The sequence below is a fragment of the Mauremys reevesii genome, linkage group 9, assembly GCF_016161935.1.
Source record: "Mauremys reevesii isolate NIE-2019 linkage group 9, ASM1616193v1, whole genome shotgun sequence".
Classification (NCBI taxonomy): domain Eukaryota; kingdom Metazoa; phylum Chordata; order Testudines; family Geoemydidae; genus Mauremys; species Mauremys reevesii.
This window is the reverse complement of record NC_052631.1, coordinates 34,384,184-34,454,865: the sequence shown is the minus strand read 5'-3', so window position 1 is coordinate 34,454,865 and position 70,682 is coordinate 34,384,184. Positions and strand designations below refer to the sequence as shown.

General features: G+C 45.3%; 2 long non-coding RNA genes across 5 annotated transcripts; both read right to left on the bottom strand.

Moving 5' to 3' along the window:
- Positions 1–11,102: 11,102 nt before the first annotated feature.
- LOC120372351 lies at positions 11,103–18,609 on the bottom strand. Its single transcript, XR_005584919.1, has 4 exons — positions 18,380–18,609; positions 13,453–13,669; positions 12,810–12,888; positions 11,103–11,812 (listed from the first exon to the last, which is right to left on the bottom strand). It is a non-coding gene; the product is annotated as an uncharacterized LOC120372351 (long non-coding RNA).
- A 14,078-nt stretch (positions 18,610–32,687) lies between these two features.
- Positions 32,688–47,745, bottom strand: LOC120372350. Of its 4 annotated transcripts, none has more exons than XR_005584916.1 (4): positions 47,646–47,745; positions 46,845–46,935; positions 45,994–46,166; positions 32,688–32,815 (listed from the first exon to the last, which is right to left on the bottom strand). It is a non-coding gene; the product is annotated as an uncharacterized LOC120372350 (long non-coding RNA). The 4 variants fall into 4 exon arrangements; XR_005584917.1 differs by lacking the exon at positions 32,688–32,815 and adding an exon at positions 33,937–33,970; XR_005584918.1 differs by lacking the exon at positions 32,688–32,815 and adding an exon at positions 39,408–39,499.
- Between the last annotated feature and the right edge of the window lie 22,937 nt (positions 47,746–70,682).

Here is a 70,682-nt window from a genome sequence, read left to right as displayed (position 1 = left end):
ATGATCTCTTGGGAAGAAAGCAAAGATTGTCAAATTATTTATAAAACTAGAGATACACCAGAATGGAACCCCAGTTCCAAATGGCTTTGCCCTTTGAGGAAGTCAGAAAAATAACTGAGATCCAGATCTAAATTTCACAGCTGGATCCTTCCTACACTGGGCTGAATCAAAACTGGATCCCACTGCTCCCAGACTGTGATAGAAACAGGGAGCCTGGTTCTATCATTTACCCTGTTCTTACACTAACGTAGCTCTATTGACAGGCTCACTTGCAATCAAGGCCCGATGCTGCACAGGGGTTCCAAACTTAGTATCCCTCCACCCACATGGAAACCCACTGAAGTCATTAGGACTCTGTGCAAGTGTAAGGACCAATGGTAGCAGAACCTTTTGTGGAATCAGGGCCTGCTACTGGTGTGAGGCAGAGGAGAATCAGTTTCCAGGACTAGGTTAATTTCCTGGCTCTTGAGACATGATTTCTCTCTCTCAAATACTGAATGTTGGGTGTTAGCATTCTATTTCCCTTAATTGTTTACTGAGAAGTCTTTAACTCAGGAGGGCATAGCTGAGACGTCCTTAAATTAAACTTGTCACGAGAAAAATGAAGAGAAACCTCTAACATGCATGTGCAGAAATGCCAAATGCCAAATTAAAACCTTCCTGGGCCTGATTCATGGGACACTGTGAACGGGCCCAAGTGTAAACGAGTATCCAATCCTGCGTGTTTAAAAATACTGAACCAATTTTCTTCTAGTTACAATTGTTTCTCCTTTCTCAGTGAGAACTATAAAACAAACTGCATCCAAAGAGCCTAGCTCCTGTTACTCATGAGTTATGAGAGTGCAAAAATTTTGGTTGGAATGTACGCAGACAATGGGATTTTTTTTTCCACACTCACATAATCCCAAAATGGCTCAAACTAGCCAAAAGAAACAGAGCAAGCATGACAAATTTCAGCACAAAATAATTTGTTTGAGTGGCAAAGAAAGAAGTTTACAAGATGAAAGTCAGTCCTTTTCACATCCTTCTCAGTTCAAATCTCCAAATCCTTACACAATACCCTAAAATATTATTCCATGTCAAAGGGTGGCCTCCTTTAGGGCATCCCCTTGTGTCTCAGGGTGGCCCTCTTCCCAGCAACCCATTGCCTGCTCACATTCTCCAACACATGTGAAAAGGCAGCCCCTTCCTGAAACACCATCCAGTGGCAAACCACAGCACAACCAGTGTTCCTGCCTCAGTTTCCCATATCTTCTGGAGCCTCCAAATATAAATAGCACTTTCTGGGGTTATTTATTACAAAATTCCCACAGTCATAATCCAGAATCCCCCAATTCAGTTCAAATAGTACATTCAGTTTTTCAAGACCTAACAGTTCATCAACACACCTTGTACAGTTCTGGTGTCTCTCACCACGCTTCAGCTCTCCAGCATGGCTCCAATGTCTCACTATGCTCCAGCTCTCCACTACAGCTCTTTCACCACACCTCAACTAGGCCCTCTAGCTGAGGTGTTTCTCCACCCTATTTCATTCTCTGCTCTAGTTCTAGCTCTCATCCAGAGACACCAGGGGCTCACACTTCCCTCATTCCCCAGCCCTCTGGCTTCAGTTCTCTAGCAGCAGGCATCTCTGTCTACAGCTATCAGCCTTCAGCCCACTCCAGCTATTTCTGGCCATGGCTTTCCAGTGTGGGGAAATTTGAAAGTGCCCCCCTGGACCACCTTCCATTTTCACCAGCCTGATAGAATCATAGATTATTATTAGGGTTGGAAGGGACCTCGGGAGGTCATCTAGTCAAACCTCCTGCTCAAAGCAGGACCAATCCCCAAATGGCCCCCTCAAGGATTGAACTCACAACCCTGGGTTTAGCAGGCCAATGCTCAAACCACTGAGCTATACTACTTGAGTAGGGAACTCTCACCACTCCTTCCTTCAGCAGCATCCCCTCCCTGCAGCTCTGCTCCTCTTCTGAGCATGTTCTCTCTCTCCAGACTCTGGGTTCTGAACTCCCCTTTCCCTTTGGGCTGTCTCTAGTTTATAGGTCTCAGAGCTATCCTCCCCTCCCCCACCCCCCATTACACCAAATGAGGGCACACCTGGATTGGAACAGGAACATTGGGCCCAATTTCATCTAAGGGGGCAGTTACCTTGTTATGTTTCCCCAAACAGGTCATGCTATAACCTTCTTTGGCCTATTTCCCTTCTTCCATCTCAAACCCCACTAGGTATTAGTTAGATATAAACTTGTATGTTGTAAGGTGCCCCAAACACCTTAGTAATTGGCACTTTTGAAATAAAACCATGATTGTCATTTCTTCATGGATTAAGCATTAATAAAATCTAGAAAGAAAATTGTAAAACTCGCAGTTTGCATCTGAATGTCAGTTCCTCTATTTTTTAATTCTTTCAGCTATATAAGAGCAGCATGTGAGATAAAGAACCATCTGAAATGTTACATGCCATATCTACATACATATAGTTAAGATTAAACAGAAATGGTACAGAATAATGGAAAGGAAACAAAATAATAATGCAGAGAGAAAGGAAAGAAAGGAACACTTGGATTTAAAAAAAAAAGAAGAAGAAGAAAACTCCGTATTTTTAAATGTTTCATGTGAATAGAGCTTCTGGAAGGTGCTTGGAGAGTGAAGCTCTGTGTGTGTCTCCTCAGACCAACAATAAGAGTGGTAATGCAACCTTCCCCACCGTTCCCCACCAGCGTGCCTCAGGCTGGAGCTGGATGGCCTACCTCCTGGGAAAAGGTAGTTCAGTTCCCATGGCCAACCAGGGCGGTAATTGGTACCAGTTGTGTAGGGGGTTGGGATGTGAGCACACGCTCACTGGGAACTGAAACAAATGTTTAGTCATGCAGATCAAAAATGCAGCCCAGGGGCCAAATTCTTCCCTGACTTTTGACTTACATCCCGTGCAATGGCATTCACTGCAGCTGGGTGTGGTGGGGTAAACATCAGGGCAGATTTTGGCCCCAGCTGCCTGCAAAAATAAACAAATTTGTTTAAAACCCTGAAAATATTCACTACAGCAACAGTCGGTGGCGAAGATCTTTTCTTCATTCCTCTATAGCTGCAGTGCATATGGGCCCTCTTTTCATTAGTATTCAGATTTTGGCTACTAGCAGAGAACTTAAGGTAAAATTTTCCAAAGAGCCTAAGTTCTATTCTCAGAAGTGACAAGGCATTTAGCAGCTTAAGTCTCATCAAAAAGGGCCGTGTTCCCTCTAATTTTTCCCACGCATGTGCGGAATGAATTTTGTTACGTGCACCAATATGGAGGTAGTGTGTGACACATAACAAAATTCATGTGGTGGGGGTGGGGCTGAAGGGTTTGGAGTGTGGGAGGGGAGGGCTTTGGCTGGGGGTGCGGGCTCTGGGGTGGGGTCAGGGATGAGGGGCTCAGGGCTGGAGCAGAGGGTTGGGGGAGTGAGGGCTCTGGCTGGGGGTGCGGGCTCTGGTGGAGCTGGAGATGAGGGGTTTGGGGTGCAGGCTGCCCCAGGGCTACGGCAGGGAGAGAGGACTCCCCCCAGCCCTCTCTCACCACAGCAGCCCCTGGGCCGGGGGAGGGGTACCTCTTCCCCCACTGCAGCAGGTCTGGGCGGGCTGGGTTGGGGCCAGGGGAAGGGCACTTCTTCCGTGGCTGTGGCAGTCCGTGGCTGGGGAAGGGGCACCTCTCCCCCGGCTGTGGCAGGTCCGGGGCATCTCTCTCCGCCACAGCCTGAGAGCCTGCATGGCACTTAATAGGCTGCTGCGTGGCCGCACAGCTTAGAGGGAACTTAGCTGAAGGGCATGTTTACACTACAAAGTTAAGTCGACAATTTAAAACAACGTCCAGCCACCGCAGTAATTAAATCGGTTGGATGTGTCCACACCACGCTCATTGTGTCGGTGGAGTGTGTCCTCACTAGCAGTGCTTGCATCAATGCAGAGAGCAGTGCACCATGGGTAGCTATCCCACAGTGCAACTAGCCGCAGGCGGTTTGGGGAAGGGCTTGCAGTGCCTCATGGGAGCAAAACTTTGTTGCAAGGAGGAATGGGAACATGGCTTTGACCTCCCATGATGCAGTTTACTCCTTTCCTCCTGATAATAGCCATGAGTACACCATAGCCCAAGAAGCATGGACTCCACTCAACTCTGTACTCCTGTTGTGAGAATTACAAACACCTCATGCCTTGTCCTGCAGTATTTCCAGAGCTGAGACAGGAGCCTCTGTGTGGAACATCATACAAGCAGCCCTGCTGCAAGCCATAGAACAAAACAATTCCCGGTTGCTGCTGGCAGTCGTGCAGCAACTGACCATGGTGGAGCACAGTTTCTGGTTCCAGGAAATAAGCACTGACTGGTGGTATCACATCATTATGCAGTTATGGGATGACAAGCAATGGCTGCAGAACTTTCGAATGTGGAAGGCTACTTTCCAGAAACTTTGTACAGAGCTTTCCCCACCCCTGAAGTGCCGCAACACTAAAATAAAATTTGCTCTAACGGTGGAGAAGTGAGTGGCGATTGCTGTGTTGAAGCTTGCAATGCCAGACTGCTACTGGTCAGTGGGGAATCAATTTGGAGTTGGTAAATCCACCATGAGAACTGTTGCGATCCAAGTGTGCAGGGCTATGCAAAGCACAAGACAACCATTGCCAGTGCATACCCTGGGTCTAGTACAAAGTTACTCTTTAAAAATCACTCCCCTTATTCCACTGAATGCAACATGATCAGTAGCCCTAGCTATTCAATTAACCATTTTTTGCTATTCCAGTCATGGTGAGTATAGCCTAGGGTAGGGGTCAGCAACCTTTCAGAAGTTGTGTGCCGAGTCTTCATTTATTCACTTTAATTTAAGGTTTCGCGTGCCAGTAATACATTTTAACGTTTTTTAGGTTTCTCTCTATAAGTCTATATATAATATAACTAAACTACTGTTGTAGGTAAAGTAAATAAGGTTTTCAAAATGTTTAAGAAGCTTCATTTAAAATTAAATTAAATTGCTGATCTTAAGCTGAGGGCCTGCTCAGCCCGCTCCCAGCCTGGGGTTCCGTTCACCTAGGCTGGCAGCGGGCTGAGTGGGGCCTGTGGCCGGAACCCCAGGTTGGCAGCAGGCTGAGCGGGGCCGGCGGCTGGGATCCCAGCTGGCAAGGGGCCGGCAGCCAGAACCCCAGACTGGCGGCGGGCTGAGCAGGGCCAGCAGCCAGAACCCCAGACTGGCGGCGGGCTGAGCAGGGCCAGCAGCCAGAACCCCAGACTGGCGGCGGGCTGAGCGGGGCCAGCAGCCAGAACCCCAGACTGGCGGCGGGCTGAGCTGGGCCAGCAGCCAGAACCCCAGACCGGCAGCGGGCTGAGCTGCTCAGCCGGCTGCCGGTCTGGGGTTCCGTCCACTGGCTCCTGCCAGCCAGGGTCCCGGCTGCCGGCCCCGATCAGCCCACTGCCAGCCTGGGGTCCCGGCCCTGCCCACCTAGAGCGGGTACCTACCTTCTCCCTGGTTCTGGCCCATTCTCTTCCTCTCTCTCTGTGCACTGAGCTCAGGGTGGGGGTGCACTGAGCACAAGGCTGGGGGTGAAGGAGCAGGCTGGGGGTTGGAGTACAGGGTCTGGCCAGTAGCTAGAATGAGGGAGGGGCTCAGGGTTGGGGCAGGAGGTTTGGGTGTGGAGCGCTTACCTGGGCAGCTCCCATTTGGTGCAAGGGGTGCAGGTGGGAATGTGTGGGGGGGGTGCAGGAGCTCCTATTTGGTGCTCAGGGTGGGGGTGGGGATGTGGGGGTGCAAGAGTCAGGGCATGGGGTGTTGGGGGCCTGGGTATGTGTGGGAGTGCAGGAGTCAGGGCAGAGTGCAGGAGTCAGGGCAGAGAGTGTGGGGGCTGGGTATGTGTGGACGGTGCAGGAGTCAGGGCAGAGGGCTGGGGGCATGTGAGGGGTGCAGGAGTCAGGGCATGTGGTGTGGGGAGCTGGGTATGTGTGGAAGGTGCAGGAATCAGGGATGGGGTCATAGGGGGATGCAGGGGGCTGGGGTGCAAGGGGGTGCAGGGGTCAGGACAGAGGGATGGGGTGGGTGAGGGGGTGCAGGAGACAGGGCATGGGGTGTGAGGGGGCTAGGTATGTGTGGAAGGTGCAGGAATCAGGGATGGGGTCGTAGGGGGATGCAGGGGGCTGAGGTGCAAGGGGGTGCAGGGGTCAGGGCAGAGGACTGGGAGGGGGTGGGCTGGGATCAGGGTTGTCCTCCCAGCCCCCTGCCCTGAGCGGCTCATGTTAGGGGGCTGGAGGGATACGCTCCACTCCTACCCCCCTTCCCGCCTCCCTTCCCCGCCTCCTTACCGGTCTGAGCAGCAAGGGCACTGGGGCTGCTCTTCTCCCCTGCCTCGCAAAGGCCATCAGCGGCATAGAGGGAGAGGAGGTGGGGCTCAATGCAGCACGCTGGGGGAAGTCACCTTTCTAAAACAAATTTATCTTGCATGTTTCCAAATACATTGAGCCACCATGATAACCTGAGCTGATCTCCATACTGATCAAACAGGAAATGGAAATTCAAAAGCTCGCCTGGCTTTAACACGGGAGGAGCTGTTCCCTGTGAACCTGTCTGCTATGCAGTGGGGTTGAAAACGATCACTAGAACAGTCACAGTGGAGCATAACACTGTGTCTACGCTGCTTCTCTGTTGACCCATCAACATCGAATTAAGCACTATGCCTCTCACAGAGGTGGAGTAATTAAGTTGATGTAACAGGCAAGATGGGTCAGCGGAAGGGACCTGGTAGTATATACGCATACCTTATTAGGTTAATGCTTCTGTCAACCTAAGTTTGTAGTGTAGACCAGGCCTTATTATCCTAAGACACATAGAGTCAGTCTACCATGCAGAAAAAGACCCATAGCAGCAAGTCTCAGAGCCTCAGTCATTTGACTCAGGTTCGTTGGGCTCATGTTGTGGGGCTACAAATAGCAGTGTAGACATTTGGACTCAAGTGGAGTCTGGTCTCAGAGACCCACTCACCTCTCTGGGGATCAAATCCCAGGCTCCAGCCTGAACCCAAATGTCTATTTTTAGCCCTGTAGTGCAAGCCCTGTGACACCAAGTCAGTTGACCCAGGCTCTGAGTTGCACCGTCACAGGTCTTTTTTTACCGTAGAGACATACCCATAGGCATCTGGAAATTCTATCTTTCATAATTACTTCTTGTTAGCGTCAGAACATTGAAGAGTTGTCATCAAGTTCACACAAAATGAATAGTTTAGGATCCCATGGAAGACTAATATTTAGGGTGAATCCTATTCTGATGATAGTATCTTTCCTATCCTTGGGCATATTGCAGCACCAGCTCTTAGTGCTGTTAAAATACTGATTCACAGTATTCTGTTTAGAATCCAAATATAATGTTGTTGTTACTGCATGATATACTTTTTAAGTCTAAAGATATTTTGATGTTAACGCATACCCATCACATGTCAAATCAGACAGTTGCGTGCTCATATCCAAGTCCTAGTGTTCTTTCATCTTTGTAGGGTAGATAATAGTTTTATCTGATAAATATTTATAGAACTGAGCAGCTGAGCTATGGTTTTCCAACACCTCCACTTTGATGGTAAATAGAGTTACAGAAATCACCTTTCTAAAACAAATTTATCTTGCATGTTTCCAAATACTTTTTTCATAAAAGATTCTTATGTTATCTGTTAATATGTTTTGACTGCAATGAGATTATCATATTTCTTTATAAAGCTCTATCAATAACATTTAATTCACAACATCACAAGTATATTCCCAGAACATTGGATTGGGAAATAATAACACATTGGGCCTGATTTTGCTCTCGTTCCACTGACTACAGTGTTGGAGAAAAAAGATCCAGTGGCTAGGATCTGGGACACAGGAGAATCAGGTTATGCCACTGGGACACAGTGACAAAATTTCCATTGACCACAATGTGGACAAGATTTCACCCTTAATCTCCCAATACCTCAATCCTCCTTCTGTAAAAGAGTACTTTCCTACCTCACAGGGGTGTTGTGAGGATAATTAGGGGCGGGTACATAAGTACTTATGGGCTTATCTAGATGTAATGAGGACTACAGGGGCATGATTTCTAAAGTGCACTAACGTGTTGCACATTAATTGATCCATGTAGACCCTTCTGGCGCACATTAAAGTTTCCCTACCATACTTTAACATAGTGCTGTTAGATCCCAGCTCTGACGGGCACACCCCGGTGGCCCTGGGAAGTCACTGATCCTTTCTTGCTCAGCTTCATCAGTTGTAAAATGGAGATAAAAAGACTTAGTCACTTATCAACCTGCCAGGAGCACTGGGAAGATTAACTAGTTAATGTTCATATATGCTGTGAAGATGAAAAGTGCTTAAGTATTATTACCTATGGAAAAAGGATCTGATGTATTGCTTCTTCATGAACGGTTCAACCTAATTCCCAGCTCTGTATTTCTGACCCTCTTCTCATTCCATTGCCCTCTCCGAATAATTTTATAGATAGATAGATAGATAGATAGATAGATAGATAGATAGATAGATAGATATACAGAAGTATTTACGTTCCCAGAATGGCATCAAACACTTTACTGTGTATTTTTCTGACACCACTTTCTTCTCTTGACATCAGCACTTAACAATAAGGAAGTAGCTCATTCATTTTTACAAGACAATTGCAGGCTCCTTGGCATTATAAAATGATTACATCTGTTTGTTACCGCAGTCCCATGCTTTGAATGTAAACATCTCAGCCTTGCATTGGGATTTCTGTCTAGCTAGTCATATGCTGTCCTTCTCCCAGGTATTGATTTGCTGTAACTTATTTCTGCAGTGCAATATATGTATGTATATTAATCTCCTGTTCTTAATGAGTCAAATCCTGCAATCCTTACTCAGGCAGAACTCCCACTGGGAGATTATTTATTCCCTAAGTGGCTCCTTGTAGTTACTGTTAGCAATGGACTAACAACAAGGGTCACAGACCTTATCCAAATTAGCTACTCGCCTTTGCTCAGCAAAACTGGGCTCTAACTCTTGTAAGAACAGGTTTAGTCCTGTGATTTCCAGAGCTTCCTGCATCCAGCTGAACCAGAAATGCTTTGAGAACAGTCTCTCTTGTGGTATTTTGACATCTCCATTTGTAGCTCCGATGGGAATTAAGAGGTGCAGACAGTGAGGCCAGCGAAAATAGGAAGGGAAAAGTTACACAAACATTCAAACCTTAAAAAAATACAACATTGTTTAAGAGATGGGCAATGGTTTGAATTTGGTTCTTACTTAATATCAGCTGCTTGGGCTATTTCTTGTTAATGTCGTATTTGTGCCTCTGAGGTGGGGGACTTTTGTTTTTAAAGGTTTTTAAGTTGGCTGTAAACGTTCCCTGCCAGCTAAACCAAGGGGGCAGCGTGGGAGTCATTTTTCTTTCCTGTCCAATTTACAAAGCAAAAGAACTGAAACCGACCAGCTGAAGAAGTTTACTCTCCACCAGTGTAATTAAATGGGGCTCGGACGTGCAGTTAAAAATGGCATCAGTGCTGCCTGATGCTCAGCACTTTTGAAATTCCAGCTGCTTAGGATTCCCAAAGACTGTGGAAATCAATGGATCAGGCCCTTAATTTAGGAGCATAAATAAGGATTCAAGAACCTAACTTAAGCACTCTTTAAAAAAAATTGGCCTATGTCCTTAATTTATCATATTTTGCCTAGATAGCTGATGTCAGAACCATAGACCATTAATCCTTATCTGTTGTATATGTTGCTATCCTTGCTTCTGTGGGTCCAGTTTTATTTGAATGATGTTGATTTGTCTGCATTTTAAACAGCTCAACATCTAAAAATGTCTGGTCCTACTTATCCACACTTCTCACACACAAGTTAGTATAATACATAGTGTACGTCACATACCCCATTATTTCCATTTTATAATACCTCACATTTTTATATTATCACAGTGAAAGGCAAACTTGGGAGTTTTGATCTTTTCAATAGCCACTAAGCAGTGTTAAAAGCCCTATAGCAGGGGTCTCAAACACATGGCCGGCCCGCAGAGTTATTTGCTGTGGCCAGTCAAGCTCCCTGTGCTGCCGCCCCCCCACCCCAGAGTTATTTCCTGCGGCCCACCAAGCTCCCGTCCCCTGCCACCTCCCTTCCCCCCCAGCACTCCACGTCCCTGCTCTTCTGCCTACCTCCAGGTGCTTCCCACCGCCAAACAGCTGTTTGGCAGCGCTTAGCACTTTCCAGGAGGGAGGGGAAAGGAGCAGGGAGCCGTGCACTCAGGAGAGGAGGTGGAGAAGAGGCGGGACAGGGGCAGGGATTTGGGGAAGGGGTTGGAATAGGCCAGGGCAGGGACAGAGTGGATTTGGGGAAGGGGTTGGAATGGGGGTGGGGAAGGGGGCAGCAGGTGGGGGGGGCTTTTGTACCTTTACAGACACTCCCCGAGTTACATAAACCCAACATACACAAATCCAAGCTTACAGAAAAAGTTCCGTAAGCTAGAAATAGGAGGGGTTTTTTTTTTTGGGGGGGGGGGGTTGCATAATGGTTGGAGATATGTTTCCAACTTGCGCAAAATTTGAGTTCTGCCGGGCAACCCCCCACCTCATCCCCTCCTGACACCCTCCTGACCCCCCCACAGCCCTGACCCCCAGCTCTGAGCCCATCCCCTCTGAGCCAGGCAACCCCCGACCCCATCCCCCACAGCCCTGACCCCCAGCTCTGAGCCCAGCCCCTCTGAGCCGGGCAACCCCTGACCCCATCCCCCCGCAGCCCTGACCCCCGAGCTCCGAGCACAGCCCCTCTGAGCCGGGCACCCCCTGACCCCTTCCCCCCACAGCCCTGACCCCCAGCTCTGAGCCCATCCCCTCTGAGCCAGGCAACCCCCGACCCCATCCCCCCACAGCCCTGACCCCCAGCTCTGAGCCCAGCCCCTCTGAGCCGGGCACCCCCTGACCCCTTCCCCCCACAGCTCTGAGCCCAGCCCCTGTGAACCGGGCACCCCCTGACCCAGAGCCCAGCTCCCCACCCAGCCCTGGGCAACAGCAGCGCCACCCCCAGGCAGCGACAGCCCTTTGGCACCAACCATCACCATCACCCAGCGACAGCCCACTATGTAATTGCAAATGTATACCTACCATTAAAGCATTTAGTGTTTTTAAATCGTGTATCACTTCTCAGCACTGTGCTGAGGCCTCAGGTTACTAAAACATCATGACTTTTACAAAATTATTCACTAGTGCAGTGGATGTCACCATGTAACTATTTTGGTTTAGTTTTTTGTGTGCTGCCCCTTTAGAGTTTTAGAAGTCTTTTCTCTCCACACCACAGAGCAAAGGGATGGCATTGGAGGCAGAGGGGTCAGAGAAGGGACATGGGTGTGACCAATGACTCCACAGCCATTTGGATCCACTGGGTAAACCCGAGAGAGAGAGAGAGAGAGAGCAAAGCCCAAAGATTTGTTGGGGCCTGTTCTAACTTACGAGTAGAGCTGGACTGGCTGGGGCAAGAGACTTGGCTCCCTCAAACCATCTCTCATGGAAAATGTGTGCTTTGGAGTCGGGTAAGAATACAGCCTTAACACAGCTTCCCCTTGCCTCCCCCATCTTTAAATCTGATCAACAGATTGGTGGATTGTTTTTGAAAACAACAACATAGACATATAAAATCTGTAAATTAAGAAACAACATGTGCTGTTAGTCTCTGTGTTGTGAGGCCAGAATTTTCCAGTCTTGGACCCATCTGCCAGGTCAAAAACCTTTTTCTTCAAGAACTAAGCTTCTGCATTTGTGCTGCTGTGGCAATAAGTCCTGCCAATAAAAGGGAATTTGTTTGTCGCTGAAATAGAAAAGAAATAGCCATTGGAGAGCCACCCTGGTTGACACCCATTGCAATTAACTTTTCAGCTGTAATGTATTTTACTGTGTAATTGAAAAACACTGATTTTGAGCGCACACAAATGTACATATGTATACAACTCTATATTTTACTTGGAAGTTATACTGTATCATCATTTTAAAGATGTTTTTCTCCCTGCTTACATATTCCAAACTCCTAAAGAAAAGTCTTTGGTCTGCCTGAAAACATAAGCATCTTACCTTGAGTTTGAACACATGAATAGCTAAGCAAACCCCCTAACATAGCAGAAAAAATGTGCACACACCTAAGACGTAGGCTAGACATGGAAACAGAAAGACCAAAATAGAAAACACTGCATGGAGCATGTTTGTAATTAAAAACAGGAGCAACATCCTTTCCTCATCGATCCTTAGATATGCTGAAATTAAGCTGTAAGGGTTGGACGTTATTACTGCTCAGGGGAAAGGGGGGATAATGTGGGGCGGGGGTTAGTGCTATAGAGCTAAATCATGCCTTCCCCCTCCAACGAATGCACAAGATGAGGAAGAGGCCACATGGAACCCTTCTCCTTTCCTCAACCACACCTGGGCAAGGGCCAGATGTAAGCTGGCCCCTGCCACTAGGGAGCACAGAGGGAGCACAGAGAGCCCAGCTAATGCTGCCACCAATACTAGCAGCTGCAGAGGGAATGTTTCTGAACAGGATGAAGGCCCCATGTCTTCCACATATAGGAATGGCTGCACTGAGGGAACACAGGCAATATGTGATATCCACCCCACTTTTCCCCAGGCTTTCCACCTTCTTCCCATCCCCAGAGTGGATGAGACATAATGTACAAGCTTATTTGCCTCCTTCCTGCTTGTACCCATTATCTGCTAGGTAGCTCGGGGTAGGGCCACTTTCTGAGAAGCATACACAGACCATTTCAACCTAACAGGCTTTTATCCCTGGCACTGGCACACAGCCACTCACAAACCTTGACTGATGATATATAAATGGCATGTCTTGTGCAGCTTCAGAGGTGGGAACATCATAAAGCATTCTGCTTGTGCTTTCTGTTAATAAGATAATAAGACAGAAAATATCATATTGCCTCTATATAAATCCATGATAGGCCCACATCTTGAATACTGTGTGCAGATCTGGTTGCCCACACTAAAAAAAAGATATATTGGAATTGGAAAAGGTACAGAAAAGGACAATTAAAATGATTAGGGCCTGGAACAGCTTCCATATGAGGAGAGATTAAAAAGACTGGGACTTTTCAGTTTGGAAAAGAGACAACTAAGGGGGGGGGGTATGATAGAGGTCTATAAAATGATGACTGGTGTAGAGAAAGTAAATAAGGGTCACCAAATGAAATTAATAGGGAGCAGGTCTAAAATAAACAAAAGGAAGTATTTCTTCACACAACACATGGTCAACCTATAGAACTCCTTGCCAGAGGATGTTGTGAAGGCCAAGACTATAACAGGGTTCAGAAAGGAACTAGATAAGTTCATGGAGGATAGGTCCATCAATGGCTATTAGCCAGGATGGGCAAGGATGGCGTCCCTAGCCTCTCTTTGCCAGAAGCTGGGAATGGGCAACAGGGGATGGATGGATCACTTAATGATTACCTGTTCTGTTCAATCCCTCTGAAGCACTTGACATTGGCCACTGTTGGAAGACAGGATAGTAGGCTAGATGGACCTTTGGTCTGACTGAGTCTGGACGTTCTTAAGTTTTTTGATGCAAACACGTGTAAAGTTTACTGATATTGTCAGACACAAATCGGACATCAGGAATGTAACATACAAAAGCCAGTAGGAGAACACTTCAATCTTCCTGGACATTCTGTAACAGATTTAAAAGTAGCCATACTTGAACAAAAAAACTTCAGAAACAAACTTCAAAGAGAAACTGCAGAATTAAAATTCATTTGCAGATTTAACACCATTAATTTGGGCTTGAATAGGGACTGGGAGTGGCTGACTCACTACAAAAGCAACTTTCCCTCCTCAACTTTCCTCCCTCAACTTTAACACCTCCTCATCAATTATTGGGAATATAGGCGCTGACTCCATGGGTGCTCCAGCCCTGGAGCACCCACAGGGAAAAATTGGTGGGTGCTCTGCACCCCCTGGCAGCTTCCTGCCCCACCCCTCCGCCCCAGATCACCTCTGCCTCCGCTCTGCCTCCTCCCCTGAGCGTGCCGCAGCTCTGCTTCTCTCTCTAGCTCCCAGCTTTTGCCGCCACGAAACAGCAGTTTCGCGGCAGCAAGCACTGGGAAGAAGGGGGGAGGAGTGGGAATGCAGCGCTCTCGGGGAAGAGGCAGGGCTGGGGCAGAGATTTGGGGAAGGAGTCAAATAGGAGCAGGGAGGGGGCAGAGTTGGGGCGGGGACTTTGGGGAAGGGGTTGGCATGGGGGCAGAGCATGGGCAGGAGGGGGCAGGGCATGGGTGGAGTCAGGGTGGGGCCAAGGGCAGTGGGAGTTGAGCATCCACCTGTGCCGGGAAAAGTTGGCGCCTATGATTGGGAGTGGAGTACATCCACCCTGATTGAATTGGTCCTGTCAACACTGGTTCTCCACTTGTGAGGTAACTCCCTTCTCTTCCTGTGTCAGTATAATAATGCCTGCATCTGTAATTTTCACTCTGTACATCTGAAGAAGTGGGGTTTTTTACCCACAAAAGCTTATGTCCAAATAAATCTGTTAGTCTTTAAGGTGCTACCGGACTCCTTGTTGTTTTTGATATTATCTGTACATTTGTAATCATGATGGAGTAAAACACTATGAGGGTATGAGTGGGGATGAGAGAAGCGCCAGGTAGGAACATACAGGAAGATGAAGCATTTGAGGCTTAGTTTTCTCACTAGTCGTTGTTTGACTATTCCAACCTAGAGCTGCGTGAAACCTCTTTTACAGGAGTTTGTGTAGACTTTTTCCCCAGTTGTGGTTTTCATGGTTTAGCCCCTTTCTCATGAATTTCACTCTGAGATGGCAAGACAACCATGCTAGTATAGTTGTTAGTATAGTTGGTATCATTATTATATCCTTTTTCAATAGGTGTAATAACCCTTTGTACATTTTTATCCTGTCCAGTTGTTTGTACAATTTCTTCCCATACTATTTCTGATATAGAAAACAATTGTTATGTGCATCTATATATACCGTATCATTATCATTTTCAATTATATTGGTTACATCAAACTCTAGAAACAGTATCAGCACCAATTAATGACTTGCCTGGCTGATATTCTAATTTTAAATCATAGGAGTACAATTGAAAAAAATAATCTTTGTAACACAAGGCAGTATGTCTATCATGTTCCTTTTTGAAATATTAACTAATGGTTTATGATCTGTTTCTGCCAGTACAGATTTACCATGTATAAATATGTGGAATTTTTTTAATGCAAAAACCAATGTTAAAGCCCCTTTTTGTATTTGAGCATAATGACACTTTGGTTTGACATAGCGCTAGATCAGAGGTAGGCAAACTATGGCCCAGGACCATTCTACCCAGCCCCTGAGCTCCTGGCCCAGGAGGCTGCCCCCCTAGCCCCTCCCCTGCTATTCCCCCTCCCCCGCTGCCTCAGCTCGCTCCACCGCGGACGCAATGCTTTGGGCTGCAGGGCTGTGAGCTCCTGGGGTAGCGCAGCTGCAGAGCCTGGCCTGACCCAGTGCTCTGTGCTGCGCGGTGCGTGGCTGGCTCCAGCCGGATGGTACGGCTGTAGCGCCGCCAGCCACTGGTGCGCCAGGCAGCGCGGTAAGGGGGCAGGGAGTGGGGGAGGGGGGCTGGATAGAGGGCAGGGGAGTTCGGGGGGTGGTCAGGGGCCAGGGGTGTGGATGGGGTGGGGAGAGTCAGAGGGCGGGAACAGGGGATGAATGGGGGCAGAGGTTCTGGGGCGGTCAGGGAGAGGGGTGGTTGGATGGGGCAGGGGTCCTGGGGAGGGGCAGTCAGGAAGGAGAGGAGGGGTTGGATGGGACAGCAGGGGTCCGTCAAGGGAAGGAGTTCTGGAGGTGGTTAGGGGACAGGAAGAAGGGGGGCAGATGGGGCAGGGGTCCCTGGGGGCAGTCAGGAAGGAGAAGGGGGTTGGATGGGGTAGTGGGGAAGCGGTAGGGGGTAGTTAGGGGTGGGGGTCTGTGGGCAGTCAGGAGAAGAGGTAATTGGATGGGGCAGGGGTCCTGGGGGCAGTCAGGAAGGAAGAGGGGTTGGATGGGGCGGTGGGGGGGAGTTAGGTGTGGGGGTGTCCGGGGGTGGTCAAGGGACATAGAGCTGGAGGGGTGGATGGGGCCATGGTCCCAGGGGGGAAACTTCAGGGGGCAAGAAGCAGGGGCAGGGGCCGGGCCTCGCCTGGCTGTTTGGGGAGGCACAGCCTCTCCTAACCAGTCCTCCATACAATTTCTGAAACCGAGTGTGGCCCTCAGGCCAAAAAGTTTGCCCACCCCTGCTCTAGATGCATAAGCAACCGGTTTCCAGAGATCACCATACTTGTGTAATAGAACTGCTCCTTGGTCTTGTTTGGATGCATCTGAAGACAATTTTGTCAGTCTTTTACTATCAAATATTTTTAATATTGGAGCTGTTTTTATTTGTTGCTTAAGCTGCTTAAATTCTTGTTGATAGTGACAGTCCCATTTCCACTGATTATTTTTTACAAAGTAAAGCCTTTAAATTTGTTGTTTTTTCTGCTAGCTTGGATATGTATTTCCCAACAAAATTAACCATACCCAAAAAATTCTGTAATGACTCCTTATCTTTTGGGTAAGCAATAGTATCAATGGTTTGTATTCACTGTGGCTCATCCCTGACTGGTCAGTTTTCCTAGTAGAAATGTTAATTCTTGCACTCTAAATTTACATTTATTTTTGTTGTGTTTTAATCCTGATTCTTTTGCTCTAGATAATGTTTGTTAATCTTCTATCATGTTCTTCTAAAGTTTTTCCTCACCTCATTATATCATCTATGTACACTTGCATGCCATCTCTATTTTCAAAACTCTTTTGTATTGCTCTATAAAATACCTCGGGAGCTGAACGTAATCCAAAAGGTAATCCTTTAAAACAGTAACATCTACAAGATGTGTTAAATGTACATAGCATTTTCTTCCAATGGTATTTGTCAAAATCCATTTAAAGCACCTAAAGAACAATATTTTGCTACTGATATTTCTTCCAATATTTCTTCCCTGGTTGGTATTTTAAAGTGTTCCCTTTTAACATACCTACTTAAGTCTTTTGGATCTAAACATAAACACAAGCCTCCATCTTTCTTTTCTACTATTACTAATGAATTCACCCATTCAGGCAGCTCTTCCACTCTTTTAATTATATTTAAATGAACTAACCTTTTGTATCCTATTTCTTAAAGTTAATGGCATTTTTATAGCTGTGTGTATAACTGGTTTCTTTGTTTCATTTAACTCTATTGTATACCAAATAATTATACCCAAATTACCAATGCCGGTGAATAATTTGTAAATTGACATTCTATTTCCAGTGTTTCAGAATCCTGGATAGTTTGTTCTATCAACTTTAGCACTACACATGTTTCTAAACCGAAAACAGAAATACCTTGACCCTTAACTACTACAGATCTTATGTTTTCTAAATTATCTTTAACTATGACATGTAATTCACAAATACCAATAACAGGAATTTTTTCACCACTATAAGATTGTAAATTAACATATATTTGTTCTCTTATTACAGGTTTTACTTTTAGACATTTTATAATTTCTTCTGCAATAACATTAACTTGTTCCTCTGTATCTAGTACATACGAAATAAATGTTCCATTAGTAGATAGTGTAACTGTCCAATCATCCTTGTAGTTCACAGGATGACTCTGTTTCAAAATAACTAGAAACAAATTTTCTTCATCCATAATGTCAGCTCTGTATTCCTTATTTGGTGTCTTGTCTGCGGGTTTTGAATTTTGAAATAAATGTATATTTCTAAGTTTTTCCAGACTTCTCTGTTTACATAATTTGTGAAATGATTCTGTTTCTTGCAGGGATGACACGTTTGACCATATGCTGGGACACGTTTGACCATATGCTGGGACACTGTCCATCCACATCTAGATCATTCTTTCATCTGCTCATATGTTTTAACTTTAATACTTTCACTCTGTATTTCTCCATAGACTTGTTTTTGACTTTTTCTTATTAAGTCCATATTCACATCAGTTTCTTTTCTTTCTAAAATGTGCAATCGTTGTTGATTTAGTTCAGCAGTTTGGCAAATTCTCACTGCTTTTTCAGATCTGGCTCTTCTAACAGTCTTTCTTCCACTGATATCTTTTATACCCATCACAATTTGAACTCTTTTCACTGACTCAGATTCTGGAAATTCCATGTCTTACTTCTTATCCTTATATCAGTTAAAAATTATTCAGAAGTCTTTTTCTCCATTTGATTTCTTGAGTGAAACTGAAATCATTCAAATATTTCATTTGTTTTTGGTAAACAGTATTCCTCAAAAATTTTTAAGACAAACTCATAGCTCATTCTCTAACATTAAGTTCAAATGAATTATATAATGAAATTGCTTCAGTACCTGCAATATCCAAAAAGATGACAATCTTTTGTTCCTCTTCCTTATGCCCTCAGAAATAAATCAAGCTCTTGTTTAAAACTTTTCCAGTTTTCTGCTGGATTTCTCAACATTTTTAGAAATGTGGGAACTCTTAATTGATCCATCTTATTTTATTCAAAACTTGTTTTTCACTTCTGAGTAACTTTTACCCTTTTTTCCCCAACTTCTTCCAGTTCTTTTTGTCTCTTCCTTCACTCCTGATATCACAAAGGCACAAAATGAGCTCAAATTAGCTACAGGAATAAAGGGAAACAAGAAGACTTTTTATCAATACATTAGAAGCCAGAGGAGGACCAAGGACAGGGTAGGCCCACTGCTTGGTGAGGAGGGAGAAACAGTAACAGGAAACTTGGAAATGGCAGAGATGCTTAATGACTTCTTTGTTTGGGTCTTCACCGAGAAGTCTGAAGGAATGCCTAACATAGTGAATGCTAATGGGAAGGGGGTAGATTTAGAAGATAAGATAAAATAAAAAAGAACAAGTTAAAAATCACTTAGAAAAGTTAGATGCCTGCAAGTCACCAGGGCCTGATGAAATGCATCCTAGAATACACAAGGAGCTAATAGAGGAGGTATCTGAGCCTCTAGCTATTATCTTTGGAAAATCATGGGAGACAGGAGAGATTCCAGAAGACTAGAAAAGGGCAAATATAGTGCCCATCTATAAAAAGGGAAATAAAAACAACCCAGGAAACTACAGACCAGTTAGTTTAACTTCTGTGCCAGGGAAGATAATGGAGCAAGTAATTAACGAAATCATCTGCAAACACTTGGAAGGTGGTAAGGTGATAGGGAATAGCCAGCATGGATTTGTAAACAACAAATCATGTCAAACCAATCTGATAGCTTTCTTTGGTAGGATAATGAGTCATGTGGATAAGGGAGAAGTGGTGGATGTGGTATACCTAGACTTTAGTAAGGCATTTGATACGGTCTCACATGATATTCTTATCAATAAAATAGGCAAATACAACTTAGATGGGGCTACTATAAGGTGGGTGCATAACTGGCTGGATAACCGTACTCAGAGAGTAGTTATTAATGGTTCCCAATCCTGCTGGAAAGGTATAACAAGTGGGCTTCCACAGGGGTCTGTTTTGGGACCGGCTCTGTTAAATATCTTCATCAACTACTTAGATATTGGCATAGAAAGTATGCTTATTAAGTTTGCAGATGATACCAAACTGGGAGGGATTGCAACTGCTTTGGAGGATAGGGTCATAACTCAAAATGATCTGGACAAATTGGAGAAATGGTCTGAGGTAAACAGGATGAAGTTTAACAAAGACAAATGCAAAGTGCTCCACTTAGGAAGGAACAATCAGTTTCACACATATAGAATGGGAAGAGACTGTCTAGGAAGGAGTAGAGCTGAAAGGGATCTAGAGGTTATAGTGGACCACAAGCTAAACATGAGTCAACAGTGTGATGCTGTTACAAAAAAAGCAAACCTGAATCTGGGATGCATTAACAGGTGTGTTGTGAGCAAGACACGAGAAGTCATTCTTCCGCTCTACTCTGCGCTGGTTAGGCCTCAACTGGAGTATTGTGTCCAGTTCTGGGCACTGCATTTCAAGAAAGATGTGGAGAAATTGGAGAGGGTCCAGAGAAGAGCAACAAAGAATGATTAAAGGTCTTGAGAACATGACCTATGAAGGAAGGCTGAAAGAATTGGGTTTGTTTAGTTTGGAAAAGAACGGACTGAGAAGGGACATGATAGCAGTTTTCAGGTATCTAAAAGGGTGTCATAAGGAGGAGGGAGAAAACTTGCTCACCTTAGCCTCTAAGGATAGAACAAGAAGCAATGGGCTTAAACTGCAGCAAGGGAGGTTTAGGTTGGACATTAGGAAAAAGTTCCTAACTGTCAGGGTGGTTAAACACTGGAATAAATTGCCTAAGGAGGTTGTGGAATATCCATCTCTGCAGATATTTAAGAGTTTGTTAGATAAATGTCTATCTCGGATGGTCTAGACAGTATTTGGTCCTGCCATGAGGGCAGAGGACTGGACTCGATGACCTCTCGAGGTCCCTTCCAGTCCTAGAATCTATGAATCTATGAATTTATGGGGTGTTTTATATTCAAGTAATCCACTAGTCTTAATAATAATTCATTGCTAATAAGCTAACAAGCTTTATTAGATACATAATAAACATATAGACAAAGCATCTTAACTCAGGTCAATCTATCAGTCTAACCTAAACCAACTGCCTCCTCCCACTGTCAGCTCCTGTACCCTGAAGAATCTATTTATTCTCTTACAGCCACAGTATGGTGACCGACAGCAAATGTGAACAATCGGGACAGGGGGTGCGGGGTAATAGGAGCCTATATAAGAAAAAGACCCAAAAATCAGGACTGTCCCTATAAAATCAGGACATCTGGTCACCCTAAGCCACAGTAACACCACAGTGGGGAGCTCTCTTGAAGCCTAGGTGAGAATCTTTGAGTCAAATTTGGCTTTAGCGAATGGTGATGCCACACCAGCTCTTCCTTTCCTCCTTCACTTCACCACTGAGTTCATTATATAAAATATTCTGAAAGTGCTGATCTGTTAGGAACAGAAAAGTATGTTAGCTAAGTCTTATTCTTCCATTAGGGGAGTATGGAGTACTTTTCCAGCCCCTCCTGTTGTACAGTAGATTGAAACTACTTGTTTAAGAGAGACGATTTATATCTTACATCTAAAGAGAACAGGTCTGATTCTGATCTTACCGCAGTGTAACTGCATTAGCTGCACTGGACTTGCTACACCCAGATGGCAGAAGCAGCTCCACTAATGTTTTTGAAAGTCCAGCCTACCTCTCGAGTTGCAGTGCTGACTGATTGCTGGAGAAGCACCTAAGTGGCTGAACAAAGTTCCTGCTAAATTTTTTCTGACTCATTGCTCTGGAGAGCATGGGGAAGTTTTCAGACTCCTTCAAGAGCAGTTACACCATGATGGTCAGAACGCAGCACAGAATAAGAGAACTGGGAGGGAGCCATATGCCCTCTGTGCAGGGCCGGCTCTAGGTTTTTTGCCACCCCAAGCAAAAAAATTTTTGGCTGCCCCCACCCCAGCCATAGGCTCCCCCCCGCACTCCCCTGCTGCCCCAGCCCTTGGCTCCCCCCCTCACCTGCACACCCTGCTGCCCCAACGCTGGGCTCCTTCCTTTCCTCCCCACACCCGCACTCCCCTTCCTCCCAACCTGCACTCTCCTGCTGTCCCAGCCCTGGGTCACTGGTAACTCGCTCCCAGGGTGGGTCATTCAGCAGAAATTTTGGATGTGCACAGAACAGAGACAGGATTGGTTCCCATATGGTTCCAGAACTGCAGTAAAGTGGAACAGTTTTCAGCTTGTGTGATTGAAGGATATCTGGATACATATTATAAGACTGTCCTACATAAATGAGGAAAAGTTGAGGTCCCTTCATTATTCTTTTGTTCCACTCTTTGCTTCTATGAGGAATTTGCCAATGCAATATTACTGTCTTCCTTTTAAACAAATAAAACTTAAAAAAAAAAGGTAATAGCTATTGAAAATAGCAATTCCAGTCCTAAAAACCACTGGGAAGCATTTCTTGCTTCTTCATTTCTTATCCTACTTTTTTCTACAGCAAGTTACAGTGGATCCGTATATTTGATTTGGGAGAAATGAAGTAACAGCTGCCCAAATTGAGCTTGAACACTCCTGAATTTTGAGGGTGTTCAAATCTGGAAGGCAGGTGCTAGATTCCCTTTCTGAATATTAGCTAAATCTGGAAAGGAGAAGTCAATTTCTGCTTCCAAGGCTCAGAAGTGGATATCCTCCTATGTGCCTGGTACTGTATCTAAAGCTGCTGAAGTCCCCTAGCAAAGCCTCCCCTCCCTTACTTTTCATTTTAAATTCTAGTGGGATCCATGTACCTCCCCTGCTAGGCTTCAGATAGAGAGGTGCACCGTCCATTTAGTCCACCCAATTCCTTCTTTGTGGGCTGAAAGGTGAGGTCACACCAGTATCCCTAATGCAGTCTGGGGAAGTCATCTGAAGGGGACATCTGGGGCAAAGCCTTCCACTCCTTGGGCACACTTGTTCCCCATTCATAGTGCCACCCCTTTCAACTCGCAGCATGGCTCAGCTACCTCACTCCCTACCCCTCCCTTTCCTGTTGATAGCAGCCAAGGGATTGCTGGGAAATGTAGTTCTTTCCCTGCTCCAGGGCTGGCTCTATAGGCAGGGAGCTAGGCAAGGAACTACAGCTCCCAAGGTCCCATGGGTCCTCAGCTCCCATGCTGGACCCCCAGCTGCTCCATGGCTCCACTCCTGCAGGGCTGTGAGAGGGGAGGAAGTGAGTTTTAAAAAAAAAAGGATGGCCAAAATGACGCCCCCTGGAAATGTGCTGCCCCAAGCACCTGCTTGTTTTGCTGGTGCCTAGAGCCAGCCCTGCCTCTGTGACACAGTCTGGTTGGAAAGACAGCACAGATTTGCTTGCAAGGACTGCACATCTTTCAGTGAACCTTGTTTGAATTTGGGGTTTGTCTTTGCATTGACATAAGCAACCTGTAGCCTGATTTTCAGAGCGGCTGAACACCCACATATCCCACTGAAGTCAACAGGAGCTGCAGGTGCTCAGCTTCTTTGAAAATCAGATCCTTTTATATGTAAAAAGCTCTGCCTGACACAATTGTCCAGCAGTAATTTCCAGAGCCTGCACTGGCTGCCAGTTAACTCTGCTCTGGCACAAGGCTGCTTAGAACTTCTGATAGGTAGTCAGTGAATCCGACTCCAATCTCAGATGTATGGTGCAAATCTCTGCATATTTCCCCAAATCTGCTGCCACAAATACACATGAAAACCCAAGAGTGAGTTTGGCTGGATATAGATGGCAAGGGAAAGATATTAGAACAGCACATGTGGAAATAAAATCTCATCCACTCAGCATTCACTGAGAAGAATTTTTTGCATGGTTCTGTGAATATTTATTGACATTAAAAAGTGAATTTGGTTTGCTATTGCAGGTATTGTCGCTTTCACAAACCCTCAACAGCAAAAGTATTTCACAGGCAAACATTTATTTTAAAAGATAGAGTTCATCTTATTTTAGAACTCAGGGTCTATGTCAAGATTTCACACTGTGCTAAATGCATTACAACATCTACCAAAAGTGCAATGTGTATTTTTAAAATAGTCAAGCAATAGAAGTGTCAGGTCCAAGGTCCATCTAGCCCAGTATCTGTCTAGCGACAGTGGCCAATGCCAGGTGCCCTGAGGAGTGTGAACCTAACAGGCAATGAAGTGAATGATCTCTCCATCCATCCATCTCTCTCATCCATCCCATCTCCATCCTCTGAGACTGGCTTCACACCATTCCTGGCCCATTCAACCATACTTTGCCTACCAGCCATACAGCAATACAATTACACAATACACAGGAATAGACAGGGTAAGGGGTAGGGTAGTTAGTCTCTATCTGTAAAAGCAAATCTGTAAAAACCTTATAGACTAACAGACACTAACACAGCGCAGCTGCAGCATGAGCTGTCTTCTCTTCACTTCAGTTGGAAAGATCTTAAGATCAAAGAGATTGTGGCCCAGTATTGTGGAAGGGAAGTGTTCTGTGTTGTTCTAGTAACTGCACACTGCTGCACACAACCTGCTAGTAAACTCCTAGCTAAACCACCAAACCAAAAAAAACTGCAATGCCAACTTGCCCCACACATCTACACCAGTACACCATCACAGGACCTAACCCAGACAGCCACCACCATCACCGGTTTCACACACACACCACCAATGTAAATATATATGCCATCATGCCAGCAATGCCCCCTCTGCTATGTACATCGCCAAACTGACAGTCTCTAAAAAAAAGGATAAATGACACAAATCAGACATAGGAGGAATGGCAATACAAAAAACTGTAGGAGAACACTTCACCTCCCTGGCCACACAATAGCCCAAAAAAAAAAAGGACCAGAAAGACTTCAAGAAGAACTGCAGAGCTCTGCAATCTTGACATTTGAATCCCACACCATCAGATTAAACAAAAAAGACTGTGAATGGCTTGATAATTAGAACAGTTTTCTCCTCCCTTGGTTTTCACACCTCAACTGCTAGAACAAGGGCCCTCATCCCTGAATTGACTAAAAACTCCTATCTCTTCTTTGCTTGCTTATTGCATATATATGCCTGCCCCCCTTTTCCCACACACCACTTGCAAGAAAAAGTGGGGTATCCACAGCTCTCTCTGCTGCAGAACGTCTGTTAGTCTATAAGGTGCCACAGGATTCTTTGTTGCTTTTACAGAATAGTTGTGGTTTCTGCATGTTCACCAATTTCAGTATCTCCCCCCTCCCCGCCGCCACGCCATATAACTAAAGCACAAACTGAATGAGATATGTGTCAAGTATCCTGCAATCTACTATATCAAAGCAAGCAGATTTATACAATTGCTTTTATTCTCTGCACACTACATTCAGAATACACCATTATATTTCACTTACCATTACCATGACATTATTCTCTTTCAGTATGAAATACCATACACAGTGGTTATCTTTTGACAGTTCAAAAACACTCGTCAAAGTTTAGCATTCAGGAATCGGTTACGTTTGGTAATGATGCCGTGAAAAGAGAAACTATCCTGATTTTTACTAATTTGAAAAGCAGCAGGATTTAGCTAGTAAAATGAGCAAAAGATGCAGAAAAACAGAAAAGGCCAAACATGGTCTTGATGTAAGTGGGCATAGCTACATCACTGACTTTGATGGTGGTATAACTGCTTATGCACATTTGCATTTGGTTCTGCAATTACATATTAGAGGAAGGGCTAAGTAAATTTACCTGGATATAATGAGAAATAACAATCTGAACTTCACTAAAACTCAACCCAAATCTGATTAGTGTTTGAAAACAGGTTTGAATGGTTTTTCTCCCATTAGTTTTTAATTATGGGAACTTTTGGTGAAAAGAACAGAGACTCAGGTCAAGCCTACACTACAAAATTAAGTTGACATACAGCCAACTGCAGTAATTAAATCACTTTGGCATGTCCACGCTACGCTCCTTGTGTCAGTGATGCAGGTCCTCACCAGGAGTACGTGCACCAATTTAACTGTTAGTGTGCAGCATTGTGGGAAGGCTTCTAAAAGGCAGCAACAGTCCATGTAAACAATGCAGTTTCTACACTGACACTGCATAGACCTAACTACATCAACCTAAATGCTACCCTACGTCTCTTGTGCAGTGGAGTCAGTGTAGTGGGTAAGTTACACTGGTGGGAGCTACATTTTAGTGTAGACGTTTACAGAGTTAGGTCAATGTAGGCTGCCTTACATCAACCCAGCTCTGCAGTGTAGACCAGGCCCAGGAGAAGCCAACCCAGCAGCAGGCAACCTTTGCAAGAGAGAGACTGAAACAGGATTGGTGTTCTTCCTAAGGAGAGAAAAATAGATGCAGACAAGTAGAGTCAGAGAGGAATCTAGAAGAAAGCACGAGGGAGCTTAAAAACATCAAAAAGGGCAGTAGCGAGTGCTCTCAGAACCTGATTTCATTAACTAGATCAAAGATGACAAACTACGGGGTGTGAAACCCTGCCCTTACCTCCATACACACACTTGCCTTGCAGAAAGATTAGATCCAGAAAAGAAAGCCCTTAAAGTTGTATGTTCACAGCATACACAAGGAGAACAAATACTCTTGCTGGAAGGTTGAAGTGTAACACTGTTTTATTTCTTAGAATTCAGAACACACAAGAACCTAGAAACAGAGACAGAGAAAATAGACTACTCCCCAATGCAGTGAGGCATAACTCGTCTAGATTGTTTTAAACTGGTCCTTTCCAGGCTGACTCTGATCACAGGCTTTGCTGCAGAAAGAGATCTGTAGCTTACAAGCAGGACCAGAAACTCCCCACCCCCCACACACAAACTTAAAATGATAGCTAGCAATTCCAACACAGTCGTCGATACATCATAAAAGCATGATCTGTACAAGAGTGTTAGTGTGATGATGGGCCAGATTCCATGTGCTAGAGCTGATAATAGAAGTCAGAGTAAGCCTAGAATTGCTATCTGTCATCACAACCATTTACTGTAAACAGGAACATCTTGGTCCAATAAGGGAATAGTAACATTTAACAGTGGTCTCTGTTCTGATGTGTTTTCTGGTAACTATACTTTTAAATGGAGAAAAGCCCCACTTCCTGCCACAGAAGCAGCTGTCGTTTTGTGTTCAGATACCACCTACTACAGAGGTGTCACACACAGAGTGCTCACTTAATATAATCCAAGCTCCTTCCCGCTGACACTGTATGGCTGCTCTTTGTATGTGGAAGAACCTAACATTAATAATCATGTGGGTTGAGTTCAAAGAGATCATCTCTAGGAAACTGCTGAGGAAACCTGTCTGCAAGAGTTGTACAGAAGAGAACATTCTGTGAGGAAAGCTGGAATCAACTGCAAAGGACAACGGGGAATTGAGCCCTCCCAATGAGAGACAATGGAGAGCCAGGAGCACTTGATTCAGACAGAGAAAAGAGCTGATCTGTGCCATTTTCCTCCTATAACTTAAGTTTGTTAAGCCAGTTATGAGGGCAGGACTTGCTAGGGGGATTAGTAATGGGAACAGAGCTGTTCTTATTCACCAAGCTGAATGTGCCCCAGCTTGGCAGTAAAGGCCTATTGAACATCCCCAAATAGGAGTTGGACGGTATAAATCTAAATTTTTTTTTTTAGAGGAAACACTGCTGTCTTGGTTTCAATCTAGGAAAATAGCATTCTGTTTCTCTTCAAAACATTTGGGCTACATATTTGACTGGTAAGCAACTCTACTCCACAACAAAGGGTGAATCTAAGCTAACCCAGTGGCCTAGTGGCAGTGCTCTGAACTACTGAATAAGAACACAGGTGAACCCTATGGTCAGCACTGGTGGATTCTGAAAGGAGCCCCATTCAGCTCATTTAAATAGGAATATATTGGCTACAATGAGGAATTATCCCCAGTGTTCTGGCAGAGAGACAGATAATCTTTCACCACCAGGGAAAAGTTCCCTCTGAATAAGGAAATTGACTGTTAAGAAAATTGACTTGCAGACTAAATTCTACTCTCATTGCCATTTGTAGATCTCACTGTAAATCTAAATTAACCCAAAAACATCAGCAGTTGCTCCAGCTTTACACCAGCATATCCAAGAGCAGAACTGGGCCTACTGTCATCCTGTTCTGCAGAATTAACTGCCCCTTTTATACATGCAACTATAAAAGTATGAAGTGAAGTGAAAGAAATACTTGCAATAAAAAATAGCATCATCAGCCACATCCTGCACTCCTTACTCGGTCCTTACTTGAGCAAGCTTCCCATTGAGATCTGGAGTGTTTTGCCTGAATAAGGAATGAATCAGGATTTTACCCACAGTGATGAAATACCACTGGAGTAAACTGATACCTCATTAGTAGGAGTATGCAGGAGATCAAGTATTCATAGTTGGGGGAAAACATTTCAAATGATGTAAATTAGCACACTTACATTGACTCTAGTGGAGCTACCCCAGTTTACACCAACTGAGCAGAGCAGGTCAGAAAATGGAATCTCTGTCCAATGAGAAATTCTGTCATTTCAAAATTTGTTTTCATTCTCAATTGGAACAAAAAGTTGAAATTTTGAAATTTCTCCTAGAATGGAAATTCATAAAAATTTGATTCAGAAACAGCAAAACATTTTGTGTTAATCATGTTGAATTGTTTTATTTTCATGTCAAATTATTTTGTTTCAATAATGTAAAAACATTATAAAATATAATATATATTATGTAATAATAAATGTCATGTAACCTTATAATTATTATATATTAACATAATATAAAATAAAATTAATGTATTGTAATATGCAAGTCCATACAAAATGAAATTATAACATTGAAAAAAACATTTAAACATTAATTGAAAAGAGAAAAAGAATTGTATTAACCTCTTTCATTTACTGACACCAGTTTAGCTCCTGACTTTGATAGCATTGCTACCCTTTCAAGGCACTTAGCCTGCTAGTTATTTACAGCATAATTTACAGTGTCACCAGTAGTCAGGTGCTAAATTATGACCCACAAAGGAGAATGTTTAGATCTGATCTTGAGTAAATTATGATCAAGTTTAGAAAAATTAAAGACAGATGGGAAGGTCTATTGCAAAATTGCTGCAGGAGCAAAAAGGGAAAAAAAGAACATCAATGGTGCAGTTTTAATAAAATTCAAATTCAAATGAAGTGAGATAATGTACAAATCATTTGGTAAAAATACATCTTGGGGCTTCATGAACATCAGTTCCATCTTGCCAGCTAACTCTGACAGAGGGGAGGGTGGGCGAATGGACAACACATCTTGACTTGAACAACAACACAACAAAAAGAGGTAGTTATTTTTTTCTCTTCTCTTTGAGTGATTGTTCATATCCATTGCACTTTAGGTGACTCACAAGCTGTACCCAAGGAGGTGGGCTCAGAGCTCATGGACATGTGGATTGGAACCAAAACCTTGCATCATCTAAAGTCTGTTGGGTGATGGCACAGTGGGAGGAGAAGGTATGCACTGACAACTAGGTATAGGCCTGAGCTTTGAATGAATGGTCACAAGATGGCAAGAGGTAGAACATGCTCAAATACAGGAGGCCTACCACCCACTGGCAGGTGGAAGGCCAAAATTACTACTAGGCATACCTTGGTAGATGCAAGGGCCAGACCTTGCTGTTTTAGGTAGAGCAGGGAATCCAGTATAGATTGAAGGGAAGACCGAATCAGAGAGAGACCTCGTTGGGAAGATGATATCAAGAAACGCTTCCGCTTAGCAAGGTAGGTAGCCCTAGTAGACGGCTTACTACTACCTAGCAAGACCTGGAGAACTTGTTCTGAACAGCCTTGCTCCTCGCTTCCATGCAGTCAGGTGAAAGGCCTCGAGGTTTGGGTGGAGTAAACAGCTGTAGTCTTGTGAGAACAGGTCAGGGCAGAGGGGGAGCAGCAGTGGGGATGCTACTGATAAGTCTAGCAGTGTGCTGAACCAGTGTTGGCATGGCCACACTGGAGCTATAAGAATAACTCTCACCTTCGCATGCTTGATTTTCAGTAGGACCTTGTGTACCAGAAGAACTGGAGGAAATGTATAGAATAGGCGCTCTGTCCATGGAAGCAGGAAGGCATCTGAAAGGGAACCTGGGTGCTGGGAGGGGCTGATGGAGGCCAGGGAGACAATGCAGAACCTCAGTTTCTTGAGATGTTTGTTGAGGTGACACAGGTCTAGGATGGGACGAAGCTTTGGGATTAGGAAATATCAGGAGTAAAATGCCTTCCCTCTCAAGTTTTGAGGCACCTCTTCCACAGCCCTCACCCATAGAAGGGTTTGCACCTCCTGGGCTAGGAGTTGCTCGTAAGAAGGGTCCTTGAAGAGGGACATGGAGGGGGGTGAGAAGAAGGGGTGGAGGAAAACTGAAGGGTATAACCATCCACCGCTATATTTAGCACCTAGAGGTCCGATGTGATGAGGAACCACGCTGAGCTGAAGTGGGAAAGTCAGTCCAAAAACAGGGGGGTAGGATCTGATGCAGGTACTGGTATAGTGCCCTCAGGCACACCTTCAAAAGGCCTGTTTGGGCCCTCCGGGAGTACCTATGCAACCCCAGCAGTGAGACTGAGGTGGATGGAAGCGGTTGACGGGGCTTGTAATACCCGCCCCTTCTCTTGAACAGGTCGTCTTGGTGGCAGAGCTGTGAAGTGGGCCGGTTGTCGAGGCCTGAAGCGCTTCCTGTAAGTAGCCAGGGCATAGAGGCCCAGGGACCTGAGGGTAGCCCTCGAGTCCTTCAGGCCACAGAGCTTTGAGTCAGTTTGCTCCGAAAACTAGGTGCCCTGGAAAGGGAGGCCATGAATCGACTGCTGGACCTCCTGAGGTAGCCCCAAGGACTGTAGCCAAGAGCATCGCCTCATGGCCACTGCAGAGGCCATTGTTTTGGCAGCCGCATCAGCGCTGTCCAGTGCTACCTGAGTTGAGGCCCTCACAACATTTTTTCCCTCCTCAGGACTCCAGGCAAGAATTCTCTGCCCTCTTTGAGGAGGGAGAGACGAAGGAGTCTGCCACAGGGGCTCTGACCAATTACAGCCTTGTTACTGGGTAGGGCCACCTTAGATGGTGCTGCTGCAGCTCCATCCTTGAGCTCCTCAGCCTCTAGTCCCAGGTGAGCCACTATCCTCTTTAGAAGCTCCTGGTGGAGGTGCTGGGTCCCAAGACAGCCTTGTCTGGGGAGGAGGAGGAGGAAGAGGCCTGTACCGGAGAAGGAGCTTCCTCCTGTTCCTCTGCGTCGATTACTTCCATGGAGCCCACATCCTGTGTATCAGTGCCAGGTTAGGTACCAGAGTCAGGGTCCAGTGCCGAGCAACTGAGTATAATCAGTGGGACGACGGACCCGGTATTGGGGAAAATCCCCATGAGTTCCAGAATGGCCATTGCATAGGCCATCATCCACCTGACAAGGTACTAGCACAGGAACCTGCACCAGGATGCAGTGGTACATAAGATGGGTACCGGTGGCATCTCTTGGGATGGGCATAGGGATCCAACTCAGACTCCAACAAAGAGTCCTCCTGAGGTGATCACAGGGGAGCAGTACCCTTCACTTCCACCATTCAGTGCTGAGGGTCTGGGGACCGGTGCCAGACCAGAGACGACCTTGCAGAAGAAAGCAAGGTCGATTTGCCCCTGGAAGGTACCAAAGGTCCCAGTGCCAGGAAGGAGCTCAGAGCACTATGCTCTCTCCTGCTCATGCTCATCAGAGCCGGCTGTTGTCCCATCAAGGTCAGCGGTACTGGGAGCAATAATAAGTCCCTGGCCACTGCAAAGACCTCCAGGGTAGAAGGTACCATGATCCCGCTGGCGCTGCAATGATTTCTTGGCATCGGTGGGGGGTTCTGTACTGAACTCGATGTCCATCTGGGCAGAGTTGATGGTGCCACCATAGGTTCTCGGGCGGAGGAATGGCCCAACATGTGTCGCACTCCACTGTCTACGCCTTGTTTGCCTTTCTTCAGCACCGGAGAGTGCCCTCTCTCAGAGCACTGCTTTTTATCTCTCTTCCTCAGCACCAGAGATGGAGAACAGTATCAGGAAACGCAAGGCGCAGAAGGGGCGCTTCGAACCAAGGCCAAAGTGCTGAGTGCCGAATCTGAGCGACCTGGTTTCAATGCCAATCTAAGAGTGGCTTTCATTAGGACAGCCCTCAGTCTAGCTTCTCTGTCTTTCTTCATACAAGGTTTAAAGTCCCGACAAATCTGACTGTGCTATCTTACGTGAGAGTCTCCCAGACACTTCAGACAACTGGAGTGTGGGTCGATCACTGGCATGGGCTTGCCACAGGAGGCACAAGATTTGAATCCCACAGACTGGGGTATGCCCAGCCTCAGGGGTAATGGGAGCCCCTCTACAATAAAGGAGTGGGTCTAACTATCTACACTAGTGTATTTACACTACAACTATACTAAGAATAATACCAAAGATGCAGAGAAGAAAACCACGGAAAAATGCCTTGCCTAAGCAAGAGAAGCTGTTCCAGCAATTGTCACAGGCGGTAAGAAGAAACGGGGGGTAGTGGGGGATGCAGGGCTGGCAGTGCCCCTTAATCCAGCGCATAAGCACATGCCACCAGAGGGCGATAGAGCCGGCCTGACAGATATCACTGAGGGAAAAATCAAAAACAACATGTACATGGCGAGCAAACACCTAATGTTGAATGGACATGAACAATCACTCAAAGAAGAATATATTTTCCAACTAGAATTTTTTCCTTTTCTTTTTATCAATTGCTATGTAGGCAGGATAAGACTTTTCCAGAAGCAAACTACCTATTTATCTGTATCTGTCTACGCACAGGTTTCAGAGTAGCAGCCGTGTTAGTCTGTATCCGCAAAAAAACAGGAGTACTTGTGGCACCTTAAAGACTAACAAATTTATTTAAGCATGAGCTTTCGTGAGCTACAGCTCACTTCTTCGGATGCATAGAATGGAACACACAGACAGGGGATATTTATACATACAGAGAACATGAAAAGGTGGAAGTATGCATACCAACAGGCAGAGTCTAATCAATTGAGATGAGCTATCGTTAGCAGGAGGAAAAGAAAAAGGATGTGTGTCTACGCACACACATCCTTATATGTTGTTTGAGTCACAGTTAATGACAAAGGCCCTGAAAGTTGAAACATTTCTACCATATAAAACTTCAGAAAGAATATCCAATAAGTGTAATAGTACATACATAGAGCCACAAGAGTGGAGTGCACAGCCTCATTTTCCTCTATGTTTCACAAGTGTCGCAGGAAATACCTTTCAACGCTGACCCTGAGAGTGAAACCACTGCTTTTGCACTGGGAAGCTCAGGAATAAACTTGTCAAATCAACCTCCTTTGGCCCTTTGGGGGAAAATTATTTTAGAAGACCAAAAACTGGAAAAAAAATATTTGCAAAAAGTACATTCTGTTCAGAACTAGTGCATACACAAGAAGAGAGTGTTAATGGATTTGTGAGAGGCCCAGAAAATATGCTTCATTAAGTTAAGCTCACATTGAGTTGTTTACATCTGTGCTTTTTATTAACTAAAAAGGTGCCTATTTCTTACTAATATATCAGAGGCTTATTGTGGCTGGCCCTCGCAGGTACAAGGGAAGACAGAAGGAGCGTGAAGTTTTTCCCCTTTCTTGCTCCACTGCAGCGGGTCTAGCCATAATTTGGCTGGGGATGGGAGGCACAGCTCCATGCTAGTCTTCATTTATTCACTCTAATTTAAGGTTTCGCGTGCCAGTAATACATTTTAACGTTTTTAGAAGGTCTCTTTCTATAAGTCTATAATATATAACTAAACTATTGTTGTATGTAAAGTGAATAAGGTTTTTAAAATGTTTACGAAGCTTCATTTAAAATTAAATTAAAATGCAGAGCCCCCCAGACCGGTGGCGAGGACCTGGGCAGTGTGAGTGCCACTGAAAATCAGCTCGCGTGCCACCTTTGGCACGTACGCCATAGGTTGCCTACTCCTGTGGTAGACAGTAGTGGAGTGCTGAGAATCGAGGTTTCTGGGTTCTGTTCCTGGCTCTAGAGGGAGAATACGTGCAAGTGTTTAGAACAGAGGACTAAGTCTTGGGTGCTGTTTGTAGTTACTGGTGCTTTGCAATCACATAGTGCTCATTCAGCTGAGAGCATGGAAGTGTTTTGCAAAGGTATAGGAGTCACCTTATTTTACAGCATACCTATAATTGGCACATTTTTCTGAAAGGCTGCGTGGCTGAATGAGCCAGGCTTGAGGCTGCCATATAACAGAGACTGTGAGACAATAGACTTTAAAGCATGACATTTTTATGTACAGAAAAAGGTCTTACTGCCCAGGAATGAATTTAGCTTGTTGTAAGGGTTGGGTAGTGTCATTTTAATAAGGGGGTCTTGGGCCCAACAAAGTGTTTATTAACATCTTTTCCCTTGCTGGATTTGAGACACCCCTTTATCTGGAGATCATTGCTTGTCTGCCAATGATAAGCAGGCATCCTCACTGGTGTGTTGAGTTCTGGATGTTCCTGAGGAAAACAAAGTCTGGATTCAAATCCCTGAACCACATTTAACTGCTTAATGATGTACAACAACACAATCAGGTTAATATCTTTGACTCTCTGGGCCCACTTATTTCATCACATATACACATTAGCCGGGGTAACTGAGTGGTGAGGGGGGAAATTCCACATTTGTGGGGAGGAGGAGATATTTCTCTGTTTAATCTGGCACTTATTTGAAGATGCTGAGGAAAGAGTTGGAATGTTCAAATAAGTCCCGAGGGGATGGATTAGTGAGCAGGGCAGGGGCTGCCAGTGAGGTGGTCAAAGCTGCAGGATAACTTATCACATGACTCTGCAATGTTTCACATGTGTGTGTGTGTAAATGTATAAAAGCTTCCAAGGCTAGAAATGGGAGCTTTGTACTTCCATTGGGAAAGGGAGCTGCTGAATTTTTCCAGTTGAGATACACAGCACTTGCCCCAAGCCCAAGGCAATGGTGGGGATTTTTCAGTATAGGAAAGCCAGGATAGGTCAGTAGTAGAGGGTTTTATGGTTCCCACTGAGCCTTATACACCTGGACTCATGGCAACAAGGCAGTTGGCTTTATGAGGGGGTGGATATGGAAAATAGCCCCCAAAACAGAGATGCACAAACAATTCTTCTAACTACCTTAACAACAACCTCTTACTACTTCTCCATCCCACAGAGCACTTGAATTAATGGCTTTGCTTCCCACAAGTATACTATAGTCACAGTCTATTTGGTTGAAACAGTGATAAAAGCACTAGCTGTACATCATGAATTACTAGTGTGCTTAGAGCTGACTCGACACCTCTCTGAATGCCGTACTCATCCTGGCAACGTTGTCAGACCATGGAGGGAGAGGCTACTCTGTGCTGCAGGCTCTAAAAGTAGGTTTGTATGAAGCTGATTCAGAAGGTGAATAATTTTGATAAGAGCCTGTATATTCACTCCCATCTGCCCTACTCCCACACCACACTCAGCGTTTCTTCCCACTGATTAAAAACCACTCTTTCCTCCTACATGCTATCAACACCTGACTGTCTATTCTCACTCCACAACAGTCAGTTCCTATAATGCATTCAAAGCACAATTTCGTCTGACACTTTTTTAAAGTTAATTCTGTTAAAGCACATTTTTTGTCTGAGAGGGCTCTGGCTTCACAGGTGGGAACAAATAAGCTTTAATGTCTTTTACCATACCTGCTCTCAGATACTCTGTTCCCTCTATTGAATATCTTGGGCCACATCCTGCAAAAGATTATGCTGCACTTAACAGGAAGTGCAGTGCAATGGCATTTCGGATATGAAGTGGAAGTAGCACCAGAGGCCTGTGAGTAAAACTGTTCAATGTGGCCCCACCCCCACTCATTCCCTATACCCCCTTTTTATGGCATGAAAATGACGTGGGATTAGCTGGGAGTAGATTACCCTATAGGCAGCGCTTCCTATTCCCTATCCTAGCAGCAAAAATTCAGTGCTCACCAGACATTTTACCAAACAATATGTTTCTCTCTCATTTGCAAATTTTCCTTCTTTTCCCCCTTTTTGGTCTCTGCAGGTTCTGGTCTATACCATATGCTGTCCACATACTGTGTAACAGGTTTAAAATGAGGGGAGGAAAGAGTACAATAGAAAAATAATATTCATGCAATGGGCCCCCATCTAATCACACAAGCTGTGAAGGTTGTCTCCCTCATTTGAAGACATTATTGTAGAGATCAGGATTCCTTGCATGGCAAGAAGGCACTCCATCAAGCTGTAATTGTTTACTGTTGCTCAGGGATCCCATTGGGTCTCAGAGGAGTTCTTCTGCTATGAAATTTTAAATGCAAAAATAAAAATCTAACTGGCAATGCTTTCTTTTTATCTGGTCTTTTACCTCCGCTGATAATTGATGCACATGCATCATGGAAACAATTCTGAGGAATAGATTTCACATGGGTTACAAACTGCAGAACGTGTCAAAATCACGGTGTGTTCTGCAGTTTCTGACCATTCATCTTTTTCATACAAGGCAAGTCTGCTCTCCACTGTGTGCTGTGCTAATATACATTCAGCTTCACTCTCTTCTTCTGTTGACTCCTGAGCTGCTCAGTCACTCCTGCTGGTACAGCCACAAGGAAATCACCTGGAAATCATCATTGGGGAGCACCTGTACTACCTGTGAGGTAGTCTGGACACTCTTCCCCCACATAAATTCCCAGGCCCTCAGAGATCCCCAACGGAAGATTTAGCACCACTGAATGACCCACACTCAGTCACTTTCATTAACAAAAATAGGAGAAAATTCCTACAGAGCAGGGAATAGGCTTGCATGGCACTTCACAGCTTCGAATGGAGGCTGAATTACAAGGCATGCTTTTCAAAGCACATGCCGAAGATGCACTCAGGAAATCTCTCTCTTTACAACCAGCTGTGTGTGTACATCATCCCTGATATATTTTACATTTGTTCTCCTTAATTTGCTGCTAACCCTTTCCACACTTCCCACATCTTCCCATAATCGCTTTCTTTTTAGAGGATCTCCCAGTCCCAGGACCCTCCTGATTTTCTGTCTCTGTCTTCCCTCTCCCATCTCTGTGCATCACACTGCAGCATCTCCCTCACACAGATCGTCACAGCTTTGCGCCTGCCTCTTCCCATTACCCCACAGCCATACATGCTAAAAGAGTGCAGGCAGGGAGAAGTTGTTTTTGGACTCTGCCTCCTGCTACTCTGTGGTCACAGAAGGGCAAGGGTCAGAATCATAGAATATCAGGGTTGGAAGAGACCTCAGGAGGTCATCTAGTCCAATCCCCTGCTCAAAGCAAGACCAACACCAACTAAATCATCCCAGCCAGGGCTTTGTCAAGCTGGGCCTTAAAAACCTCTAAGGATGGAGATTCCACCACCTCTGTAGGTAACCTATTCCAATGCTTCACCACCCTCCTTGTGAAATAGTGTTTCCTAATATCCAACCTAGACCTCCCCCACTGCAACTTGAGACCATTACTTCTTGTTCTGTCATCTGCCACTACTGAGAACAGCCTAGCTCCATCCTCTTTGGAACCCCCTTCAGGTAGCTGAAGGCTGCTATCAAATCCCCCTCACTCTTCTCTTCTGCAGACTAAATAACCCCAGTTCCCTCATCCTCTTCTCATAAGTCATGTGCCCCAGCCCCCTAATCATTTTTGTTGCCCTCCGCTGGACTCTTTCCAATTTTTCCACATCCTTCCTGTAGTGTGGGGCCCAAAACTGGACACAGTATTCCAGATGAGGCCTCACCAATGCCAAATAGAAAGTGTAATAATACCATAGGAGAAGTGGAAAACACTGTCCTGTTTTAAAACGGTGGATGTCTTCTTCCAGTGTTGCTGTAGGTCTCATTAGGTGGTGTTGATCTCACAGTGCGGGTTCTCACAACAGGCTACTGGCCTACTCAGTCAGCCACACCAAAGTGCAACATCCCTCCAGCCCCCAGACATGCTTTTGAAGTATTTAGAAGGTATGTATTAAATCAGGCCTTGTATTTTTAAAACAATGGGTACAGTAAATATACTTTTGTGAGTATTAAAGGCATATTAGAGAGCTGCTTTGTTCTTTTGGGGGCAAACTAGAAAACCAACTACTCACTACTTGGTTTTTTGTTTCAGATGAGACCTTAAAAAAAAAAAAAAGTTAAATTGAGGTTAAGTAATTGTTACACATTACACTTAGTACAGTCCATCCTGAAGAGTTCAAAATTTTCTATGTATGTAAAGTCCTTTGGATCATCTGCATAAAATGTGCCGTATAAATATGTAAATTTTCATTTTAATTGCCTCGTAGATTTTATTTAGCCAAACATAGTGATCGACAGCTGACACTCCAGCATCACATGGGTTCGGCAGATCTCAATGCCACCTTCTATGGACCTGTTAAAAAGGTAAATGTCTGTATTCTGAAAGTGTTATGGTTTAATCTCAAAAATTTTGTAAATGTAAAGATAAATTTGTAATCAATTTTGGATTTTCTTAGCTATAAATTAAACTGCCAGTATAGGACATGAGTACAAGTTAAAAAAAAATACATCTATCCCTTTTTAATTCAACTCTGACCTTGGCAACAGTTTGGAGCAGGGGTGCCCAACGCGGTGCCCGCGGGCGCCATGGCGCCCGCGGGGGCATCTTAATGCGCCCGCGTCCTGGCCCCCAGAAGAGCACCTGCCGAAATGCCGCAGCAGCATTTTGGCGGGGACGCCTCTCAATGACAACGCTTGTCGCCGACAAGTGATGTCATCGAGAGGCGTCACTCCCAAATTTCGGCGGGGATGCCTCTCGCTGACGCCGTTTGCCGTCAACAAGTGACGTCATCGAGAGGCGTCACTCCCGAATTTCAGTGGGGACGCCTCTTGATGATGTCGCTTGTTGACAGCAAGCGACGTCATCGAGAGGCGTCGCCACTGAAATGCCGCCGAAATTCGGCGGTGTTTTGGCGGGTGCTCCACCACCGCAGTGGTCCTTCGGCTGGTGCCCGCCAGCCACAAAGGTTGGGGACCACTGGTTTGGAGTATACTTACAAGCATACATTCTATAATCCTGAATCAAATTTGAAACTCTCCAACCCATTGGTTTAATTAAATCATAGGATGATAATGGATTCATAGACTTTAAGGTCAGAAGAGACCATCGTAATCATCTAGTCTGATCTCCTGCACATTGCAGGTCACAGAACCTCACCCACAGACTCGTGTAATAGACCCCTAGCCGAGTTACTGAAGTTCTTAAATCATGAATTAAAGAGTTCAAGTTACAGAAAATCCACCATTTATACTAGTTTAAACCTGCAAATGACCTGTTCCCCATACTGCAGAGGAAGGTGAAAACCCCCCAGGGTCTCTGCCAATCTTATCTATGTTAAAATTCCTTCCTGACCCCAAATATGGCCATCAGTTAGACCCTGAGCATGTGGGTAAGACCCATCAGCCAGACAGCTGCGAAAGAATTCGCTGTAGTAACTCAGAGCCCTCCCCATCTAATGTCCCATTACCAGCCATTGGAGATATTTGCTCCTGGCAGTTGCAGATCAGCTACATGCCATTGTGGGCAGTTTCATCATTACCATCCTCTCCATAAACTTATCAAGCTCTTTCTTGAAGCCAGTTAGGTTTTTTGCTCCCACTACTCCCCTTGGAAGTCTGTTCCAGAAGTTTGCTCCTCTGATGGTTAGAAATGTTCGTCTAATTTCAAGCCTACACTTGTTGATGGCCAGTTTATATCCATTTATTCTTGTGTCCACATTGGTGCTTAACTTAAATAACTTCTCACTCTCCCTGGTATTTATCCCTCTGAGGTATTTATATAGAGCCATCATATCTTCCCCCGAGCCTTTGTTTGGTTAGCCTAAATAATCCCTACCCTCCAGCGTATCTACCTCCCCCACCAGCTTAAGTTCTTCACATGGGGCCTCCTTCCACTCACCAGCGGGAACAGAGCTATTCCTGAGAGTCTCCACATGGGGCACCGGCTGCCTCCAGCATGCTGCGGCTTTTTGGATGTGCTTCCTTATCCACCTGTCGACACAGGCCAGAGCGAATGATCAGCATTGCCACAGCACACCTGAAGCAGCTGGCTGGTAGCCAGCAGAGAAATTACAGTGCCACTGCGACCTTCTCAGTCAGGAGGTCGACATAAGCCACAATGACCAGACAAAGGCGTCTTTGACTCAAGAACCCACCCAGGTCTGTGGGCTTCCTGGCCTTTTTAAGATGGCTCAGATTTCAGTTCAACATGAATGATATTCCAATCACTGTACACTTTGCAAATAGAAAGTCAACATTTGCCCACACTTTCCACTCACTGGTTTTGGAGATACTGCAGTAATCTCCTGTTACAAGTATACTGCAGTTTGCAATCACTGGGCTAAATTCACTGCCAATGGTGCAGGGGGCGTACCCCAGCACCAGGCTGGTGGTATTTACAATGCTGTCATTCTCAGAGGTCATGTCAGGAAAAGTCTACTTTAAGTTGTGGTTGGGTTGCGAGAATTAGCAGATCCTACAGGTACCTTAGATGAGCCTTTTTGCTGGCTTTCTACTTCTGAAGCAGCTCCGGTCAGCTCCAGCCACCAACCACATGAATTTGAGGGCATCTTTCACCACAGTGGCCCTCTCCCCTACACAGAGTTTACATCAATATGATCCCACAGTCCTCAGAAGAAACTGCCATAACTAAGAGCTGAATATAGCTCACAAAGGATGAGGGAAGGGAAGAGAAGGTTGACAAGTACAGAATAGGGATGAAACAGCTATTCAAAAGCACTGGCTGTTCCAGAGTCATATGGTAAGGGAAGTTCTGCAATTATTTTTTTTTTTAAGTTTCATTTAACATTTGGTTTATCACAGATTTGTCAAAACACTTTAAACCAGATTTGCAGAAAAATGATTGCCTGCCCATGCCAAAGAATAGACTATGATTATCAGGTCTTTTTTCCTCTAATTGCTATGAATCTTTGATCCTTTCTCATTAGGAAGCAATGGAAATCTGAACATTGCCGAGCTATAAGGTCTGTATGTTTTCTGAAACATTGATTCATGTAACAGTTGTTTAACCAAATGTTAAATTAAACATTTTTTTAAAAATAACAGAACTTTCCTTACCATATGACTCTGGAACAGCCAGTGCTTTCAAATAGCATGAAGAACCTTTCACCCCTATTTCTACATCCTCACATAAGGTCCTTGCTGGGATGTTTTATTCACAGGGCAGCCCTTAATTTGGTGATATTTGCTCCGACACAGAAGGCCAGCACACGCATCCACTTCAACCTGTGGTGTCGGGGCCTTATGCTGCCCCCCACCCCCCCACCCCACAAGGGTGACTTTCACACCCTGTGAGAAGCAGCCCCAGTTGTTGAATGGAGAGACAGATTGTGACAGGCATTTCTAATGCTGTTTTGAACATTCTTTTGTTAAAATCTACACTGTATGTATTTTCCTTGAGTAAATATTTATTTAGCTTGCTAAGGTATTATAAATAATCACTATAATTTTCCCTTAAAGAATCATTTTAATTTCAATTTAAAACACTTCATAATTTCACCATTTAAGACACACTTGACGGAAGCATGGTGTAAAATTGTCAGTCTAAATGCAAATTTCTCTCTAAAAACTGATGTAAATTATGCTGTGATTTATATATAGATAAATCAATAAGTATCAGGGGTTAGTGGATTCAGATGCTTTTTTGGCATGCTCTAAGTAAAACAAAATGTGCTTTGTTAAAAAAATTAAAATATGCAAGCCTTGGATCTGGAGTGATGCCTTTTACAGCTTTTTCTAATATAAAAGAGCTGAGTTACATAACTCTTCACAGCATTATTCATATCTGTGCCACAAGCATCAATAGCACATTGCAAGAATATAATAACACTTCCACTGAATTGTACACACAGGATCTGTAGATATGACATAAATTCAGTGGGAAAATGTCATTCAATAGCTGAACTGGAATGGTTCTACGGTACAATGGCAGTAGAAGACTATTTTTCAAAAGACCCTTAATTACAACCAGTCTCTAGTATAGTATACTATCGTATAGTATAGTAGTATTGAAATCATATCTGAAGGACATAAGGAATGGAAAAGCAAAGAAATTGCTGCAGGCATCTGATACATTTCACCAAGCCAAGGAAAAGGCAAGAGCAAAAAACTCCTGGGCCAACTCCCAAGGTAAAGTGACAGGATACTGACTGTACTCACTGTACTGTTCAGATAGCTGAGTAATAAAAACATTAAAAAGATTCCTAAGATACATACAAGACAATTTTATGATCCAGCAAGTAAAGACTCCAAACTAAAGGAGAAGCCATTACAGATCTGTGTATTACTAACAGGAAGGAACTAATGGAAAATGTTAAACTAGTAGGCAAATTATTTCCAGTAACTCCTCACTTAAAGTCATCCCGGTTAACGTTGTTTCGTTGCTGATCAATTAGGGAACATGCTCGTTTAAAGTTGTGCAATGCTCCCTTATAACATCGTTTGGCAGCTGCCTGCTTTGTCCACTGCTTGCAGGAAGAGCAGTCCATTGCAGCTAGCTGGTGGGGGCTTGGAACCAGGGTGGACCGGCAGCCCCCCTATCAGCTCCCCACTCCCCTAACTTCCCTGTGCAGCAGTCACCCAGCAGGCTCCCAATTGCAGGCAGTTCAGCGGTCCCTCCCCCCACTGCCATGTGCTGCTCCTGCCCTCTGCCTTGGAGCTGCTCCCCAAGCCTCCTGCTTGCTGGGGGGAGGAGGGGCTAATATCAGGGTGTCCCCCTCCCCCCTGCACCCCACTTAACCCATCTTCTATAGAGCAGGGGGGACACGACAGGGCTCAGGATGGAGGGAGCTTCCTGGCAGCAGCTGTGTCTCAGCTTGCTGATTAACTTAACAAGGCAATGTACTTAAGAGTGGGGTCAGCTATTTAAAGGGGAAATGCACATCTCTCTCTCTCTCTCTCTCACACACACACACATGGTGTGTGTCTCTGTCTGACATGCTGTCTCCCCTCTCTCCATTCCTGCTGCCTTGTAGAGTGTGAGGCTACATTAACAACGAGTTAAACTTTGACAGCTCATCCAAGTGCTAGTTCATCATTTAGCAGTAGGGCATTCCCTGGGAAATATCCCACCCTCTTCCAACCTCTAACTTCACGGCCTCAACCAAGCTTCACAATCATCATTGCTGTGTACAGTATTGAATTGTTTGTTTAAAACTTATACTGTGTGTGTGTGTATGTGTGTATATATATATATATAAGTGAGTAACTCCTCACTTAACGTTGTAGTTATGTTCCTGAAAAATGCGACTTTCCTCCCGCTATTCTCTGCTCATAAAGTAGATACCTGTCAAAATTAATGTAAATGGGAGAGTTAGGTTTCAGAGAAATTAGATATATATATAGATATAGATATATATAGATATATAGATATATATATAACCACCACCCCCCTTTACATTAATTCTTATGGGGAAATTGGATTTGCTTAACATTGTTTCACTTAAAGTCACATTTTTCAGGAACATAACTACAACGTTAAGTGAGGAGTTACTGTATCATGAAATCCTTGAATTCAGCAAGATAGATCAAAAAACACAGCAGGAGAAGGACACTGGACTTTAGGACAGCAAATCTGGGGGAGATAAGAAAGGGGCCAGGAAGCTCTATGAGAGTTGTTGCCATTGAAGAAAGTTGAGGCTTGGCCTTCAGTACATGAAGCTCCGCCATGCTCTATGAAGGTCCTCTGCCTCCAGCTTAACTGCTGAACCCCTGAATCTTTTCCCTTGGTCACTTTTTTCAACAGAAACTGCCCTGAGGAATCCCAATTAAAAAAAGACCACAACTCAAAGAACGCTCCATTGTGGAGCTAATACAGACTCAGCCGCATTCCCTGAAGGGATGGGTTCAGGATGATGACGCATGTCATTCCTTGCCATGATCCATCCCCTAATGCCCCCTACATAACCCACCTCAATTATTCGCAGAGACCAGGCCCTGAAAAAACCCATTGTGTAGTTCGGGGGAAAGGGGATATGGTGCCAGAGAGGTGACTGTCCCATTCCACTATATATGGCAAGACAGCAAACTTAGACCCATATTTTAATGAGTAGCCCCAGTGACATCAGTTTAAATAAGGGGGACACAATCTGGCCTATGGTAGATGAAGGGAACCCGGGGCGGCGGGGTGGGGATATTTGGGTTTTACTAAAGCATTTGATATGGTTCTTTACAGAACTTATTTTTTCAATAAAGTTCATAATGGCTTGGATAGTGAAAGCTGTCACATGGCTTACATAAGAGCAAAAACTCCCAACAAAGGCTGTGGTAAATGGCACTATATCAAACTAGAGGACACATCTAGAGATTAGTAATAGATCCAGTCAATTTTTAACATGTTAATTAACTAGATGGAAGAGGCAATAAATTGTGCCTTTGTGAAATTTGCAATGGATGCTCAACTAGAGGGTATTGCAAACACCAGTCGGGACAGAGAAGTAATATAATTAGTAGAGCTGGCCAGCAAATGTTTGTTCCCCTCCCTACCCCTCATGGACAATTTCCAGTTTTCAGTGAAAAATCAAAATCCAAAATTTTTAAGCCAAGAACTGAAACATCTTATTTGGAAATGTTGCCATGATGTCTTCTGAAGTTGTAGTTCAGGTACCTCATACTCCCATTTTTGTCTGCAGAACAGGCTTCCAGGTGGACTGCATTTCCCGTGGTGCATTCTCACCACTCTGTGTCATAGGTGTCTCATTGCTGCAGTGCATCATGGAAGATGAAGTCCAGCTGGGAAGCCAAGCCCACAGAGACAGGGCAAATGAAGCAATTGAACTACAACTCAGATGAGGCACCATAATGGTATATCCAAATCAAAACACTCTGGTTTTGGGGTATTCAGTTTTTTGGTTTTTTTTTTACCAATAAACAAATAAATCCAAAAGCCTGTCAATAAAAATTATTTCAATGGAAAATGTTTGACCAACCCTAATAATTAGATCTACAAGTGGGATTCAATTGAAACTAGAATTATGAAAAACCTGGTGCTAAACATAACAATTGGATTCAGTTTGGGAAAAAAACAAACCTAATATAATTTGGGAGGAAATAATTGAAAATACATTCTATCAGAGGGGGAAGGAGACGCTTTCTATGAGAGGGGGAAAGAGATCGACAGATGACAGAGGGTGCAAATCTGACACGATTTAGCAACACAGTATGACTAGCCTTAAGGCCACTGCAATCTGGGACTGCATAGTAAAAGGCATAAATTCCTGATGCAAGATAGACTCTCTTGTCCTTCTTCCTGAAATGGAGTACAGGATTCTTCCATACTGTATAGTCTAACCACTATATTTTACTTTTCCCTTGTATCAGTCTGTGGGAATGTCAATGAATGTTGCTTTATTAAATTTGTAAGTAAGTATTTTAAGTATTTGTAAACTGATAAAAATAGCAATACATTTGAAGAAAACAGTAAGGTTTCAATGTTGATAACTTTACCAATAAACCCTAATAAATGTGTTTAAATGTGCTTAAGTTAATGTACTCCGTACAGGCCAAAACCACCACTAGCATAAGCCAGTGGAACTGTACTGAAGTCAATTGTCACACCCCTTACAGGGGTGGTGGATTTGGCCCTATAAATTTTTAGCAATTATATATTTGCTAACACAAATGCTTATTTATAATTTTGCCTGTTTTGGACCAGAGCACCTAGCTGAAGTTTTAGGGCCTGGGGATGTTCTGCTTGAGAATAAAAATGGTTGATAGTTAAGGCTGCGAGTTTGTCACCGAGGTCACGGAAGTCATGGATTCCATGACGTTCTGTGACCTCCGTGACTTCAGCAATAGTTTGGGTGTGTGTGGGAGGGGGGCTCAGGGCTAGGGGCAGGAGTTTGGGGGGTGCAGTGGGGTGCTTACCTGGGGTGGGGGCCCCCCTGCAGCTCCTAGACAGTGGAGGGGTTGGGGGAGTCATCTCCATGCCCGCAGGTCCCGCCCCTGCAGCTCCCATTGTGTGCGGTTCCCGGTGAATGGGAGCTGTGGCAGCCAGCGCTTGTGGTGGGAGCAAAGGAGGAGCTCCTGCCTTGGCCCCTGCCTCTGCCACCTAGGAGCTGCAGAAACACGGAACCAGGTAGGGAGCCCCTGCCAACCCTCCCTCCCCCAGCACCAGCGGGGGTCCCGGGCCACATGCCACAGCCCAGCCTCCTCTTCCCCCATTACCAGCGGGGGTCCCAGTACGTTCACCTCGGCCCAAACCCCCTTTCCCCTAGCAGCGGTCCCGGGTCACCTCCCTCAGCACGTCAATTTTGTCACACATATTCAGCCATCTTCAAAAGTGTACCAAGCTTTGCTGGTGAGAATTGTACTACTCAAATCCCAGACTTACTGCTTGAAAGCACTACAACCTTAGCCCTGAGCCTGCCTTGAGCTCCAGCCAGGTGGATCCCCGTCCACTCACAAAGCCCTAGTGATTTCTCTGGGGGCTCTTTGGGGCCTAATTTTGCTCTTTTAATAGCTCTTACCTTGCTGTATTCCGATTTCATTACTGGCCACTGCTGTCAAGATGTTCCTGTGGAAAACTGCTCCCTATGTTTTTTTTCTGATGGCATGGAATCTATAGCCATTAGTGGGTTTTGTGCTCGTCTCAGTTATACTTCATTTTCCTCCCGCTATTCTCTGCTCATAAAGTAGATACCTGTCAAATACACACATCATATTTCCTAAAAATATATTAATTTAACTGTATTATTCTTTAAATGGGCATTCATTTCAGGAGAAGATTATATTTTAATACGATTCCTTTGGTGCAAAAGTATTTTGATAAATAATTCATATTAGAGCACAACATTTACAGGACTAATACTATTAGAAACACAAATGAATACAATGAAGTAGTAGAATGTACATACATGGCCACATTTATATTTTCAGATTTACGTTATTACAATATTCTTTATTATCTTTGATTCATAAAAGCTCCAGCCTGAGAGGGGGTAAATAGAATAAATCGTAAGAAATAATTTATTCTATCTTTCAACAAAGTTAAACAAGGAAAAGATGGGGAAAGAACATTTTCTCCTTCTAGATGTGTAGTTTATTCAGCTATACAAATATAAACAACAACAAAAGGCATTACTGATTTCAGGGCTGGCTTCAGGCTGATTCCCCCAAATCAGGCTCCACGCCTAAGAGGGCCCCGCACCCTAAGGAAGAGTGCCTAACTTTTTATTTTTTACTCATCCGGCAGCGGTCTGGGTCTTCGGCAGCATTTCGGCGGCAGGTCCTTCAGTGCCGCAGAAGACCCGGACCGCCGCCAAATTGGGCCCTGCAGTTCCTAAAGCCGACCCTGACTTATTTTTAAAAAAATTATTACCTAAGGTCCTGTTTTTATTTCACTTATCCAGGTAAAACTTCCATTGGAGGCCACAGGGCTAAAATTGCAGGACTGGGCCTCTCTGCTGAAGCTGCGAACAAAGAAAGATGTCATTTATGGTAGTTTTTGTGATGTGGACATTTGCTCACTGAGAACTGTACTGAAACTACTGCGCTTCATCTCACACTGGCTCCTTAATAGTCATCCTGTGATATCAACTTCTGGTCACAACCTACTTACATTGGATGTGATCCAGCAATACAGAAGTGAAAGGCTTTATAATCCTTTCCACTAAGGTTCCATTATGGTCAGGACACTTAAAATGGGAAGGAGGGCTTTTCCATTCCAACGTTAGTTGGATCAAATAATATTTCTTTTTTTTTCTTTTAAACAGAAGTCCTGTGAGATCTTCCACATCCACTGCTGAAAGGCCTGCAGCTCACCCACCTTCCAACCATTTGAAGTGGATTGGCCTCAGCTTCATCTTAATCCTGTCACCACAACTAGTTCACTCTAGAACAGTGCAAGCCATTCCAACCTCTGTGGCCAGTACACACCACCTTTGCTGGGTCCCCAGCTCCTGCTGGCCTATGAGATATGTGACCACATTCACAGTTTGAACCCTGATCCTTACTTTACTGTCACTAGACAACCTAACCAGACCTGGGAATATTTTGCATTGGTTTTAGGCATACTATGGGCCAGGGCAGGTAGACAGGGGATATTCCAAATACTCTAACCTCTGAGTAGATGGTCAAGCTACAGGGGGGCAGAAGTCTATGTATTTCTATAAACAATTACCAGTTCACCTTTCCAGTGTCTCATTTTGGAGCATGGTTCAGTGTTTAGGCCAGTCCCTGAAGAAAATACTGAGTATTTATGATCTGTGCAGAAAGCAGCTCCTAGTTTGGAATTTATTTCCGGCAACAGGTTGGGGAGGGAGAAAAAAAAAGTTGCATTATTCATAAAGCAATTTTTTATTATCCTCTACAGTTTCATTGTTCATTAAGGCAATTTTTATTACCCAGGGATTTCACTTTTAGTATGTTCAAAGGATTGTTTCCGTGAACACTCACACACCCTGCATACAGCTATGCATTTTTTTAAAGCTGTAGTGTAGGTGGTAGTGAAAACCTAAATATCACCAGTAAAACCTCCAGAAAATCAAACAGCCAGAGACGTTAGTGACAAATTGTCCCTACCATTGTTTGGTTGAACTCCACAGAGAATCTGGGGGCCCTAGTATTGAGTCTAACTTGATTTATTCTTAATATCACAACAAAAGTCTAGACTTCAATCCATTTTGTAAATTACAGCAATATAAGAGCAACAAAGAGTCCTGTGGCACCTTATAGACTAACAGACGTATTGGAGCATGAGCTTTCGTGGGTGAATACTCACTTCGTCGGATGCAGTGGGTATTCACCCACGAAAGCTCATGCTCCAATATGTCTGTTAGTCTATAAGGTGCCACAGGACTATCTGTTGCTTTTACAGATCCAGACTAACATGGCTACCCCTCTGATACATAACAATATAAGAAATACAACAGACAGGATATATAAATGGCTATTTTTCTTATACCTTCCAAAAATAGGGATTTCTACAAAGACATGAGGGGTATTAGGAGCTATGCAGTGATTGCCATAAACCTGAATAGAAAAAAGACACAGAATAAATCTAAAGGAGCAATATAAAATATGCTTTTGACTCTCAGGAGTTAATAGATCTTATTTTTGGTGCTACCTTGTTTGTTGTAACTAAATTTTCACTCTGGATTACAAATAATCCCATAAGTCATCTTGTTCTGAGCAGCTAAAATATTTATTTCTTTTTTACCTCCCCCTAGGTGCGTTCAAAGGAAAACAAATGGATTCTACTTGGGGCATGCAGATTTTTTGTGCCTGTATCCCAGAAACCTGAAACCAACCCAGCTCTCTTGTGATTGAAGAAAGTTGAGTTGGCTGGGTTAAATCTGTTGTCAATATGCCTGGCTTACATAGTGAAATAGTTTCTTTCTGAGCAAGAGAAAGATTTACTGTAGGCAAGATATGGACTTTAGATACATAAGCATGGATCATAGGGGCAGGGAAGGGGGGGATGAGTGATTCTTTTAAAAAAAAAAAAAGCATAGCACTGTATACCTTAGCAGGAAGCTCCTGCCCTATGAATAATAAAATTCCTTAATCAAAGGACTTTATCTACTTAAACTATCATCCGCACCAGAATCCAATTATGGCAAAGCCTACAGAAAACAGGTTTGGCACACTTTAATATTTTGGTATTAATCTAATTTAGCACTGGTTTCAATTACAATGAAGCACGTATTATCAAGAGATAAATTTTGTTTGTTGGCGTTTTAATCACTTTTTTCCCATATTGTCTCTGATCTAGCTTTCTGGGTACTTTTGCCACGCACACTGCCGTAGATTTAGAGATTTTCTCCATTTGACTATGAGAAATCAAACCCGGCTTCTCTGAAGAAAATGAGTGAACGCAATACATTAAAAAAAACGGGTTGGAATTTCTGTAGCAATGATTCCACAGTGATGCAACTCAAATTGACATCAAAGAACAAATGTATCAGGTCATTCTGACAACTGGAAGAATTGCTGTAAAAAGAACGCATGTATATATCTGGAATAAAAAGTGACTGTCCTAAGTAAAATGAGCATTTTCTTTAGTATTAAATGTACAATGTCATTCATATATCAGTCTATTTTAGGTGTCTTTTCTCTCATCAATGTGCATGTAACAGCCATTGAAATTGGTTAAAGTTATACAGAGAATAGACCTCCTCTTTAGTTTTCATATGTACTGCAGAATTATCTCATTTTTCCATTTTAATAACATACAGAAGAGATGTGGAAATACTTTTCTCCTTCTTCCTGCTGAATTTGGCTGAAACCCTGCAGCTTTCCTTCTTACATTCATTGAGGAAAATGTCATCTGCACAATCCTAAATACTTACAGGTATTTACAAGCCTTTGCTGAAAAACCATTCCCAGTTAGTAATGTGCATCTTACATCTAAAAGACTCAAGTCTCTAATGCCTTGTCTACACTACAAGACTATTTCGAATCTACTTAAGTCGAATTTGTGGATTCAACCTTATCAAGTCGAATTTGTGTATCCACAGTAAATACACTAATTCGAATTTCTGAGTCCACATTAACGGGGCTGGCGTCGACTTTCGAAGTGGTGCACTGTGGGAAGCTATCCCACAGTTCCCGCAGTCCCCGCTGCCCATTGGAATGCTGGGTAGAGCTCCCAATGCCTGCTGGGGGAAAAAATGCGTCGAGGGTGGTTTTGGGTAACTGTCGTCATCGAACCGTCAATCACGCCCTCCCTCCATGAAAGCGCCGGCGGGAAATCTGTTCGCGCCCTTTTCTGGTCGGTTACAGCGCGGACGCCACAGCACTGCGAGCATGGAGTGCACTTATGGCCGTTGTCAACTCCTCGCACCTTATCGTCCACCTCTTCCACAGTCAGCTGCTGAGAAATCGGGCGAGGAGGCTCCGGCAGCGCGGTGAGGAGAGTGGCGCAGACCTCTCACAAAGCAGGGTACGCCGCGCAGTGGAGATCATGGTGGCAATGGGTCAAGTTCATGGTGTGGAACGGCGATTCTGGGCCCAGGAAACAAGCACGGACTGGTGGGACCGCATAGTGCTGCAGGTCTGGGATGAAACAGAGTGGCTGCGAAACTTCAGGATGCGTAAGGGCACTTTCCTTGAACTCTGTGACTTGCTGGCCCCTGCCCTGAAGCGCCAGGACAGACGGATGCGAGCAGCCCTGAGTGTGCAGAAGCGAGTGGCCATAGCCCTCTGGAAACTTGCAACACCAGACAGCTACCGGTCAGTAGCGAACCACTTTGGCGTGGGCAAATCTACCGTGGGGGTTGCTGTGATTCAAGTAGCCCACGCAATCGTTGAGCAACTGCTCTCAAAGGTAGTGACTCTCGGAAACGTCCAGGTCGTCATAGATGGCTTCGCCGCGATGGGATTCCCAAACTGCGGTGGGGCTATAGATGGGACTCACATCCCTATCCTGGCACCAGCCCACCAGGCCAGCGAGTACATTAACCGAAAGGGCTACTTTTCAATGGTGCTGCAAGCACTGGTGGACCATAGGGGACGTTTTACCAACATCTTCGTCGGGTGGGCGGGCAAGGTTCATGACGCACGTGTGTTCAGGAACTCTGGTCTGTTTAGACGCCTCCAGGCAGGAAGTTTCTTCCCGGACCACAAAATAACGGTTGGGGATGTGCAGATGCCTACAGTCATCCTCGGGGACCCAGCCTACCCGCTAATGCCCTGGCTCATGAAGCCCTATACAGGCGCCTTGGACAGTGAGAAGGAACTCTTCAACTACCGGCTGAGCAAGTGCAGAATGGTGGTGGAGTGTGCTTTCGGACGTCTCAAGGGGAGATGGCGGAGCTTACTGACTCGCTCGGACATCAGCGAAAAGAATATCCCCGTAGTTATTGCTGCTTGCTGTGTGCTCCACAATCTCTGTGAGAGCAAGGGCGAGACCTTTTTGGCAGGATGGGAGGTTGAGGCAAATCGCCTGGCTGCTGTTTACGCTCAGCCAGACACCTGTTCTGAGAGAATATCCCAGCGGGAAGCGCTGTGCATCTGGGAGGCTTTGAAAGCTAGGTTCCTCGGAGAGCAGGGTAACCTATGACTGTCCACTTGATTTTAAGAGAGCCTGATCATGGGCCTGTGTCTGTATGTGTCGAGTTAGATCTGAGGTTACATACCCCGTTCTCCAAGTTTCCCCCACTTCCAAAGCACGTTTTAAAACAAATTACATGTAACACTAATTAATAATAAATCTTTCGTTTACTTTGCATTTCTGTTCAGGGGTTGAAACATGGACGCATACTGTGCTGGGTACGGTGTGCACTGATGTACAGACTGCTTGTACAATACAGGACGGACAGCCTCCTGCTCCTACATAGGTCTCTGGGGTGGGGGACGGTTTCAAGTGGTTGTGCATGTAGGGGTGGGTTTGCAGGAAGGGGCGAGTGGTGCCGTCTTTGGACAGGGATTTGGATGCAGGCTCTGGGCTGTGGGTTTGGGCGTAGGAAAGGGTGAGGGGTGTGGGGGAAGGGTGAGTATCTGTCCGTGGATGAGGGCTCTTGTTGGGGCTCAGGGCAGCGGAGAGGATCGCGCCTACGGTGGAAGTGCATGGTAAGGGCAGCATGCCTTAACATTAGGGGGTGGCAGGCGCTAGGACCGTGGACAAGCGTACACATCACAGAATGACCCGGGACAGCATACACCACACAGAGTGACCTTGGTGACTACTGACTGCAGTCTGTGGGTGCCCTGCAGTTGATCCTGCCCCCGATAGTCTGTACCCTGCTAATGTAGGCTATCCCGTGCAATTATAAATCCCCTGCCCCCCCCCACATACACAGTCTTCTGACACGAAAGACGTGACGGAAAGAGTGAACAACAGCAAACAGCTTTTATTAATCTACTACATAGTGGGGTGATGAAACTTGGATTTGGGACTGGGTGATCCTGTAAGGGAAGCGCTTCTACACAGTTATAGCGTCAGAGGTGTGTGGTACATTAGCGCTCAGCTGTGGTGCAGTGACAGTTCTCACGGCCCCTACCGCCCCTCCGTCTTGTAATTTTCGGTGAGGGGGGGACAGGACTTCTTGGCGTTGGAGGGTGGTTGCAGATACAGTGCAGGGGGGCTCTCTCCTCCTGCCTGCGGTCCTGCAGAACATCAACAAGGCACCGGAGCATGTCCGTTTGCTCCCTCATTAGCCCAAGCAGCGTTTGAGTCGCCTGCTGGTCTTCCTGCCGCCACCTGTCCTCCCATTCGCTGTGTGAGCGCTGCTGCTGAGAGAGGGTCTCCCTCCACTGGCTCTGCTGGGCCGCCTTGGCTCTGGAGCAGGCCATCAGTTCCGCGAACATCTCGTCCCGAGTCTTTCTCTTTCGCCGCCTAATCTGAGCCAGCCTCTGCGAGGGGGATGCCGGGGCAGTCCGGGAAAGAGCAGAAGCTGTGTGATGGGAAACAGTAAGTGATTTCCTTGAACAGATACATGTTTGCGAACAGTCAACACAGTCTAGTCAGTTTCTCTGAACAAGACCATACAGGGCACCAAGTTCCACGAGATCTCAGGACAAGTTCGAGATTTCGGAATATGCTCTCATTGGCGGCGCCATTGCACAGGAGAGCGGACAAGCGGGGAGAGACAGCTGAATCCGTCTTGCAGACAGTCCTGGTAAGCCTTAAAGTAGATAATGCTTATCAGTTAGTGGATAGCTGTGCTCTCCTGGTAAAGGCAATCTGGAAAGCAGAAAGGCTGAGCCTTTTCCAGCCCCTCCCGCCAGTGCACGGGAAAGATCAATGTATGCTTGTTCTCTGTGGCCTCCAGCACGTGGCTGTTAAGCGAGGGTCATTGTTATGCAACCTAATTTTAAACCATTAACAATAGTAACAATACACTAATTGCCCTACTTAGATGCAGCTTTTCCAGAACGACATCACCCTGAGGCGGGTCACTTGTAGTCAGAAAGAGCGGATGCTAAGGGAAGCCCTGCACAGACCAGGACCATATGCAGCAATGCTGGTGGAGGCTTTGATTCCTCTCTACATTAGGATGTCCTGGCGCGGAAGAGTGTGCTTCCACGGAGCACCCAATAAGGCACCTCTCCCCAGGAACCTCCTGCGGAGGCTTTTCGAGCAGCTCTCTGAGAGCTTTGTTGAACTGTCCCAAGAGGATTATTGTTCAATCCCTATACGTGTGGACCTACTTTTTATATAGTTTGACATTGAAAAATTTTTATATAGTATTTCTATTTTTTCTATACCTGTTTTTTAAAAAATAAATGTTTCCATGTTTATAGCACTTACCGCCTGATCCTTCCCCTGATTCTGAGTCCGGGTTAACGGGCGGGGACGGTTGGTAGGGGATCTCTGTGAGGGTGATGAAGAGATCCTGGCTGTCAGGGCAAGCGGTATTGTCTTCGCTGTCGCCTGCGCCGTCCTCCACAAACCCTTCCTCATCTTCCCCATCAGCAAACATCGCCGAGGAACTGTCCAGGTACACTATGCCATCCTCAGAGTCCACGGTCACTGGTGGGGCAGTGGTGGCAGACCCACCGAGAATGGCATGCAGTGCCTCGTAGAAGCGGCATGTCTGGGGCTGTGCTCCGGAGCGTCCGTTTGCCGCTCTGACTTTTTGGTAACCTTGTCTCAGGTCCTTGACTTTCACGCGGCACTGCATCGCATCCTGGCTGTATCCTTTGTCTATCATGGCTTTGGAGACCTTCTCGAAGGTCTTTGCATTCCGCTTGTTGGAGCGCAGCTCCGAGAGCACAGACTCTCCCCACACAGCGATCAGATCCATGACTTCCCAGTCAGTCCATGCTGGGGACCTCTTTCTATTCTTGGATTGCCCGGACTCCTCTGCTGGAGAGCTCTGCATCGTTGCAGGTGCTGCGAAGCTCGCCCCGATGTCCAACCAGGACATCAGATTCAAAGTGCCCAGACAGGAAAAGGAATTCAAATTTTCCCGGGTCGTTTCCTGTGTGGTGGTCAGAGCATCCAAGCTCGGACTGCTGTCCAGAGCGCCAACAGAGTGGTGCAGTGTGGGATAGCTCCCGGAGCTACTAAGTTCGATTAGCATCCACACCTAGCCTAATTCGAGCTAGCCATGTCGAATTTAGCGCTACTCCACCTGTCGGGGTGGAGTACCAAATTCGAACTAAAGAGCCCTCTAGTTCGAATTAAATGGCTTCCTGGTGTGGACGGTTGAGCGGTTAGTTCGAATTAACGCTGCTAAATTCGACTTAAAGTCCTAGTGTAGACCAGGCCTAAGAAGTGGAAAAATTTGCTTCAATGTGCATTCCTAAAATGCAAATATAACTGCATATGCTGATAATTTTGAGGGTTTGCTGGATTAACAGAGGATCATGAATTTATTGTAGTGATTAGAATCATACCGCTGAAGAGAGATTAACAGGAGTTTTTGGAAGTATTAAAAAGCAAGCTGCCAAATATTAGGAAGCAGTTCGCAATGATCCATAGCTGCATAATATTACAAACCTCACACACTCCATGCAGATCCAAGAAGTGACAGGATTTGAACTCAGAGTTTATAATTCCAAAGACAGCCAAAGGGGCCATGGGGTAAAGCAGGGGAGCTGCGGCACTTGTACTCACCCGGCGGCGGTCCAGGTCTTCGGCGGCATTTTGGTGGCGGGAGGCCTTCAGTCACTCCGTGTCTTCAGCAGCCACTGAAATGCCGGCCGAAGACCCGGATCACCGCCGGGCCAGGGCTCGCAGGGCCCCTGCAGGGCCCGGGGCAAATTGCTCCACTTGCTTCCCGCTCTGGGCAGCCCTGAAGACAGACCATTTCTTGGTAAAGTAAAGTAGTAACAATATCTCTAGGGAAATTTTATATATTGTGGAATGGCATGAATACATTCAGGGTGAAAATGGAAAGTTAGTATTTCCTCAAATCATATGAAGTTTTAATTCTGATACATAGGTGGAACTGCACTTGGAGACTCAAATTCTTGATCCTGCTACATACAAGATCACAAAACACACATGCACAGCCTGATCACCCCTCCAAACTTACCACTCCTACAGAAACATTTCACTTTTAGGGCATGGCTACACGTGCAGATGTAGAGTGCTTTGAGTTAAACCAGCCCTTGGAGAGCACAGCAGGGAAAGTGTTGCAGTGTGTCCACACTGTCAGCTGCAAGCGCACTGGCGTGGCCACATTTGCGGCACTTGCAGCAGCATTGTGAGTGGTGCATTATGGGCAGCTATCCCCCAAAGCACCTCTTCCCATTCTGGCACTGTGGCTTGTGGGAAGGGGGCAGCGGGTGTGGGGCATTCTGGGTCCTGTCCCAATGCCCCACGATGCATTGGTTCGCATCACAGCAATCCCTGTGCGTCCATCCACATTTGGCGCCATCTTTCAATGTTTTTTGTACTGCACGCTCTGTCTTCTCTTTCGGTCTGCGGGAATGGAGCCTGAACTGCTGAGGAATATGCTGATGAGTCTCACCAGCATGCCACATTTGGCAGTTGAGTTACTCCTTAAGATCCAAACTGACAGTGAGGACTCCGACAACGATATCGACTCGAGTAATGCATATGACACAAGATCGCTTGTGGCATTCATGGACATGCTCACCACTGTGGAACGCCACTTTTGGGCTCGGGAAACAAGCACTGAGTGGTGGGATCACATCGTCATGCAAGTCTGGGATGACGAGCAGTGGCTGCAGAACCTTCGGATGAGAAAAGCCATTTTCATGGGACTGTGTGATAAGCTCACCCCCCCACCCCCACGCGGCACAAGGACAAAAGATTGAGAGAGGTGGGTGACTATTGCAATCTGGAAGCTGGCAACTCCAGACAGCTACCGATCGGTTGCTAATCAGTTTGGAGTGGGGAAGTCGATGGTTGGAATTGTGTTGATGCAAGTTTGCAGGGCCATTAATTGCATCATGCTCAGAAGAACCATGACTCTGGGTAACATGCATGACATCGTGGCTGGCTTTGCACAAATGGGTTTCTCTAACTGCAGAGGGGTGATAGATGGGACGCATATTCCAATTCTGGCACCAGCCACTTAGCTTCCAAGTACATTAATCGGAAGGGGTATTTCTCTATGGTTCTCCAGGTGCTTGTGGATCACTGTGGGCGTTTCATTGACATTAACACAGGCTGGCCTGGAAAGGTGCATGATGCATGCGTCTTTCGGAACACTGGCCTGTTCAGGAGCCTGCAAGCAGGGACTTTTTTCCCAGACCAGAAGATCACTGTAGGGGAAGTCAAAATGCCCATTGTGATCCTTGGAGACCCTGCTTACCCTTTAATGCCATGGCTCATGAAACTCTACACAGGGAGCCTTGACAGCAGCAAGGAGCGGTTCAACAACAGGCTGAGTTGGTGCAGAATGACTGTGGAGTGTGCTTTTGGCCATTTAAAGGGCCGCTGGTGCTCTCTGTATGGGAAGCTGGACCTGGCCAATGACAACATCCCTGCGGTTATATCCACATGCTGTACCCTCCATAACATTTGTGAAGGGAAGGGTGAAAAATTCACTCAGGCATGGACCTCGGAGGTTCAACACCTAGAGGCTGAATTTGAATTGAGGCTATTAGAGGGGCCCAGCACGGGGATGCAAGGATTAGGGATGCCTTGAGGGAGCAATTTGAGACTGAAAGCCACCAGTAATGTTTGGTGCCCTGCACAGGAGTGAAGTGCAGTGGTTCCAATGTTAGTAGGAATCTGTGTTTGCTACGCTGACTTGCAGTGCCTATTGCTTTCCTGGGTTAAGGTATCTTTTACTTTATGCAATAAATAAAGAATGTTTTCAAGCCAAAAAAGCCATTTATTGAAAAGAAACACAACTGCTTGGGAAACAGAAAGGGTAAAGGGTGGGGTGGAGAACGGTACAATCACAGATTTGCATATGTCCTGTTCTCACACTCAGCCTTCCTGTCTGGAGTGCTGTGCAATGAGTGCTGCACTTCAGGATGGCTATAATGCATGATGATGGGGGTTGAGTGCAGTGACTAAGGGTCGTAGTTTTCAGGGCTGGGTGGTGAAGCTACAGGTGTTGGAGGCAGCTGGTGGCAATAAGAACCCAGATGTTGGGGAAAGTGGGTTGGAGGTGACAGGGGGGACAAGGGAAAGACTTTTGGGACAAGGGATGCGGGGGGGGAGGGGCACAGTAGTGCTCCTCCTGCATGGCTACGAGCACCTGGATCGAGTCCACTTGGCGCTCCATGATGCTTATCAGCTGATCCGTGCTTTGCTACCAGAGCTCCATGCTTTTGTGCCAGCGTTCCTCATTCTACTGGCGGATACTCCTTTCACTCTTCCTTCACTCCTGCACTTTTAGATTCTCATTAAGGGACTGCTGTATTACTTCATGCAGCATGTCTTCTTTGCTTCTATGTGGCCTCTTCCTAATTCTTTGGAGTCTTTCGGCCGGTGATAAAATGGATGGCTGAGATCTCAAGGTTGCATCTGTAAAGGCAAAATGCAACACTTAACAGAGGCAGCATTGTTCACACCAGACAGAGCAATGATTCCCCCGTACTTAAGGGCATACAACATGATGGGGGCTAATTTAGCTACAAAGAGTCAGGAAAAAGATCTTGGAGTCATCGTGGATAGTTCTCTGAAGATGTCCACGCAGTGTGCAGAGGTGGTCAAAAAAGCAAACAGGATGTTAGGAATCATTAAAAAGGGGATAGAGAATAAGACTGAGAATATATTATTGCCCTTATATAAATCCATGGTACGCCCACATCTCGAATACTGTGTACAGATGTGGTCTCCTCACCTCAAAAAAGATATTCTAGCACTAGAAAAGGTTCAGAAAAGGGCAACTAAAATGATTAGGGGTTTAGAGAGGGTCCCATACGAGGAAAGATTAAAGAGGCTAGGACTCTTCAGCTTGGAAAAGAGAAGATTAAGGGGGGATATGATAGAGGTATATAAAATCATGAGTGATGTTGAGAAAGTGGATAAGGAAAAGTTATTTACTTATTCCCATAATACAAGAACTAGGGGTCACCAAATGAAATTAATAGGCAGCAGGTTTAAAACAAATAAAAGGAAGTTCTTCTTCATGCAGCACACAGTCTGTGGAACTCCTTACCTGAGGAGGTTGTGAAAGCTAGGTCTATAACAATGTTTAAAAGGGGACTGGATAAATTTATGGTGGCTAAGTCCATAAATGGCTATTAGATAGGATGGGTAAGAATGGTGTCCCTAGCCTCTGTTCGTCAGAGGATGGAGATGGATGGCAGGAGAGAGATCACTTGATCATTGCCTGTTAGGTTCACTCCCTCTGGGGCACCTGGCATTGGCCACTGTCGGTAGACATATACTGGGCTAGATGGACCTTTGGTCTGACCCGGTATGGCCGTTCTTAAGTTCTTAAGCACAGTCTACACAATAGCATAATTTTCACATCCCAAAGCGAGTGGACATAACCCATGGGAGCCCCAAAATGGTGAGTAAGCACAGGGTCGAGGGGGACTGATTGTTTCACGGTCGTACTGTCCTCTGGGTTTCTGTGCCTTGGGAAGAGCCAACAGCTGCAGGGGGCCCCTATATTGAACACTGTCCCCACATTTTCCACAGGAGTTTGTCCTGGATGATATCTCACTGCTGAGGGTGACCTGGGAAGCAAGGGAGGGTCTTCTACTGCAATGCGGCTTTCACCCTGGCCCATATGAAGCTTGCCTGTGTGCAGCAATGGTCCCCCCGCCCGTCATGGCATAGTGGCGCGGACACGTTAGCCTGACGGGGACAAAGACCACAGTGGCTCTCCCAAGAAACCTGCACAAGCGCATTGCCCAAGTTCTGGATGAGACCTTTGAAGAGATCACTGAGGCCGATTACCATGATGTGAGAGAGCACATCAACGCCCTATTCTCCATCTAGGCATGCATGCAGCCCTAACCCTCCTTGTCCCAAGAGCCCGCACCAGATAACTTCCTTCCCAAAATAAAAGCCACTTACTGGGCACCTCCTCTGGTGTTTGTTCTTCCCCAAGCACCGGCCACCGCGACTGGCTACCTTCCTCCTGGCTTGAGAACAGCTCCTGGCTGCATGCATCTACGGATGCCGGGGTGTCTTCCTCCTCCTCAGCACCCTCGCTCCCACTTTCCTCCTCCTCCTCCTGCCTTTTTGAACTGGGCTCTGAAGTGTCCATGGTGGTACTCGGAGTGTAGGTGGGGTCGCCCGCAAGTACCGCATCCAGCTCTTTGTAGAAATGGCAGGTCATGGGGGCAGCACCAGAGCAGCGGTTTGCCTCACGGGATTTGCGGTAGGCATTCTGCAGCTCCTTCACTCCAGTGGGGGCGCATCAAACGTTATTTCACTCGCTGAGGTGGATTACCAGAGCACTCTACATGCCTTGCCAATGTGGACGCGTCGTGAGTTAGAGGGCACGTCGCTACTTTAATGTACTCCAACTTGCAAGTGTAGCCATGTCCTTAGTTAGAGACAGCCTTTGTGCCCACAACAAAGCTGGCATCTGCCACTCTCCTCTGATATGGGAGAGCTAGAAAAATGCGAAGGAAGATAAATAATGTAAATTGAGCTTTATTTTTAAGAGAGTTTCCAGCCCTTTCCTTTTCAAAATAGTCTTGAAAACATAAAACAGTGGAATCTAAATGCTAAGGTTAAGGAGAAAAAGCAACTAGAATTCACTTTTCCAGACACTTGGCCAGGTCTAAATGTCTGTGACAGTCTCTACCACTATGTTCACCCACTTTAGAGGATTATGTTAAAACTTGTACAAGTATGCCTGGTGAGGTGTCATTTGAAAACTCATTATTTGATGATCATTATTGTCTTGGTAGAATATGTGAGGCAACATTGTGTGTCAAGTTATAAGATTCCACTGTGTGATATTGCTGAGCCATGTTCCAATATGTTCTGGCAGACAGTCACAAACCAGTTCCCCAGAGACAGAAGGTTAGCCAGTGCCTTGGCCAGGTGTCAACAAGATCAAATGGACATGATTAAGTGGCCATCCTTCAGCAGAAGAGAGGGTGTGGGCAAAGAATCCACATTTTGACAAAGCAGCAGCTTGAGGTTCCTGGCCATATAGACTTTCTGTCTCCTGAACCTCAGCTGGAGATGATTCTTGCACAAGAGAAATGAGTATAAGAGAAGTGATCAAATGCCCCAAATCCTCTCTCCCTTTCTCTCTGGCAATGGCATCAACAACACCTGAAGAAAGGAACAGCACTGGACTGGGAAGAGATCCTAATTGAAAGATTTAGGCCGTGTCTATACTAGGACTTATGTCGGCAAAACTTTTGTTACTCAGGAGTGTGGAAAAAAAACAAAACCCCCACACCCGAGCAATATAAGCTTTGCCATCATAAGCGCTCTTGGGCACGGTGCTATGTTGGCAGGAGATGCTTTCCCACTGACATAGCTACTGCTGCTCATTGAGCTGGTTTGATTATGTTGATAGGAGAGCTCTCTCCCGTTGGCATAACACGACTACACAAGCACTTTTACAGCTGTGCCACTGTATGCTTGTAAGTGAAGACATGGCCTTAGCCAGTGAGATTGTTGGCACTTGCAGTGAGAGAGACCTTTGCTTGGAATTCATTTAGCTTGTTAAATTATTAGTTGTGTTTTACCCTTTATTTCTTTATAACCAGTTCTCATGTTATGCTTCATTACTTGTAATCACTTAAAGTTTATCTTGCTGTAGTTAATAAATGTGTTTGATTGTTTTATCTAAACCAGTGTATTTGGATTGAACTTGGGAAACTTCATTTGAGATAACAGGATTTGTGCGTATCATTTGCTATTAATGAAATGATAGACTTCATATGAACTTGTATTGTCCAAGGCGGGGCTGGGCAGTGTCAAACCAACCTGATAGCTTTCTTTGACAGGGTAACAAGCCTTGTGGATGGGGGGAACTGGTAGACATGGTATATCTTGACTTTAGTAAGGCTTTTGATACTGCCTTGCAAGACCTTCTCATAAACAAACTAGGGAAATACAATTTAGATGGAGCTACTTTAAGATGGGTGCACAACTGGTTGGAAAATTGTTCCCGGAGAGTAGTTATCAGTGGTTCACAGTCATGCTGGAAGGCCATAATGATTGGGGTTCCACAGGGATCAGTTCTGGGTCTAATATCTTCATCCATGATTTAGATAATGGCATAGAGAGTACACTGTGACAAAGTTCCTTCTCTACGTTGGTGGGTCCTGTGCTTATTGGCGGATTTGCTCGCCTCACACATTCACCCTGTGGGTCAGGAAACAGCCCAGAGACCTTCCCCTCTGGTAGAAGCCACAGTCCAGGTCAATTCCTCCTGTGTTTGATCAGGAGTTGGGAGGTTTTGGGGCAACCCAGGCCCACCCTCTACTCCAGGTTCCAGCCCAGAGCCCTGTGGACTGCAGCAGTCTACCATGCCTCCTGGTACAGTTGTGCGACAGCTACAACTCCCTGGGCTACTTCCCCATGGCCTCCTCCCATCAACTTCTTTGTCCTCACCACCAGACCTTCCCCCTGATGTCTGATAATGCTTGTACTTCTCAGTCCTCCAACAGTATGCCTACTTACTCTCAGCTTCTTGCACACCTCTTGCTCCCAGTTCCTCATATGCACTTCCTATCCCCTGGCTCCCTTGGCCTGACTGGAGTGAGCCCTTTTATAGCATCAGAAGGGCCTTAATTAGAGTCAGGTGCTTAACAGCCTCACCTGACTCTTAGCAGGTTAATTGGAGTCAGGTGTTCTCATTAGCCTGGAGCAGCCCCTGCTCTGGTCACTCAGGGAACAGAAAACTGCTTTCCAGTGGCCCGTATATCTGCCTGCTACTACTCTGCTGTTCCCAACTGGCCTGGGTCTATCACAACACTTATAAAGCTTGCAGACGATACCAAGCTGGGAGGGGTTGCAAGTGCTTTGGAGGATAGGATTAAAATTCAAAATGATCTGGAAAAACTGGAGAAATGGTCTGAAGGAAATAGGATGAAATTCAATAAGGACAAATGCAAAGTACTCCACTTATGAAGGAATAATCAGTTGCACACATACAAAATGGGAAATGACTGCCTAGGAAGGAGTACTGCAGAAAGGGATCTGGGAGTCATAGTGGATCACAAGCTAATATGAGTGAACAGTGTAACGCTGTTGCAAAAAAAGCAAACATAATTCTGGGATGTGGTAGCAGGAGTATTGTAAGCAAGACCTGAGAAGTAATTCTTCCACTCTATTCCATGCTGATTAGGCCTCAACTGGAGTTTTGTGTCCAGTTCTGGGTGTCACATTTCAGGAAAGATGTGGACAAATTGGAGAAAGTCTAAAGAAGAGCAACAAAAATTATTAAAGGTCTAGAAAACTTGACCTATGAGGGAAGATTGAAAAAATTGGGTTTTTTTAGTCTGGAGAAGAGAAGACTGACAGGGAACATGATAACAGTTTTCAAGTACATAAAAGGTTGTTACAAGGAGGAGGGAGAAAAATTGTTCTAAACCTCTGGGGATAGGACAAGAAGCAATGGGCTTAAATTACAGCAAGGGCAGTTTAGGTTGGATATTAGGAAAATCTTCCTGTCACAGTGGTTAAGCACTAGAATAAATTGCCTATGGAGGTGGCAGAATCTCCATCATTGGGGACTTTTAAGAGAAAGTTGGACAAACACCTGTCAGGAAAGGTCTAGATAATACTTAGTCTGGTCATAAGTGCAGGGGACTGGACTAGATGACCTCTCGAGGTCCCTTCCAGTTCTATGATTCTATGATAAGATGTACAATTCTGGGGGAAAGTCTGGGACTGGGAATTTGCTTGTTTTGCTCAGCAAGTGTAATTCACGAGTGGCTGACCACAGCACTCACACAGTATAACTGGGAGTGATTTACATGCTGGAGGCTGTGTGTGCACAGACCAGGAGTGGCTAGTCTCACTGCGAAGCAGTGTAAAAGGCACCCGAGGCTGGAAAATTGAGGGGATACAGCCATCCATCAGTCCAGATTGTACCCTGGATAATGCCACAGTCTCTCACACATTTTTTACTTTTAAAATGAGTTAGTTAAGTTTTTGGGTGTATGCAAAATAATCCTGTCACTAACCCTCACTAAAAACCTTAGGCTGGTGCTTTGCAGAGTTTCTGGAGCCATCTTGCCTCTTCCTCCTCATGTAGATTGGGGAGCAAAGGGGTTCTTTCTATTTCCTCTTCACTACGCCTCAGGGCTTCTCCTATCTTTTTCTCCTCTGGGTTTGTCCTCTTCCCATCTTCTGTTATATCACCTTTTCCCCAGGCCACTCTGCCCCCTTCTCAGCTTTGAGATGATGTTCAGAGGAGAAAGAGAAGAAATGAACTCTTCTAAACCCCACCCCTCTGCAGTATGCTGGTGCTGTGTGGTCAGGAGCCAACTGCTGACTCTTTCCTGGCAGCTCTCTCTGCAGCCAGAAACTTCAAAGCTACTGGAGCACTGGTGAAGGATGGAGTAGTCCGAAATAGTGGCCTCTACTGGCAGGAGACCAAATTCCTCCCTGCTTCCCCCACCACTCCCTATTTCTTTTTTTAAAGATACTGAGTCAGCTGCTTAGAACTGGATTTGGACACTGGGAACAGTGCTGGCCATGCTGGAACAGTGGGCACATCTGCAAAAAGTGAAACAAGGTAAACTCGCTCTACTCTCTAGCTCTAAAATGTCTTGGGTTAGACTGGAATGGGTCTTATTGGGTTCAGGCGAGGTGGGCGGGTGCAAGCCCATCCATGGCCAAAGGACTCTCCACCCATAAATATTAAACAAGTACAGGTGTGAAGGTCAAAATGTCAAAAAAAGGGAACCTGAAGGGAACACCGAGCAGAGAACCACAGACAGCGTCCACTGCTCCTCAACGGTGTCAAGGGAGCCAGCGGACGCTGCCCAGAGGAACTCTGCCTGGATGTGTGAATGGAGGGAGAATCAGAAATAGGCCCCACTGTCACAGAGAACCCTCTCAGCCAACATCCTCTGCCTGCTGTTGTAGATGGAGTTGGAGGAGGAGGTCCCGTGACTTTGTGGAGCCATGGATAGACTGTGCGTATATAAGAAGGTGGGTGGAGAAGTGCAGCCAGAAATGCAGCAGGAGGTCAAGGAGGAGCCGGAAAAGGGGCTGCAACCTGGCACATTCTAGGTAAACATGCGCCAGAGTCTCCCTCAAGCTGCAAAAGGGGCAGGTATCAGGGATGGGGATGAACCATGCTAAGTACATGCCTGTGCTCATGGTTCTGTGAAGGAGCCACCAACCAATATCCCCAGCAGGCCATGGGACTAAGGTGGAATATAGGCTGGCCCACTGGGGTTCTTCCTGGAATGGGTGTTGCAGCCAACACGATGACCATGACCTCATAATTATGCATATACCCCTACCCCCACCCCACTCCCCAAACAATGTAAAAACAAGAACCCTTGGACCTTGTCAACATCCAGGAATAGCCCCAATTCAAGATTAGCTGCAACTGCACTGGTGCTGACCCCAACATCCATTAGCACAATCTGCGGAAACTCCAGCACACTCTTGCCTATACTTAGGGGTCTGCCCCAGCGTGGCTACATCAGTGCTGGCCACTGAGTGCTGAATCATGGCTATTACCAAGTGTAGACATGGCCTACTTATCTGTGCTATGTCTGGACCTGATTCTGCTCTTATTGAAGTCAAAGGGGCATTAGACTTACTTTGGGCAAGGGGCATTAAGGGCCCAGATTCTTCAAGGTGCTGGGTGCTCTTGACTTCTATTGAAACTAGGAGGAACTCAGCCTCCTGAAGGATCAGGCTGTAATAGCACAGTTCTACATGTAGAAAAGGAAAATGACTAAAAGGCTTCCATTTTGTTCCTGTTTATTGCTTTTGTGTCTCAGCTCATGCAGATGTAATTCAAGACATTTCTATCCTTATTAGTTTACGTTCCATATGACTTCCTTTGCACAGCTGATTTCATGGGTAGCTGATTTCATATGGTTTACATAGAGATTTTGCAACGGTGGAACTATTCCATTTCGAGGTGTCATTTTTTAACTGAAATAGGTATACCAGCACAACCCTTGGAGTGGCCACAGCTATACCAATATAAAGTTGTTTTATAGGCGCTTATTCCTCTCCCTACACAGGAAACCACCACCACTACAAAGCACCTTTATAGCAGTATAACCCAGGAGGTCTAACCCAGGAGGGTTGTCCTGTCTTTACATACAAGCATTGTTAAAGTGGTACAACTTTTGTGGGTGGACAAGCGCTTAAGCCCCAAGCCTCCAACATTCAAACCAAAATACGTTTGTGACGTTTCCTTGTGTAAACATTTACTTTTGTGAGATTGGGGAAATCCTGTTGTGCACTGAGAGGTGAGAAAAATTGATTTTGAAAAGGCTAATCTATTGGAGCCGTCCTGAGCTCAGCTATCTGGGGTTCAGTGTTTTTCAGACTGCTGCAGCTGCTGCTGAGAGGCTCTATTTACAAATGAAAGGGAAATTCACAGTTCATTCGGATGACTCATTCCAAGTTTACTGGGTGGTTCACACGCCTGCCGGAACAGGAAGGCCCTTATTGTGCTCAATTGTTTTCCTGAATGCCTTTATGAACAACAGCAAAAGGAAATATTACAGTCTGGCATTAGGCCATCAAGCTGCTTGGTACTATATAGTGCTTAGAATGCAAAACAGACATCAACCAAGGCAAACATATCCTTAGTGCTGCAGTTATTTTTGCCGGTGTTTCAGATTAACTGCTACTTTTCACAGCAAACTCTGCAGCAACTGAGTAAAGACAACAGTTACCTTTTTTTTTCTTCCCAGTTGGATCATTTATTTTCAATACTTATTTCATGTTCAATAGCCACATAAAATGGTGTTTCTCAAATGCGGCCACTATGGCTGCATGCGGCCACCAGGGGCTTTTTGTGCAGTCACAGACTCCTGGGTAGTGGTTGGAGCGGGGGAGGGTAAAGCAGTGTTAACAAACACAAATACCACTTTTCACTTACTAGCAATCAAGTCTTTTTAAAAAAGCAACCAAAAAAAACAAAAGGAACAATAACAACAACAACAAAAGACAAGAATGTACAAGGCATATTATTTGTTTCTATTCTGTTTAGGTCCAGTAAAGAATAGAGACAACTGTACATTATTTTTATTATTGAGTCTGCAATAAAAACCTACATAAATTACAATTTGGATATGCATATGTGGATATTTGTTTTTCCTAATGTTAATTATTTTAGGAAAAATTGTCAGCGTGGCCACCAGCGAGAGTTGGTGGCCGCACTCTGAGGCCACCAAAAAATTTCTTGAGAGACCCCCTGACATAGGAGGTGCTCTGACATCACTTCCACAGAGATGGTACAGTGAAAAAACTCTCACAAGCACCATCTTTTTTTACTGTTGACTCTGGAGAGTCAAGCACTAAAACAGCAGAAACAGCCAGTCCATCTAATCTCTTAGCCATAGATGAATCCTATAGTCCTACTCTATCAAATGCAACCCCAGGTCCAGGCCTCCAACAGATGAAGTAGGGCATGATCCAAATACTTCTCTCACATCTGTGCAAGTTCATCCATCCGTATAAAATCAGACTCAATCCCCACTACAGCTGGGCCAAGTTTTTGGCCCAAACTTTTTTCTTTTCTTTTTTTTTGGGGGGGGGAGGGGGGCTGAAAAATACAGATTTGGGGTAAGTGAATTCAGGTCGATTTTTTTTTTCAATTCAAAATACCTTTTTGTTTTGAATTTTACTACAGTTTATTTTTTTTAAAAAAGACCCAAGAACAAAACAAAATATTTCCTCTCGGGTCAAACAAGATGTTTTCTTCAACCTGAAACAATTTTTTTTTCAATTTTTTGGTTCAGCCCCTGAATAGAAAAATTGATTATTCACACAGTTTTAATCCCCACTTCTTATAACTTTTAGTAGAGAGATATTGCCATAAAGGGATACCAAAGTGCCCAGATCCTACTGTGATGGGAGCGATACAAAAGAATATGTAAGAGAGAGTAGTCAAAGTAATGAGCAAAATGTTAGACACTTAGTGCTAGGTCCACCGTTGGTGTACATCACCATAGCTTCATTAACTTAAATGGAGCTACTTCAATTTACGCCAGCTGATAATCTGACTCTAAAACTACATGGTGAATAATGTGATCATCCCAAAAACATGGTGATAAGAACTTTATAGCAGACCACACGATGTATTATTAGTATAACAGTCATACAGGTCATAATCCCTAAAATCTAGGCTATAAGATTAAAATGAAAACTAATTTAGAATTAAACAAATCCATGAGTTTCTGAAAGATTTTACCTTTTACACTGACATTTTCCACTGTTAGTAGTTTTTCACCTAGATATTTTAAGTATGAGCGAAATCCCAGCCGCCATTTTGAAAGTAGACAAAGGTAAGAATTTCTCTCTCTCTCCACACACACACACACACACAACAAATAAATTCAGAAATTTTCTTGATGAATGGTGCGGGCTAGCTGACAATCAGCTTATGCCAATTTACACCAGATGAGGATCTGGCTCAAGTTGTTTTGCTAGGTTTGAAAAAAAAAAGTTTCAAAATAACAAAGCAGTGAATATTTGTAAATGGGAGACTGAAGATGCACAGTAGAAACTTCCAAGTCATTTTGAAATGCACACATAGTGGCAAATCCTTCACCTAGTGCCCAGCCCAGTTGAGCAGGTACAGGTCCTGGAAGATGTGTGCCTCCCTGAAGGCCATGGAGCAATTTTGCATGAGATTTCCAAGGCTACTGTGGATCAGTATCTGGAATAGCCTCAGTGGCCCTTATGCAGACCTCTGCAGAAGATGGGGGAGAGACAATCCTTCAGCTCCACCGCTCCTGTCACCTACCTCATGCCCCACTCTACCCTGACATCTGGTGGTGAGCTGTGGAAGAGGACTTCAGGGGCTGATCTCGTTTGCATGGGCACATCCATCCTGCTTGCCCAAATGGTTACTTTGGCTGCTGTGGGATCCCCAGCCTCTTTGTTATTGGGGCAGGAGTAATAAAGTGTTGTTATCCTGGTTCTGTGAATCAAAAGGACAGTAGAACTGTACTTGGCATTTTATGACGGAGGGACTCACACTCAACTAAGTAGCACTTGCTAGGCAAGGGACATGGGTTCCAAAGCCCAGTGAATTGAGAGAGGCTGGAGACAGGTGTAGGTACTTGCTGAGGGCCCAAAATACCATTTTGATCTCTCCTTTCTTCATGGTGTAATAACAGAGCTAATTTTGATTGTGATAGGAGTCTTGTTACATGCTGCAGGGCTGAAATCACTGATACCTAGGTGTAAGCATTAGACCTACTTTGGGCTAGTGGGTCTCAGAGCACTGAGGCTCCCCTACTAACAGCAAAATCACTGGGAGCTGTGTTATTGCCTCTTAGAGATGCGCCCAGTAGGGTAGTATGTAATTGGCCCAGGTCACTGGGTGGCAGCTTTCATTATGTTATTGAAAAGGAACCCCTAGATACTGAACTTGGCCCTTGCTGCCAACTCTGATGGGCAGAAGGGTTAAACCCATAAAGCATGGCTCTGATCCACATAAGGGGTGCATATCCCTTACATTACCCCCACAAGTACTGCTCTCTCTTGCACAGTGGAACTGCATTAGCTCCACTGCCAGTTGACCCTCCACTGCTGTGGAAGCAGGGGCAAGAATCAGTCATTAAAGATGGATGAACACATGTGCAGGTAGTTAACTGCACAGTTATTTGCAGGGGCGGCTCTAGGAATTTGGCTGCCCCAAGCAGGGCGGCATGCCGCAGGGGGCGCGCTGCCGGTCCCACGGCTCCGGGGGACCTCTTGCAGACGTGCCTGTGGAGGGTGCGCTGAGAGGGCGGCAGGCGGCTCCGGCGGACCTTCTGCAGTCATGCCTGCGGGAGGTCCACCCGAGCCGCGGGACCTGCGAACCCTCCGCAGTCATGCCTGCGAGAGGTCCGCTGGTCCCGCAGCTCTGGTGGACCTCCCGCAGGCATGACTGTGGAAGGGCCGCCGGAGCCGCCAGCCGCCCTGCCGGCAAAATGCCGCCCCAAGCGCGCGCTTGGCGTGCTGGGGTCTGGAGCCGGCCCTGGTTATTTGGTTCCAGGACATACTCAGCAGCTGAAGCCAGAGATCATATTGTTAACTTGAGGGATTCAATGGCTTTGAAGCAATGAGTGGTGGAGCTTGCAAGTGAAGCAAGCTGATTAACTCTAGACTAAGATCATACAATAATATTGTGTTTCTATAAGCCCAATAGCTCTGGAGCAAGGGACTTACAGTCAAATCCATGCCAGTGCAGACAGCCAGTTCAAGGTCTATGCACCACATAAATTCTTTTAAACTCTCACAAAAGGGTGTAAATGGGATTTGAGTGGTGCATGGTGTGACAGATGTAACCTCATGCAGTATCTTTAGGCACCACTAAATTACATTTATGAATGGTTTATGTACAATTGTGTTTTACTCCATGGGGGTGGGCTACCACAGCTCTTCCAGAAACTAAAACTAATGGAGGGGTGGGGATTAAGGCGAGTTGCAAAGACTGGAAACAACTCTAGAGATGATTTCCATATATTGGTTCAAACTGGGTTTTCCAGAGACCAAGAGACAAAAGAAAGAACTTAGGACATATGGACTGAGTTGAACTAACATAGGGTCTCTTTCTTTTGATTCAGCAAACAGATAGGACTTTTGGGCCTAAGACGACTCCTAACTCTTGCTGAAGAGTTGCAAGGGATGTTAGCCTAACAGACTCCCCAAGTGGAAGGTGGGAAATTTCTGGTATGTTTAGTAAGTGTGTAGGAACTTGTATTGTTTATGTGTTTTCGCTATGATGCTCTTCTCCGAAGAGTAAATGTACTCTGCTGAGAAAGAGCTGCATGGTAACTTGTAACTGTTGGCACACACTGGTCATGGCTCAGCTTTCTCACTGAGGGCTATCAGGTAGACTGGCTTGATGGGGATATCACAGTGTATGGAAGTGGGCTGTGTAGCCTTAAAACTCCCACTTAGAAGAGAGTGGGACACAGGTTCCTGCTCAGAGACAGGTGATGGCTGGAGGCCTCAGACCTGACTGGGCATTCCTGGAATGAACTCCGGAGAGGGAATACAGATGTAGTTACCTTGAAAATGATACACATGGAATTTGTGTGGGCCCTCTGCAGAGGGATGAATTTCAGCCTTATTATACTAGTTACAACTGGCCAAGACTGGGGAACCAAGAAATGTGATTCAAGAAAAGTACCAAGCTCCATTGTAAAACTTGTAGATCTTGCAAGATAACCAATCCAAAGAACTGTGGAGAGGTCCTTTAAAAATTAAAAA